At 35.7% G+C, this 60,948-nt stretch overlaps 5 protein-coding genes across 6 annotated transcripts in view; 2 read left to right on the plus strand and 3 right to left on the minus strand.

Moving 5' to 3' along the window:
• LOC125682337 (carbonic anhydrase 2-like) overlaps window positions 1-1,839 on the minus strand; it is an 11,033-nt gene extending 9,194 nt beyond the window's left edge. For both annotated transcript variants that reach the window (XM_056159895.1, XM_048922839.2), the window contains exon 1: window positions 1-1,839. This exon is cut by the window's left edge and continues 305 nt beyond it. The gene's annotated coding sequence lies outside the window, so the exon portion shown is untranslated.
• An 8,090-nt stretch (window positions 1,840-9,929) lies between these two features.
• On the plus strand, window positions 9,930-18,172 carry LOC125682308 (4-hydroxybutyrate coenzyme A transferase-like). Its single transcript, XM_048922791.2, has 8 exons — window positions 9,930-10,165; window positions 10,723-10,875; window positions 12,132-12,371; window positions 12,799-12,987; window positions 14,279-14,494; window positions 14,717-14,854; window positions 15,474-15,617; window positions 16,218-18,172. The coding sequence occupies exons 1-8, from the start codon at window positions 10,000-10,002 to the stop codon at window positions 16,400-16,402; spliced, it is 1,431 nt and encodes a 476-aa protein (XP_048778748.1). The 5' UTR covers window positions 9,930-9,999; the 3' UTR covers window positions 16,403-18,172.
• Window positions 18,173-19,707: 1,535 nt separating this feature from the next.
• On the minus strand, window positions 19,708-25,339 carry LOC125682352 (retinal rod rhodopsin-sensitive cGMP 3',5'-cyclic phosphodiesterase subunit delta-like). The gene is made up of 6 exons (XM_048922863.2): window positions 25,137-25,339; window positions 23,830-23,892; window positions 23,643-23,668; window positions 23,331-23,456; window positions 22,808-22,913; window positions 19,708-22,455 (listed from the first exon to the last, which is right to left on the minus strand). The coding sequence occupies exons 1-6, from the start codon at window positions 25,175-25,177 to the stop codon at window positions 22,374-22,376; spliced, it is 444 nt and encodes a 147-aa protein (XP_048778820.2). The 5' UTR covers window positions 25,178-25,339; the 3' UTR covers window positions 19,708-22,373.
• Window positions 25,340-27,350: 2,011 nt separating this feature from the next.
• LOC125682370 (selenoprotein M-like) lies at window positions 27,351-32,111 on the plus strand. Its single transcript, XM_048922884.2, has 4 exons — window positions 27,351-27,638; window positions 29,419-29,489; window positions 30,471-30,549; window positions 31,430-32,111. Exons 1-4 carry the CDS (start codon window positions 27,540-27,542, stop codon window positions 31,568-31,570), a joined length of 390 nt encoding a protein of 129 aa, XP_048778841.1. The 5' UTR covers window positions 27,351-27,539; the 3' UTR covers window positions 31,571-32,111.
• Window positions 32,112-34,291: 2,180 nt separating this feature from the next.
• LOC125682313 (neuronal acetylcholine receptor subunit alpha-6-like) lies at window positions 34,292-39,993 on the minus strand. Its single transcript, XM_048922804.2, has one exon. It carries the CDS (start codon window positions 38,700-38,702, stop codon window positions 37,473-37,475), a length of 1,230 nt encoding a protein of 409 aa, XP_048778761.1. The 5' UTR covers window positions 38,703-39,993; the 3' UTR covers window positions 34,292-37,472.
• Between the last annotated feature and the right edge of the window lie 20,955 nt (window positions 39,994-60,948).

A 60,948-nucleotide genomic window follows, 5' to 3' on the forward strand; every position in this document is an offset into this window, starting at 1 on the left:
CTTTATTGCTGTTGATACACAAGTAAATGTCTCTTGTTTTTAATGTTTGCTTATTGTTTATTTAAGCTGGATACCATCTGATCGAAGTTTCTCATTTTTTGTTTTCTTTGCCACCATTCATAAATAGCAAAACGGAAATAGCACTAGCAAGACCACACGGTTCTTACGATAGAGTTAAACAAAACTTTAACAAACATTCTAACATACTTGTATCATAATCATTTTCATTCAGATGTCGATTCGATATATCCCAGTTACACCGCGCAGTGTTTTCAACATCTGCTTCGTACTTAGATATTTTATTGAACATAGATGCTAACGGCAAACTAAAAACACAAATTTATGACAAATGGAATAGTTTCATCTTCTCCATCTTCAGCTTTTCATATTCATATAGCAATATTCAGTTATTACCTCATATGGTGTTTATGTCTCTCAACTGATTCGATATGCAAGCGCTTGTTCTACGTATGATCAGTTTTTAAATCGAGGCAGGATATTGAACATTAAGTTGACGTTATAGGGGTCAGAACTAGTTTGTCAATCAATACCTGTCATTTAGGTCAAATGCTGTCTGACTTGTTTCATACCAATTGTCGACTTTGATACGGAATACTCTGTTTACGTGATCAAGATATAAGACTAACGGTGGGTGTGACCGGTCAGCAGAGGGTGCTTACTCCTCCTAGGAACTTGATCCTTCTTCTGGTGTGTCCAGGGGTCCGTGTTTACCCAACTCTATTTTGCATTCCTTATAGGAGTTATGAGATTGATCACTGTTCGTTATAGTCACCTTTTCTTTTGTGTTATTGCGTTTGCGTGGACACTTTGGGTATATTAAAGCTAGGTTAAACCGGAAGCACATGCACAAGTGAACGTGTTTATCAAAGCTAATCGGAACATCGTTCGGTCTTTTCCGTCAAGTCGAGAAAAAAGACCGGTCGCAGTAGCTCAGTGGTAGAGCGTTTGTAACTCGGAGGTCGTGAGTTCGAGCCCCGCTCGTGTCATGGCCGCGTCAAACCTAAGACGTACACATGGGTAGTGATTGCTCCTTTGTCAAACTCTCGTCATTTAGATGTGAGAATCATGAGTCTTTCAGATATGACCTTACAAACGGGTGTCACGTGTCGCGACAGGCATTGCCACGTTAAAGTGCCCTCACTGCTACGACCCTAAGCGCTAAGCACAGGTCTACATTTGTCGTACTTCATCTACTGCTGGTGACGTCTCAATATGAATGAATTTTTCTCGATGGGATGTAAAATAAACAACCATGAAAAGAATTAAATAAAATTCTGCATGGTTTGTAAAACAGTTTTTAGTGTCCATATTGTAAAATGGACATCATATGTGAAGATGTATTCAGCTTATGAAGCGAAAACCAACAGTCAATATTTTATTGCTGGATTGATATCATTGGATTAAGCCTTAGGTATTTTGTTGCCAGATTTCTATCATTGGATTAAGGTATTTTGTTGCCAGATTTATATCACTGGATAAAGTATTTTGTTGCCAGATTTATATCACTGGATCAAGGTATTTTGTTGCCAGATTTATATCATTAGTTTAAGCTATTTTGTTCCCAGATTTATATCACATACTCAAGCGTTACCTCAAGCAGGTAGCGTCTCATATGAGTGAAAAATTCTCACAAAAGATAATACAAACAACCTTAATTCTGGGGTTATAGGTCAAAGCTACAAATTTCTCACATCAATGAAAGGTGAAGATAACGAATAGTGATCAATCTCATAACTCCTATAAACAATACGAAATAGAGAGTTGAGAATACCAGAGGTGTTATCAGGTGCCTAGGAGGAGGAAGCATCCCCTGCTGACAGGCCACACCTGCAGCTAGCCCCACATCTTGATATAATGACAGCTTTAATATAGCGATGAGACATAATTTGCATGTGCTAAGATTTAAAAAAAAAAAAATGTTTGAAAACACATTTTAATTACAACTTGGAATGTGAGAAGCGCATGCCTATGATCCACGCATTGCAGTCCTACACTGTATTTACAGGACAGCAACTTGTTCCTCCTTAAATGTCTTTGGTGGGACGCGGCGCCTGAATTAAGGATGGTATCGAGGTTGCGAGGCGCGTACTTTCACCATTGGTGATATATAGAGATGTCTCACTGTAGATATAGTAAAGTTACGTCGCTGCTGATATGTTCTATATAGAAACAAGCTAGGTGTGATAAGATGTCTGAATCCATAATTAATTTCCAAGATTATAGACTAGTCAGATGCTGGTCAAGTTAAAGAATTACCCTACATTATGCACCACGACCAGTTCATTTGTATATACTCTTACAGACAGCATGTAATATAACCATGTTTTGGTGTCGGTTTTGTTTCAAGATATCGTGTTTAATACTGATAATGCAATCTTTAAAAACACTCCATATCTGAGAGTAAAAATCAGCCTACCATGGATTAATGACATTGAAATATGATTTTATTGTCATTATCGTGATGTTTGTTAAATCTATATTTTTCGTATAAACCATCACGATCCATTAAGGACCATCGAAAATTCACCTTTAGATAGTCCCTTTTATCAAAGTACATCAGATTAAAATCGTAGTTAAATGTTATTGAAGTTAGGTACATGTAATAGGTTTCTTTTTTGAATTCTGTAATTACTATATAAAGTTGCAGAGAGCTATCGAAATATACAAGATCTTCCCTAATCACTCTTTACACAAGGTCGCCCTTCACGTGAACTCTTAATGTCATGTTTATTTCATAAAAATAAAATTCTAAGTGCCGTCTTTTTAAAAAAAATACTTTTCTTCAGGAGTATCTGCCTAGATACCAAGCATCAAAGCCAGTTTCCACTATAATTTATAACTTTTATTAACCTGAAAGATAATACATTACGTCTTGTAATAAGTAACATGCACTGGGATGGAACGGACATGAACCAGCACGTAAAATGTCTGCTATCAAATTGTTTATGAAATTTAAAACATGGTCTTCTGTGACATACAAGTATTTGCTATATATGCATGTGTTATTAATAATTATGATGAGAAGGGTGCAGAGAAACATCTGTTGTACCATATCGAGTTACAATATTTATATTATATAGAGTTCTACAGCATGGGTCTTGACAGGAAGTCAAGGTTGAGGTTAATCTATGATATACGGGTTTGAAATGTCACACAGCTCTGCACAGAACGTTTATTGTCAGTAATTATCAGAATGAAAAATGATTTTGATGACAGTCTAAAAACGTTAAAAAGTAAAGCACAAAATTAAAGCTGCACTTTGAATTTGTAGATGCATAAACCTTTTTTCTCCATTATAAAACGATATTACGAGCATTACATGCATCTGATATTTAGATGTAGCTGCTGCAGTGGTTAGATAGAGGTACAAACGATTATTTTTTGGTTAACTAATGCAGGCTTTGATATAAAATAAGGCCAAAATTTGGGATGGAGCATAATTAGAGGCCAAAATTGGGGGCCAGGCCAATTCTAAGGTCAGGCCAGGCCAATGGGGCCAGGTCAGGTTTTATAATATGCCCACTTTACTTGAGACATTAAAGGGACTGATTCAAGATTTTTTTAAAAAAATATTTTTCATTTTTGATGTTAAACATTAAAAATATAACTCATTTAATGTTGACAGCCAAACTTTGGACCTTCTGAATGCAAGAATAAAAGCAATATTTTAGCCTTAAATGTGTGCTATGCAAACAAAGACTCGAGTCTTTTTATGTATACAAACAAACAAGTGAAATATTGATTTTGTAATATAAAGCATCTTAATTTTACATAGTCACCAATTTTAACTTTTAGATGACACATGCTACCCCAAAAATACTTGAAATGTGAAATATATAATAAACTTAGATCGATATTCATTTCTTTGGAAAATTTCGTAAACAATAGCATACCACAATCTTTGTTTACAAAACAAATAATAAACTCTCTAAAATGAGCTTCCGTAATAATGTATAACCTTAATTTTTATGTGAAATCTTTTAAACATATTAGACAGTAGATTTTGATCATTAAAAGTGAAAAACAAAATTTTGGGGAAAATCGTGAATCAGTCCCTTTAAAGAAAAATAGATATACGCATGAATTATTCAACAAGTAGTCGATTTACAGCCATATATTGAATAATTAGATATGAAAATGATTTTAGAACGCACTCTTGCTTTTGGTGAGGGGGAAGGGCAAAATGTGTCACACATAAAAAAGCCTTGTAAGCATTTCTGAAGGTTCAAATAAATTCGTCCCCGACATCTTAACTTCAGCATCCTGTCAACACTGCAGTTCAAGGACCATAATGCAGAATCTACTTGACCTGGGTATGAAGCAGACTCGTTTAAGACAGTATCTATACGGATTGCCAGAGTCTCGAAGAATTCCTAATTGTCATAATTAACTAGCAGTTTACTCTGTAGTTCGTTGACTTCCTGAGTACTCTATTGAGAGATATTAAATAACATGTATGTTGAAGGGCTTTGGCTGGCCGTGTCGTACATTTGCTTTTTCATAACCACAAAATATACGTGTACATAAACAGGCACTTATTAATGATATCAGGAAACTTTTTCTGCCGATTTTACGGCAAGTATGATAAAAGGATAGCACCATTTCATTTTGATAATTACATCAAAATCCCCGGCTACATTACACCTGCCTTGTACCTTTTCCAAATACATATTGAACAGCGATAATCAATTGATTCTACACGTATTGTTTGTACATGTACGACAAAGGCGAAAGACTTATTTCAACAAAAGTTCACTTGAATTCCTTAAAAATGAAATTGTGTCCTGATAATAATAGAATCCTTCATTAGTACGAGTGTGAGATAGGGAAATTCCACCGAGGGGACGAGATTCGCAGTCTTGGACGAGGCTTTGCCGAGTCCTAGACAGCGAATCTTGTTCCAGAGGTGGAATTTCCCTATCCCACATGAGTAAATAATGAAGGATTATTTTTCTCACATTTTAACTACAGTTTAGTGCATAAAATTAGGAGCTTTCAGAAAATTTTAGATTATCAAAATCCTCATTTGAACTTCGATGCAAAAACTAATTAGATAGGCAGAAAGATCATACCCGAAAATGGTTTACACTGAAAGTGTAAACTAAAAAACCCAAGGTTGTCCACCAGAAAGCTATACTACATTAAAATTTAAAGATAACAATGCAAAATATTTTTACTTCACTGTGTAACGTAAATCTTCACCGTGTAACGTAAATCATAGAAAATATATGACGTCACAATCAAATGACGTCGCAGCAGTGTGAGACAGAAAAATCTCACATGGCTGTCTCACATGGGTAAAGTTAGCTGCAATAATGTAGCCCTCTCTGATTTTTTTTTTTTTTTTTTTTTTTTTTTTTTTTAGGGAGAGGGCTACAACTCCTTAGGATCTCCGTAATGGTGCAAATGCGGGAGTGATTCACTCCCGCAACATTTGCGCTCATTCTAAACATTTCCTGACTTTCTTTACGTAAATAAAATGATATTCTATGTTTCTTAGTCAATATATAAATTTACAACCTGCAACTTAAGATTTGTGAGGCTCTTATTCTACCGTTTTCAACAATTTCGATGAATTCCAATTTCTCGATTCATATTTGTGCGCCATGTTTGATGTACTGAAGTTTCAACTTCCGATTGTCAAGTCATTTGCATATGCCATATAAGGTAGTATTTACATCAATGGACAAGTATGGAGGCGAAAGCTATTTCGTCGGTATTGAAAAGGTTTGAATTTAATATCAAGTTAAAAACCGAACTGCAGAGTGTAAATTCTTTCTGCAACAATATGATTTCCCTTTCTTTGTCGAAGTGGCTCGAGTAACTACATTTTCGCGCTGATTGTCAATGTTTAGGTTTTTCATTAGATCCACCTACGAGATCTCGCGATAACAAGCATGGCGGAGCAGACGAAGAATTTTGCATGCTGTACATTATATTTAATGAAAAACACCTTTATTAGACATGCCCGAGCACAAAGTTGGTACTCCTTTTGGTGTAAACAACATTTAGGACTAATACATAGAGTTTATTATCGGTTATTCATAAAATTATTTTGCACCATTACGGAGATCCTATGGAATTGTAGCCCTATCCCGAAAACGTCAGAATTAAAAAATTGGATAGGGCTACATTATTGCAGCTAGGGTAAAGTCGATCTCACACTGGTGATAATGTGAGAAAAAGAAATCTTTGTAACCAGCCTTTTCACGATCCCTCGTACATATAAGTTAATTCTGCTCTAATTCAGTAATTAACAAACCTTACTGGTCGCTGTTGCAATCCTATGCTTCTCATCTCTTACAAACATGGAGAAAACTATTGATTGACACTCATCATTTGAAATACACTCAAGAAAGACCATATTAGTATTGAATTAATATAAAACATTATGAATAAAACCTGGGAAATACTGCTTTAAAGTCCTTCTTTCACTGAATAGATAAATGCTAGTAATCCCAACGTAATTTAAAAGAAAGAGCGTTATAGTTATTAAAACAAGTTTCACCTTAATTATGGAAATGTGCGAAACTGGGATACATCTAGGTACCTAGCTGCCGTCCCATACCGCAGGAAATTATAAACACGCGAGAAGCTAGACCTCTAATAGAAATGTGTATTCTTAGCTATAGCCTACTTAGAAGAGACCACAGAAAATTGTCATCCAAGTAACAGGTGCTAGACCTTTAGAACTAAATATCTCAGATACTGCCTCGTCATAAAGGAACGTCTCTTTTCATTTTTATACCCACGTAACAAAGTTGGGGGTGGGGGTGGGGGTTATCCTGGAATCGGGTTCATCCGTACGTCCGTCTGTAGGCGCATTGGTTTCCGGGCTCTAAAGAGTTATCCTTTCCTTTCCACCTACAGTCACCATATCATACATATGGACTATTTATGGGACGAAGGTATTCCCTATCGAATTTGGGGTCATAAGGTCAAAGGTCAAGTGCACTCCCAGAGATGTTTTGTCACGCCCTTTCTTTTATACACTCAGGAAAGAGGTAATTTATACCTATTAACAACACCCTTTGGGAGATTGGGGTAAGCGAGGGGTATTCTTAGTGAAAATTTTTCACAGTACCTCTTGTCTAAACAGTTATTGAGATATTTCCCCGACTCCAGATAGGTGGTGACACCTTCCATCGTTTGAGATGAAATGAAAAATAACAAATTTCCGGTTAACAGATTGTACCTTGGCCGAAACGAAATTATGATTTTAAGGTTCCGGCCGAAACGCGAAACCCTTTTTTTATTATCTGTATTGTTAGAAGACATGGTTATGCAATGATTGATTTCTGTTGTTTATATCATGTTGAAACCAAATGAAATGAATAAATTTTAAGTGCAAAAGAGTCATGTTTAGAACACTGTAGCTCAATAACAAGCATTGCTACCCCAGTTTTTCTTTCAATTTCCTAATTCTCCTTCAACGTAGAAATTAAAAATACACTTCCCAAAAAATTTACATTGCTCTAAATGTCAGGTGAGAACGTCTTTAAGGTTAATTTTTTTTATAACGATGTCGACACGTGTTGGTAATTTATACAATACATACACAGTATCACATCAATACTTAAACTCATTGAAAGGTGTGTTTATTTTATGTTATGTGTAAATTAGCAAAACCTGTCGATATCGTTATCAAAACAACTTCAAAGGGGATTTTAAAGAAGATTCATATATTTATTTGGTTGTTTTTTTATTTTTTTATTTTCCACAATACGAAAGACAAGCCCCCCTCTACATGGAAATGACTTGCAGGATTTTTAGTTCACCTGAGATGAAAGCTCACGGGGGCTTTTGTCTGTCGTCTGTCCCCCTTTTTACATTTTAATCTTCTCCAGAACAATTGGGTCAATTTCAATCAAACTTGGTGCAAATCATCCTTGGGTGAAATATATTTCAAGTTTGTTCACATGAAAGAACACATTCCCCTTCAAAGGGGAGATAATCACGAAAATGCAAAAGTAGGGTTTTAGTCATTTTAAAATCTTACCAAGAACCACTGAGCCAGGAAAAATGAAATTGAAAAAAACAACAAAACATATACGTGTAAATACATAAATGTAGTGCAGATTCAATTTTGTTAAAATCACCCCTTTTTAATTCTAGGATGGGGCCACAATAGGGATCAAAGTTTTACATCCAAATATATAGGGGAATCTTTTAAAATCATCTTCTTAAATACCACTGGGCCAGAAAAATGGAAATTTACATAAAAGCTTCCAGAAATAGAGTAGATTCAAGTTTGCTAAAAGCATGGTCCCGTGGGGGGGGGGGGGGGGGGGGGGGGGTTTCAAAGTTTTACAATTAGATATATATTGGGAACATTTTTGATAATCTTTTCAAGATAGGGTCAGAAAGCTTACATTTACATGAAAGCTTCCTGACATAATGTAGATTCAAGTTTGTTTAAATCATGGTCACTGGGGATAGGGTAAGACCACAATAGGGGATTAAAGTTTTACATTCTGATATATGTATATGTGTGTATATATATGTATACTGATTAGGAAAAACCCTTAAAAATATCTCTTGAACTATTTAAGCTAGAGCTTTCATATATATATATATATATATATATATATATATATATTTTCGTTACGGCAAGACCTTTTCGTGTGGTGCGCTGGTGTGATCTTGTGACCATGACCCGGTAGTTTGAACTACTTTTTAAATACAAATCTGACCGAACAATTTAAGGTATTGTAGTACATATAGGAGAGGAGAAAATCTGTGGCTGGACCGGGAATCGAAACCGGGATCCCTTCATTTCTGGTCAGGTGCTCTAACCACTGAGCTATCCACGGTCCGTGTAACCCTAACTACATGTACTACATTCCTCCCTCCTTAATTTTGTCTTCGCTTTCGAAGATTCTTTTCGCCCAGGCTATACTGAGGAGAGAGGATATTTGTGGCTGGACCAGGAATCGAACCCGGGACCCCTGCATTTGTGCTCTAACCACTGATCCATCCAGGCCGATATCCATAGTCCATGTTGCTCAAACTACTACTTTACAATATATTTCTTTCATGTCTTTTCTTACGGCAATGAAGACCTTTTATTTTTAACTTATCATGTATTTAATTTGGCTTTGTGATCTTGAACTCAGAGTTCAACATACTTTTAACCTGGAAGTTTGACCAACTTTTAATTAAAATCTGACCTATTTAATATATCCTGAACTATTTAAGGTAGAACTTTCATGTTTTTTAAATAGATTTCATATGGCAAGGTCTTTCATATCGACACACTATGATCTTTGAGTTTGTGACCGTGGTCGTCTTATCGAGAATAGTATATACGTAAGATCATACTAGTCATATTGTCTGTTATGTGAATATTGTGATCCTTTAGGGTTATGTTGGGTCCATAATATGGGGGCCAAATTTTTCATGGGAATAAAGATTGATAGAAAATCTTTAAAATCACAAACCTGAGCTGTACAACAGGCACCCGAAGTATGGATATTACTACCCCCCCCCCCTCCCCCCTTTGATAATTTTTTTTTTGGTGGCAATAATTTCTCTGAAACTTGTGAATTCCCTGTCTATCTCATCCCTCTTTCGATTCATGTAATTGTTTCACGCTTGTTGTAAGCTTTAGATATTGGCCTTCTACCGGTATAATAAAATACACGTGTATCAAAAAGAGGGGGGGGGGGGGTAGTAATATCCATACTTCTGGTGCCTGTGGTGCCTATGTGACGCGACGCAAGTGAGCGATGTGGCCCATGGACCTCTTTTTTAATTTATAAAATCGTATTGGAATGTTAACGTATATGTATAATCTGCAGGTCCATGTAGGTTAGAAATTTAGAAATACCCAAACAAGGAAAGAAATGAATCAAACGAACAACGATGGCTGTGTAAATAGGAAACAATATGGTGCGATATGACAATTTTGAAAGGGAGATCACTCTATTATGCATTCATGACTTGAAACTCCAGTGACCTCAAAATTTTCCAGGCATCATGAATATCTTGCAAAAAATCCCGCGTATGTTTCTTAAAGCATCGAAGCGCAGTGCTTGCCTGTCTAGATCATTCTACATATATTCACCGGAGCCATTGCACCCGCTGTTAGACAAGGAACCGACATGGAAGACGGCAGACCAAGCCGTGGAAGCCATTGGTTCTGGTATATACTAATATAGGCCTGTATTTTCGAAAATTCTGAAAATAGAATGTTGACAGCTGTTTGATGTCAAGTCTCTAACTTCAGTTGGTTATAAAAGTTATGTTTTGTGCCACATATACAAGTATTAGGCCTGGTTTGGGAATATATTGCTCATTGTTTGACTGCTGTTGTTCTTAAACATGGCTCCATCCGGAGCATAGTCGTACACACACATTATATAGACATATGAAATTATGATTACATAATTACACATGGCAGTTCAACAACTGTCAACTGGTATCTTCTTTGTTGACAATTGGTGGTGTGACTTCCCATCCATATTTAATGTTAAAAAATTATTTATGATTTTAAATCAGATCTGAAATAAACCTCAGACAAAAACATTTGTTGTTCCTTATATTTGATTATTTTATGCATTTTTACCATTTTAATTTACTATAATTGTACAGTGTGTGTGTGTTATCATAGATAGAATAAAAGAGATGGAACATAGCTGATGGTAAAGCAACATAAAAGTGCTTCCTGCGTTGTGACCTGTCACTGACAAACTTTTACAGGTGAGAGGGTATATGTACAGGGTGGAGCTGCCAGTCCACAGCTGTTGGTGGATGCATTGTGTGCCCATGGGGAAAAGGCTGGTCTGAAGGATGTGGAGATTATAGAGGCACCTATCCAGGCAAAGGCCCCATATACACACCCAAAATATGAAGGTAAATCTTAGGAATTCAAGCAGTGTTTTTTTTCTTCTGGTTTATTGTTTTATGTCATGCCATTGCTACACTCTGTACATGGGGATTATGAGATAAATTTGCAGAATGATCACTTTATACCATTACATAGTGATTTTTGATGATTTTTTATTTTTGCAACTGTGCAAGCAATTTTTAGTACACTACAGACTTTCTTGTTTTCTTGTAAATCACATACTGGTATCTTAATCCAATGGAAGGGATTATGTCATGCATGCATAGATGGGGAGATGGAGGGTCCGCACCATCCATGGACTATAATGTATATTGGAAATAAAATACATTTGCCTATTTGTATGCACTTTCAGTTACAAAAATATCACATATGTCCATAATTTCAATTGTGCCCCTAAAAATTAGCATGAGGTGGAAAGTGGGGTAAATTTCTGGATCCACTCATATACATGTGGCTGCACTCCCTCTAACGGAGCGTCAACACATCATTGATTGAGGATGTACATGTTTAGAATTGATGCTAATCCTATGAAAGTATAAATATTGAACCTTTCCCGGGTTTTTAAAAATTTTGATAAATTACATCCAATTCTTTATTGGCACTAAACTTAAAAATACAAAAGATGCATGTTTTTGATGTAATATGATTTTCCTTTTTGCATTTAAAGTTTGAAAAAAAAATTGTAATGCAAGCATCAGAGATTTCACTTAGTGCAGATTGACACATATTATGCCCTGACCACTTTTGTGTTATCCATCATTGGATACCTGAGGTTGATTTCCTGTTGCTAATTACCCCCAATGGACATGGTCCTCAAGAGAACATTTTAGATGGTTTTAAAATATGCATGGATCATTTGATTGATGTCATTGCAAAACTCCGATGGGATCAGAGGCAATGCAGAATTCACATTATGTCTCCCTATTATGGTGAAACTTGCGTCTTTTAATAAACAAACATGGACAACCATTTGATTGTGTGTGAGTTTAATGGCCTTTAAGACATTTTTGTTGTGATCTTTTAAAACAAATTCCACATCCTAGATTTTCTTGGAATGTATGACAAACCGATATTAAATGTTATTTTGTAAATATAAAAGACTTCCAAGTTTCTGATCCATGAATTAAGTAAATGATGATTCTCTGAAAGTTTCCCCATATATGATGACTATAAAAGCAAAGTCAACCATGGGCATCTGACAATGCAAATTTCTGTGAGCCAATTTGATACTATTTTTCAACCACAATGTTGTATTTTGCAGGAATCTTTCGGCCTAGTTCCTTTTTTATAAGTGCATCAATAAGAAAGGCTGTGGCAGAAGGACGAGCAGACACCATTCCCATCTTCCTGAGCGAGATCCCACTACTCTTCCGTCGTAGACTTTTAAATCTAGATGTGGCACTAATTTCACTTAGTCCTCCAGACAGACATGGATTCTGTTCGCTGGGTCCAGGGGTAGACTGCACACGTGCAGCTGTTCAGAATGCTCAGTTCATTATTGGTGAGTACTTTTCATATACTGTCGTACATGTAATAGAAATATTTCGGTGCAATAACTATTCATATTATGGTTTACCAATTATGACATGTAAATTACACATATTTATTCCAAGAAATATGTTTTAAAAGTATTTCCTTCAAACTGAGCTCTTTTGATGCATGGGACTAAGGACTATGATAAGAGCTACATTTGGCCCCTTGAAAATTCAATACATATTCGTATAAATTTAAGTTTTGAATAGAACAGAATCATTTTAATTTTACCATGTTTACTTTTTATGTAACCAATATAAAACATTGCTGTATCTATGTAATTGATATTTATTGTACATGTAGCTCTGATGCTTGTTTGTTTTACACTACCAGCAATTGATCTTTTTAAGTGAATATCCCTGATGGTGAAATAATCATGAACAAATTCCTTTCAGGTCTGGTTAACAAACAGATGCCACGTACATTTGGGGATGGTCTGGTGCACAGTACCCACATCGATGTGTTGGTAGAGGCTGACGAACCACTGGCTGAGATCCCCACTATCTCTCTGTCTCCAGAGATCCTAGAGATTGCTAGGCTGATTGCGGACAATCTTGTAGAGGATGGGGCCACCATTCAGACAGGTGATCGCTTTAGCAATTATTAAGGGGGTACACTTTTTTGCTTACTTTTCTAAAACTTTAAGGAGGAATTTGATACTTGGATGAATGAAAAGTGAAGGATATGAATCTCAATATTTTCAAATTTACTTTATTTAGTCAAAAGGTGCAGTTTTAGTTGAATATGATTTGAAGAAATTTGAAAACCTCATCTGGACTCCCAACCCATGGCCTACAGATCAGCAGTCCACTCGCTAACCCACTAAGCTTGACAATTGAATTGAAACCACAGGGGCTAAGCCCATTTGGGCTCAAACTCTGTGATACCTTACATATGGTATCACAGAGTTCGGACCCAAACGGGCTTAGCCCCTGTGATTGAAACAGAATTGACAAATATTGCTGATATTTATATACATGTATATCATATACCTAGTAGTGTATCAGCCCTGATACACCTATCTTGGCTAGGGTGAGACAGTTGCAAGTAGGTAGGGCTGTCTCACCCTAAGGGCTGAGATATCTCTGTCTCAGCCCGTTGTCAAGGGGCTGTCTCGCCCTCAAATTTCAAATGGCTATTTCTTCTTTAATCTTTTGAAATCTAACATAACTACATGAAAAATTTATATTAGACACAATTTTATAATACTTCCTTCCACGACAAAATTTAATTTAAGCAGAAAAATTAAATAAAAACGTTTTCAAAAACAGCGCTAAATTGTAGCAAGTATCTTAAGCAAAGGGGGGTAACCCAAATAACAATTGTTTGTTTAGAACAATAACACGTTTAACTTCTTTTAAAAACAATCAACGTTCTAGGCGACAGAAAGCAGTAGGAGGATTATGAAGGGTGATACTGAAGCATTTTCAGAAATTCCCGGTCCTAATGGAGATAAAATGTTAATTTACGGCAATTTTGATGTAGAAAACTGCTTTAAAATGATTTCTGAAATCTAAAATCCCGAGGACTTGGCAATAAAACAGGCTCGGGCCGAGATCAACTCTCGAGGCCAATCCCAAGTCAGAGATCAACATTAGAGTGTGATATTCTATATTTCCATTCATGTTTTAAAAGGAATTCAGCCATTATGATGATTTATTGTACCTCCTTATTAACAAAAACCACCTCTACTTTGACACACACAGGGCTAATGGGTTGACAAATTCTGCCCATTTTAGAAGTGATATTTGATAATATACCAGGTGTTTAAACTAGCAAGCAGTCAGGGTAGTTTAATTTATTGTCGGCATTATTTCAAGAAGCTATCTGAGTTTGAAGTTCGTGAAGTGTCATGCTGTCCTAACCCTTCTGCAGGTGTTGGTAATTTGCCAGGAGCTGTACTTCACAAGCTGCAGAATCATAAGGATCTTGGAATTCACACAGAGATGTTCAGTGACTCCGTGGTGGATCTAGTGGAGTGTGGCGCCATAACTAATGCTAAAAAAGCTATTCAAACTGGAAAAATTGTCAGCTCATTCGCCATTGGATCCAAGAGATTATATGACTTCATAGATGATAATTCCTTTGTTGGTAAATATATATTCATGTATAATCACCAGGCCTTGGGTCCATTACATAGCAATGTACCTGATGCATTACAATACCATTGACTGTCAATCTCTTTATTTTACATGTACATGCATATAAAATTTTACCAAACACATAATTATTTACATCTACTAATAGATATGGTGTTGTGAAATGCTAGTATTGACAATACAGAACTGTTAGATTTCATTTCTTTTCCCACAGCCATGTGCGACTGTAGCTTTACCAATAACCAATCAGTCATCTGCCAAAATCCCCGTGTGACAGCTATCAACACTTGTCTGGAGATTGACATCACTGGCCAGGTGTGCTCGGACTCGCTTGGAACCTATATGTACTCCGGTAACTAGTGAAAACACTTTGTATTTCCTTTGCCTGTAGAAATGTCATGCCTCCAGTGTATGGAGCATGAGGTACACTGTATATTTTATATTGTATTTTGGTTTTGCACTTATCAAGTCCTCAGGGTTTTAGAAAATTATTTGAATTGAAAGGTCGGAGTTTGTCATCATTGAGGCATCATGTTTAACAAGCACTCCTTGATTTGAATACATCATGATGATGTATGAATCTGTGTTTGATTTTAAGTTTTTCACTATGCTAGTCAAAAGGACTATTAGATTCTGTAAGTTACTAGTCCTGCTGATTGGTAACTAGACTGGCCGCCGAAGAATGATGGCAGAGTTGCAAAGCAACTGGGGAAGAGTGCAGAAGGAGGCTTCCCTCTTGCCAGGGGGTCCAGGAGACCTCCCCCAAAACGTTTCTTAATCTAGATGCAAAATTATACATTTCTAGTAAATTTGGGGGAAAATAATAGAAATTCAGATACTCAGGACAAAATTTACCAGCCTCGGGCAGCTGAAATAGCATTAATCTCGAACCCTATGAATGCAAATGCTACAGATCTAGTTTTGTGTGCTGATCTTTTAAACATTGAGATTTTGCTTTTAATGGATCGCAGGATTTGGAGGTCAGATTGACTTCATCAGAGGAGCTGCTGTAAGCCTGGATGGAGAGGGAAAACCAATCATTGCCTGCACCTCCACAGTCCGCAGACATGGCTCTGACAAGGAAGAATCAAGGATTGTATCAAATCTCAAACCGGGTAAATAGTCAACATTCATTATCTCATTCTAAAATTTAACCATTGCATAGAATTTAAATCAATTATGATCTGGAGTGATACCACCATTTGACTATGGGATGTTCATACCTAGGGTTGTTACTTGTATATACTGCATCTATATCTATAGTATTTACCTGTATATTATAGGCATCTACATGTACATCTATATCTATAGTATTTACCTGTATATTATAGGCATCTACATGTACATCTATATCTATAGTATTTACCTGTATATTATAGGCATCTACATGTACATCTATATCTATAGTATTTACCTGTATATTGTATAGTATTTACCTGTATATTATAGGCATCTACATGTACATCTATAGTATTTACCTGTATATTATAGGCATCTACATGTACATCTATAGTATTTACCTGTATATTATAGGCATTGGAATTTGAGAAACCTTGTGCATTAAAGAATTAAGAGTTCAAGTAACTGCACAGATAATTATACTACATGCCTAATTATACTATATACCTATATAACCAGTTGTTGCGATGCTTACGTTTAATGCTTTTAAAAGATAAGTTTTTGTAAACATTAATATACATATAATTCTGTGGTAGGTGCTGGCGTGGTAACGACACGGGCCCATGTGCACTACATTGTTACTGAACATGGCATTGCATACCTTTTTGGAAAGAATTTAAGACAGAGGGCCTATGAGTTGATTAAAGTGGCACACCCAGATCACAGGGAGATGCTGGAAAAAGCAGCATATGAGAGACTTAAATGCATGCCATCACCTTAGTAGGCCACTGCTGCCAGGTTACAGAACAGTATCTCTGCTTTAATATTATTATACCCATGCAAATTTCTTCCCATGACCGCTGGTACTGGCGTTTGGTTATTTCAGAATTTTATATTTTTGTCTGGCATTAAAATTGTATGAGTTTACATACATGTATGTATTGATAGATGAAAATGATATGCATGTTTGGGATTACCCAAGTGTCAGATATTTTAATGATTGTATAAAGATAATATTTATGCTTCATTATGTTAGACTGTCGCAGTGGTACGATATAGGTACTTCCGCACAGTATAATCTTTAGATTTGCTTGTAGTTTATTTGTTTATCAATCATGTCCAGCTCTACTCTTTTCAGAGTCATGAACAAGATTGAAAATCTTATGGAATATCATGTCAGTTAAAATTTGTTTTTGAATTTTAACAATTTCTATTTAACAGGGATGAAATGCATATATACCGGTATATATATGGCTATATATTCTGGGCGTGTATTACAATGCTCCGTTTTCAAACACTACTTAGATACATGTATATTATATACTTTTTTGATATTATTTGACCTCAAGTTATACTAGCCGCAAAATGGCTGATATATTGCCAAAATGGCGTAAAACCATTATCAATCAATCAAGTTATACATGTACTAATAAAGTCATTTCAGCCCGAAGCTGTTCTCTTATGTATGCAACTTCATAATGAGCAATATCCATTTACATTTCATGATTCTGAAACAAGATCACTGGCCAAGGTCACATTTTATTAGGAAAAGAAGTTACAAGTATTTATCTATGCATCACTTTATAATAGAGAAACTATAGTAGTTTGTGTTATGTTCAAATTGTTGTGTGCCAATGAACAATCTATCCTGGTCCTGAATTAAAGAGATTATTTGTAAAATACCTGAATTAGAGAAAACTGTCGGGGCCACAACTTTGTAAATAGTAATGGAGACACTAGAAGTTCTCAGGTGTTGCTTATGACCAGGTATGTTGTGACACTTAAATATGGTTGTTAGGTCAAAGTCACAATAAATAACTATAAAATATTTGTTGAGACCAGTTTGGTTTTCTCTGATTAACATCAATCTTGATCAGAAAAAGATGTGGCTATGCAGTTCTCTGAGAAGCTGCACTTACTTCATCAGCATGCAACACTTTTCCTGGAAGTTTACTGATGTGTGATTCTCAGATAAATGTTAAAAAAGGCCTCTGGGCATCTCATTGTGAATTGTGTTTATAATAAAGTTAATGTGGGGGAGTGGTCAGTGTTTTCTTTCATTTATGAAGGAAAATTTGTTTGTTTTCCATTAAACTGTTTATTGGATGGTTTTACTGGTTTTGTGCCATAAATGTCAATATTACGTGTATGTACATGTTTTTGTTAAACCAGATATTCAACAACAATGCTTTCTTGTTATTTTTGCTTGCATGTACTTAATGAAAATAAATAGAATTTGCTATAAATGAATTACATATACATGTATCATATGTTTCACAATAGCATGTAACTTTGAAAAATTAATCTTAAATCCTAGATTCTGCTGTTTAAAACGTCCTATTTATTCTGAAATTTAAGATTTCTTAAGATATTCGGGAAAATTTAATTTTTCAGGACTGATAGTGTGTTGATAAGTAAACGAAGTTGCATGGATTCTATATCTTTTTCTTTTATCAGGATATACCGGGTGTTTTAAGTTATTGGTTTTCCTTTGTTGTAGAGGAGTATCAAAGAATTTATGAAATATCCCCTTTTAAATTTTGTTTGAAAATTATTTTGAATAAAAATTTAAAAAAAAAATTGGGTCCATCTTCTGTATTTCTTACTAGTCGTACAATTTGCTGACTAATGATGGCAACTGTCAAGGTTGTAAAGAGGATGTACAGGATTTACACAAATACAATTCTTTTAGAAAGATCAACATTTTACAACTGCAGAGAGTTGAGTTGATAATTTTATTGAGAATTCTCAAAGTTTTATGACAGCAGGACCTGAAGACATTTCTAAATAATCATTTGAATTTTGACTTGAAAAGCATTGGGGGAGGGGGTGGTGTCTACTCTTTAGGGGATATCTGTTAAACAAGTTTGATTGCTACATATATTGTAATCTTTCTGAAAATGAAAACTTGTATGGATCAGATACCTTAACAATATATAGATCTAAGAAAATATTAATGCCATCTTCATTAATTCCTAAAATGAATATATTTCTGACTGCATGATCTCAGTTTTGTTAAACAAGTGTTATCACAAATCCAAGTTGATTTGGGATGCTGCTGTTAAAGATGTGTCTGCCTGCCCATGCACAGTATACAACCCTGTGAAAAAAATGTGGAAGGCATATATGAATCGCCATCATCTGAGGCCGGTGGTATTGGAGTCCACTAGCTCTTGCCTTGTGAAAAGGAAGAGGACAGACCCTTTCGCTTGTGATTTGCTACAATGATAAGTCAGAACTCTGAGACCTTTTAACTGATGTGTACATGTATGGTATTACAGTTGAACTTCCATCTTGAATACCATTGATATGTCAAAGTGTGTTGGAAGTCCCAACTACATCTTTATGTATTTTAACCTCAATCTCTCAGACATTTCGAAGTTTTTTCTTGGTCCGATCCAGTTCGAGATAACGATGTTGGACTGTAAATAGTTTTGGAGAACAGGGTGTATGATTTTGAGTTCCCTCTTTGCACTATAATAAGATTACTGATGTTAGTGGCATTACTTTCGACAGAATTTGATAAAAAAAAAAAAGTGCAAGAGAAGGAGTAACATTACATATGAATGGACAGGTACAATTAGAAAGAGGGGCCTCCATGGCCGAGTATCGCGCTAATAAATCACACGACCTCTCACCTCTGGTTGGCGCGGGTTCGAATCCCGCTCACGCCGGTAAGCGAGAAAGTTTCCCAGTTTACTTGCGGAAGGTCGGTGGTCTCTTCCCAGGTACATTGTATCTGGGTTCTCTCTTCTAGCAATAAAAACTGGGCTCCACCAGATAACTGAAAAATTGTTGAGTGTGGTGGAAAACATCAATCAATCAATTAGAAAGAAACTATACACACTGATCCTGACTACAGATTACTCCTTTTACCTGATCAAAATGTTGGGCTCACAGTGTGTGTGACCGGTGGACAAGAGATGCTTACTCCTCCTATGCACCTGATCCCATCTCTCGTGTGTCCAGGGCTCCATGTTTGCCCAACTCTTAGTTTTGTTTTTCTTAATATGAGTTATGAGATTGATCACTGTACGTTATTTTCACCTTTTCACTTGTATATAGTTAGGAGGACAACAGTTCTCAAACGATATGAATTAATTTAATCACATTCATTCCAATCACAGTTGAACATAGATTGTTTGATCCCAAATGAGATATATCAATTGAAAAATGACGAGCATTTATTCATCTACATGTATAAGACATAATTAATGTTCTTTGAGACTAACACTTCATGAAAAATTGTCATACAAAACAAAAATGAATTACTAAATGTCTGAACTCCTGCAAATGTTACATAGGTGTCAGTATACAGTTTCAATCATCGACATTATACACAACGAGTTGGAACATTATACCTTTGACTACTTTTACAGTAACCTTGTACGTGTTCAGTACTGTACATCACATTTGTAACAGATTATATGATTTGTACGTTTGTTACCGTGGAACATGGATTTTTTGAAATACATATAATAGCACTAAAGTTTTCTGTCAGCTAAACTAACAACATGTATTACAAGCATTTGTAAGAATTATACACTAAATCAGGACTACTTCCAGCAGAATTAAATTTTTCTTTTCTATTTCTAGTGCAAAAGATACTAAAAATTGTACATTCAATTTTGTAAATTGAAAATATTTACATGTATCAGTTCACATTCTCAAGTTGTTGATAGGTAGATTTAAACCCTTTACCAAAAACTTCATAGGGAAGAGGATGGGTGTCACAGGTTAATTACATTCCTCATTAACCCCTCCTTTCCTTTTTTTCTTCTTCATATTTTTGAATCTCTATACATGTACATGGATATTAATTTGAAAAAATGTACGTTTTCAGGTTGTACATGTAAATATACATGTATGTTATAAACTAACGACTAAACCTATGAGCTGAATAAAAATATGAGCTGAAATATTCATATGTAAGAAACAGACTGTAAAAACTGACCTAACACAATGACAATCTAACATGTGCTACACACAGCAATATTATTTTCAGTCATTGGATGAAATTGTAACAACATTCTGTAAAGTGTACAAGAATTGTACTTCATTCCACTCAAATACCAACCTCATATTATTCAACAACTTGAAAACCACATTTAAATTTTGCTTTAAATCTTAATTGCTTGATTTCTTGAACTATTTATTATATGGCATTACAGGTTCTTACATAGAATTATTCATGTTTAATTTAATTATTCATAATAAATAAAATAATTGTTTAAAGATAAAATTCAGTTCCCTCAATTCTAAATATTTGTACAATACAAATACACCTTTATTCGCAATTTAAAAAATTCGTTGTGGAAGTTCTGGAATACAAAAATGGTGCAAAGGTCCAAACATGTCAAAGTGTGAGATTTGATCTTAAGAAGAGAACTAAGAGATCCTTTTAAAGTGTTCTAACGTGTTCTGTGTACATGTACCGGGTAGATGGTGGCATAATAAAAACCAGAATTAGGGTCAAAACAACGGAGAAAAACAAAAAAAATTTGTATCATAGCTTAACATTAATTATATTCATAATGCACAGATAAATTCAAAGGTACATGTATGATAAAATTATTGCAAATTGGCATATAACAAAATAGTGGAGTAGGTTTCATGCATTGAAATACTGCACATTCTCTGTCATGACATTTACATACACAGTAGCCTACATAGAGTGAAGGTAAAAACTTCAAACTACAGACACAGAGTAATTACACAGCAGGTTCGAATGCTACTGCCACCATGGACGTGATGTGTTTGATACAATTTTTCAGTGACACTGTTTGCTTGGGAGGGTCATTGAAAAAAGTCATCTGGAGATTCCTCCAGACAGGCAACAACTAATAAGATGTGGATCCAGGAAATTTAAGGAATGGATCTCTCGCCTGTGGAGGAGTTTGCTCAGTTTGTAAACATGTACATGTATGGTGTGTTTATTGTCGAATTCTAACCAGCAAGTTTTTTTTAGGAAATGATGATCAAAGAATAAAAAGATCTATCAAAAAAACCATGAAAAAGTACACTGGTCAGTCATAATTGAAGTTACTATCTTCTGGGCCAATCATTACATGCAGTAAGCCATTCAATCTCACCTGATAAAAACAAAGACAGTCCTCTATGGTTTAAAACCACTAGACACAACAAACCAAAAGACATATATATATGTACATACAAATATACCATAATCTCAACGAAAGCAAAATTGTTTACACATACATTCACTTTTACACGAATCTCTTACTTTTATCAGCATATGTAAAAAATTTCCATCAATAAGGGACAAAATGGAAACGTAAGGTATAAATATGACAACAATTTCAAGTGCAAAAAGGTTTAGGAACTTGTTATGTGCATTTATTCTATATAGAAAAATAGCCAGTGAAAAATTCTAAAAATAGCTACAAAGTTGTCTACATGAAATTTCCTAAATTAAAGATCACTAGTATATTCCTTCACCTTGTTGAATGCAGGACTTTTGTTCACAGTGTAATTGCATTGGTCCTAATTTTCAGACAGCAAAAAGTGAAGTAACAAAAGGTTTTTAAGTTAGCTGTAGCATTTAGAATCACTGCTTGATTTCAATATTTCTGCTCCTTGACTCTTGACAGTAGATGTTAAACTGTTGGCTAGCGAGCTTCTACGTAACACACCAGCTGGTGGGACACCTTTACTAATCCACAAAAATCATACAAGTTCAAAATGTTCACATCATTAAAATGGAATTATTTCTTTAACCTAAGTCCACATCTTGTTTATACATAAAATATCTTCACTTTGGACTTGCTGACTAGAAGGTCTCCATCATAAAAAAGTGTTTCTATGATAACATTACCCCTAAAAAGAAACATATCACATAATGTACATGTGAAAAAGTTCATGTCAGAATAACTTTTTAACACCTTTGCAATAAAACAAAATGACACTGTGCAAATGCAAGCAGATAGAAAAGTGTAAATTTTCTCTCTCTCTTTTTAATTTTTTTTTATTTTGATGCACACACCAGTAAATCAGATTAATATCATATACATGTATTTTAAAAACAAAGCTGAAGGTATGTGGGATTTGAGAGAGAGAGAGAGAGAGAGAGAGAGAGAGAGAGAGAGAGAGAGAGAGAGAGAGGAGAGAGAGATGGAAGAAGTTTTAATAAAACAACTGGCTTTGAATTGTAAAATTTCTGTTGACTTACGTAAGAACATTTGCTGGCATCATTTGACTTTCTGGTGCTGCTTCTATTACAGATTGCCACGTGTTCGTAGATCCCGGTATCACAAAGCCAAATTCAAAGAACCATTCTTGGAAAAATAAAATCCAATAAATGTATTATATAAACATGTATATTTCTTCTAATGATAGCGCAAAATGTAGAAAAGTCACAGTATCATTTCTCACATGTCAAACTATTATTTCATTGACAGGTCATGAAAGTAGAGCATCACAATTTTTTCCACTTTTATAGTCTCCTTTCATTAATGGGTCATTAAATTTACACCCTGTAAAACATTAACATTTTGCATGGCTTTATTTCTATGAACACAGAAGACATCATTTTTGCAAGATTCAACTTGTTCATCACTACATGTACTTAAAAAATATTCTTAAGAACCTTGCAAATAAAGTGATAAACAGCATACATGCTTATATTATTAAATAAAAACACAGACTACTGGTATAGTAAATATTCACACAAATAACCCATAAAAAATTGTTACCTTCTAAACATTTTCCTTTGAATAAAACTCTCTGTTCTAATCTAAATTTATCCATAGCCTCTTTTGATGAAAAATTTATTTCCCGAGACACTGCACGACATTTTAAGATTTTCTTTGGGACCCTTGCTGTAAACAGATTATTCATATTGTAAAGACATCACAAACATCAATACTGTTATAGTTTTTAAAATGAATGCCAACATATGCCAAGAAATGAGAAATAATTAGTTTAATATTTTATTCATAAAGAATTATAAAGATTGAAGTGTAATGTTCATACATTCATTTAAAATTATTTACAGAGTTACTTACCTTCATGCTCAAGGCCTGGTGCTGACCTTCAAATATAATAAAAAGCTTGACTGCAAATCATATTTGTAACTGCTGCATGTATTTACTTACATATTTCCATAGAAATATTATATCTATGAATCTGTGCACTAAGTTAAAACAAATAGAGTGTAGATGTACAGTACTGTACAAGCACATAAAAACTCACAAGTCTTCACTTGACTGCCACAGGATTTTACCACTGTCAGCATCTCTCAAATTCATCCAATTTCTTCACGATGTTAAAGAAATATTTGCACAACTATTGTATTTTATATCATATTTAATAATTTAAAAGTTATATCATATTTTCATAAAGCATCATCTGCATACAGTGTTTATGTCTCTCAACTGATTCAATATGTAAGAGGTTGTTCACTGTATGATTGGTTTTCAAATTAAGGAAGGCAACCGAAAAACAGTTGATATTACAAGGGTTTCAACAGTCTCATTTAAAGTTTCACAAATTCTGTGGTCATCATAACAATTTATTTGCCAATACAACCTGCCATTGGGTTGGATGCTGCCTGAAGTGTTTCAAATCAATTGTTAGGCCATTCTTGGCACGCCGATTTTGACTACGAATGACTCCGTTTACATGACCAAAATATAAGGGCTCACGGTGGGCGTGACCGTTCGATAGGTGATGCTTACTCCTCCTAAGCACCTAATCCCACCTCTGTTATGTTCAGGGGTCCGTGTTTGCCCAGCTGTATTTTGTATTCTTTATAGTAGTTATGAGATTGATCACTGTTTGTTATCTTCATCTTTTCATCATTATCTGGATGCTTGTACCAATGAAAAGGACGCTTTCAAGTCACAAACTTTCAATACTGAACTATGATTCAGAGGTCTCTCTCAGTATAAAAATCTTTACTGGCCCAATATATTACTTCAAATTAGATTTTACTCGCTTGACCTAAACTTTGTTAGTGCGGGTGTTGGGTTAGTATGTCAGTCATCTATTATACAAGGTATATTTTATTTGTTGAGACTATGATATATTTCAGTATGCAACTGAACTTCATTTGAATTCTTATAATAATGTAGCCCTCTAGAATCTATTTAATCTGTAATTATCTGCAGTAACGTAGCACTCCCCTACTTTTTTTTAGGGGGGGGGGGTCAGAATAAAAAATCTGAGAGGGCTACATTATTGCAGCTAAAGCTAATTAAGAATCGGCGACATACATATATCTATAGATCAATATGTAGGACATTTGTAATTGACTATTTTCTCATTCTGTAACGACAAACACTGTTAATAACTGAATAGAATTATTCCATTACAATTTAACTGCACGTGGAATCAGTTTTACACTGTCACTCACTTTACTGGCCTTTGTTTACTTTCTGGTTATATGCTGATTTCACAATATCAACGAGTCTGATCGGGAACTCTGTCACCATTATATGGCACTGTATAAATAAACTAGGTCCTGTTTATCGGAAATTAATGTGGTCAATAAAGGATACAATTTAAACCCCTTCATGATATCTTCTGCTTTAGCTGGCATCCTGATTCTGCACTCAATAAAACGACAAGACTTTCCTCACCAATGTCAACAAAAACCAATATGGTGAAACATTAACTTCCGGTAACAAAAATTACAAGAATAAGTTAAATACCCAATAGTACTCATATTAACAGCATTTGCTGATAAAAAAAAAAAAAAATGCAGAAAAATTATTTCATTACACAAATCAAAGTGGTGCAATAAGTAAAATCAATAAATCTATAAAAAATTATCTGGTCTAAAGGTTTTGTTTTTCCACATGGTTCAGCCAGTTAAAGTAGTTCCACTCTCCACTGGCGTCATAAGATTTCGCAAAGTCAATTATTTTAAATAGATTTATGCATGACAGGAACATAAATTTTGTTGGAGTCTTTTTCAAGAGCTTTTGTAAAAAAATCTTGTTAACCATAAAACATTTTAAAAGTCTTAAGTCATATATGAATAATCAATTATATATGTTTCAAAATATTGAATACAAGGGCAATAACTCTGTTTTCATTAAATTATTCAAATCCATTATGCAATATATTTCCTTTATTTTTCCCAAACATTTTGTATAATTTTTAAAGAAACAGTTTCATGAAATTGTTATGAATACTATTATATCGAACAACCAGTTTTTAAGAAATTTTGATAATCGGTCATCCAAAAAATTAATTTGTTAAACATCACTCTGATTCCACGCACAAGTATTTCTGAAGTTGAAATAGAAAATATGCTAGAGTTCCTCATTGACAATATCTTTGTGGTCGTTGGCCAACAGTCTGTTGGAATCCCCATGGGCACGATTTGTGCTCCTTTGTTAGCTGACCTGTTTTAAATTTATACTAGTTCATATGAAGCAACATTTACGTGAGAAGAAAAAAAATCTCTTGCTGTGGCCTTCAATTCGACATTAAGATATATCGACGATGTTTTATCCAATAACGATAATAACTTTCATTCAATGTTGATTTGACATATCCCTGCGAGCTCGAAATAAAAGATACCACAGAGTCGTCCACTTCTGCTTCATACTTAGATATTTTATTGAAAGTAGATATTAACGGCAAACTAACAACTAAACTTTATGACAAACGGGATGATATCAGCTTCCCCATCGTCAACTTCGCATATTTATGTAGCAATATATTCCATTATCACTTGCATATGGTGTTTATATCTCTCAACTGATTCGATACGCAAGAGCTTGTTCTGCGTATGGTCAGTTTTTAAATCGAAGTAAGCTACTGACAAACAAGTTGATGGTACATGAGTTTCAACAGTCTCGTTTAAAGTCAGCATTTCGCAAATTGTATGGTCGTTATAGCGACCTAGTTTGCCAATACAACCTATCAATGGGTCAAATGCAGTCTGACGTGTTTCATACATATTGTTAGACCGTTCGTGGCACACTGATTTTGACTACGGATAACTCCGTTTACCTGATCAAGATATAGGCTTATGGCGGGTATGACCGGTCGACAATTTAAGGGATGCTTACTCCTGCTGGGCACCTGATCCCATCTCTGGTGTGTCCAGGGGTCCATATTTGCCCAACTATCTTGAATTCCTTTTACCCAAGGATGATTCGTAGCAAGTTTGGTTGAAATTGACCCATTAGTTTTGGAGAAGATGATTTTCCTATATCAGCATACATGTATATAAAACTTTGATCCCCTATTGTAGCCCCATCCTACCTAGGGGACATGATCTGAACAAACTTGAATCAGCTAGGAAGCTTTGAGATAAATCTTCTCTCTTATATGACCCAGTGGTTTTTGAGAAGAAGACTTTTAAAGATTTTCCTATATATTTGCACGTTTAACTTTGATCCCCCATTGTGGTCCCACCCTACCCCCGGGGTTCTATGATTGTAACAAACTTGAATCTTCGACGTCATTAAGCTTAATTTCATGTAAATTTCAGTTTTACTGGCTCAATAGCTCTTGAGAAGAAGATTTTTAAATGACCCCACCCTACTTTTGCATTTTTATGATTCTCTCCCCTTTGAAGGGGGCATGGTCTTTTATTTGAACAAATTTACACCCACAGGCACTCGACGATTTAAATATCTATAATAAATTATTTTTTTTAAAATTGATTTGTATCAAGTTTGGTTGAAATTGGCCCATTGGTTCTGGAGATGAAGTCGAAAGTATGAAAAGTTTACAGACAGACGGACAGACAGACGACAGACAACGGGTGATCGGAATTTCAGCTCAGGTGAGCTAACACAGTAGTCCGAGGAGTGTCGAAAGATAGTCTGGTTCCCTTCGCTAAATCGAAAAGGGACCAGACTAATTAATGAATCATTATAAAGAAGACACCCAAGAGAATCCGCAAGCCCCAACAGCTGCGTAACACGTCGTACGCGTGCACAATGTCTGTCGTGCGGATTGTGTTGTTCCTGGGTGTTTTAACCCACGGAATATTCGCTGAAGATGAGGAACAGAAAGATGTCTATAAAGCAGTAGTTGAGGTAAAGTTGGGGGAATAACACACCAGAGAAATCTGATATGGAGGGAAAGTGGATATATGTAACAATAATAACTTTCAAATTTACCTTATTTAGTTTTTTTCTAAATGTAGTTTTAGTAGAAAGTAAACTGGAAAAATTAAAATCCCGGCTTAAATTGAACCCATGATTTACAGACTAGCACTGCTGATCGATGAAAACACCAGGTAGGCCTAATTACCTTAAACATTCACTAAAAGTGCTGAAAACACTAATGTATCGTTAATAAATATCTATGGGGTGTGAGATCATACGTATTATACATATACAAACATTCTCAAAGTTTGGTTTGTATTGATTGAAAATTAAATGATTTATGGCTTTTTTTTTTTTTACACCATGGAGATGCTTTACATTAATCAGGTTGGGAACACTTCCCCATTAGCAAGATATTCTCACTAAAATGCGATTATCCCTCTCTAGCGAGAATAAATATATCCCGTACAACTGAGAAAAACACTCGTGGAGTACATCTGTTCGTGTTTCACGTGAAAAGAAGAAAAAGTGTTACAATGTCCGATACTTCTGCAAATATATTAATCAAAACAAAAACACTCACGATGTGTATTGGATTTCAGACTGCAGCAACATTGATGTTGCTGTGTGTGTCACACTTATTCAGCGTTGCACGGAATTTGCCGTTCTTTTCAATGAGGACGCTAAAACTCCTGTTTATGGTCATGTTTATTCTCTCGCTAAAGAGGGATAATCACGTTTTAGCAAGAATATCTCGCTATAGGGGAAGTGTTCCCAACCTGTTAATCAGGTTGGGAACACTTCCCCTATAGCAAGATATTCTCGCTAAAATGCGATTATCCCTCTGTAGCGAGAGTAAATATATCCCGTACAACCGAGATAAACATCCGTAAAGTACATCTCTTTGTGTTTCACGTGAAAAGAAGAAAAAGTGCTAAAATGTCTGATAATTCTGCAAATATATTAATCAAAGCAAAAACCTTCACGATGTGCATTGGATTTCAGACTGCTTCCCTCTTACGCAGCAACTTTGATATACAATTTCTTGACTGTGTTGTCAATTTCATGGAATCAATTTGCGTCATGTTGAGTATATGTCGCACTTACTTATCTTAGCGTTGCACGGGATTTGCCATTATTTTCAATAAAGACACCAAAAATACCCGTTTATGGTAATGTTTACTCTCGCTAAAGAGCCCTGGATAATCGCGTTTTAGCAAGGATATCTCGCTAAAGGGGAAGTGTTCCCAACCTGTTAATTGTCATGCAATTTATAGCAACTTCATCGGACAATATAATCATATACATTTTAGTGCAATATTGAAATTTATCATTTTTCCCATCTTCAATTTCTGATTGCAATGGGAATAAATTTTCTGAAATGATATGTGACATTTAATTGTCCACTTAACCAACACTGCTGCCAAAAATGGATTCTGAAATTATACTACTTAGACAAAGAGTCATAGATATTAGCCATAATTAAACCATTTCACTTTCTTATCAATATGAACGAAACTTTGGGAATGTATGTATTTAAGTATGATCTTACACCCTGTAGTTGTATTTTAATGACACATTGGTGTTTTTAGTACTTTCTTGGTAATTAATACCTGGTGTTTTCAGTAATTCCGCGAATTCCATTGACCCTATTTCTAAAGAGTCATCCATTATTCCTATCTTATCCTTTGCATTTGGTTAATGTTGAAAGAAGACTGTAATTGTCTTATGCTATAAAATAAGCTGTACTCTATTTTGCGTTTGACAGAGCTGCGGTGGATGACGTTTGAACAGATTACCAGAGGTGAAGAGGTTCATTTATGAAGACCTCCCTCTGTTGTATCCTTTTGTGCAGTGTACAGTGAACCCAAAAGATACAGAGTGATGATGACGATTGTCAATTTGTGTCATATGCAATATACAAGATTTCCAGAGAAATTGTATTATAATACAAAGAAACTCTCTTCAATGCTCTTTTCCAAATAGCTAAAATTAATACCAAAATGTAATACTTTATCATTATTGTGTTTGATTTGGGTCAGTAATTTGTTTGCTGAGTAAACAGTCCAGCTACACTAACCTGAATTGTCAGTGTGAATAAAGCATTTTATAAGACGACTGACGCAATGATTACCACCACACATCAACTCCATCCACCCTCCCCACAGCATTGTCACTACAGGTTTTGGGACATGATTACCACCACACATCAACTCCATCCACTCTTTCTCTTTCTCTGCAGGGTTGTCACTACAGGTTTTGAGGCAGGGTTTAAATCCCTTTAGACTGAGAGATTTATTGGAATTTTTTGTTCAGACTGGAAAATTTTTGATTGACATACAATCACCCAGGTTTTTTTATTTAATTACAGAGGTTTTCCCCCATATTTTAACTGTAGGTGATTGTTTGAGAAATATTTTTCTTGCATTATCTCAAACTTGGGAATTTCTAGTCTAGAAATGGGGATATTTTTGCTTATTTTCAAATGGGGAAGAGTCTTTTTATCAGACTCAATTGTTGATCTTTAATTCAGAGCCCAAACAGACAAAGTAGGAAAATTTACAAACGTATAAGGAAAATATGTCAAAGGATGGATTTGTAAGAAACTGATAAAAGAAGAAATATATATGTATAGGTGACCTAGCTTGTGAACTTTAAGTATAAAGTGATTGAAATGTTAATCATAGTAGTAGTTATTAAAGGTTTGCTACACAGAAAAGGAACTTGAGTCTTGAAGATCCAAACATTCAGGGTATTTTACATAATTTTACCTCATTAATTCAAGTTTGTAATATGGAGATTTTACTTAACACAATGAAGTCATAATGTAGAATTTAGAAAGGTTGGTGGTGCTCCACCAGATTTGATCCTTTTGGGGAAGAATGATGAAGAGATCGAGGTAACTATGCACTGTTTATATTTTAACTTTACGTAGTATAAATCATGCTTTATATATGATTACAGTAAAATGTGGTTACAGTGAACATGCTTATAATGAATTCACATTTACAGTAGAACACGGTTAGTTACAGAAAACATGCTTTTAATGAATTCACATATACAGTGAAACACAGTTACAGTGAACATGCTTATAATGAATTCACACTTACACTTAAACACAGTTACAGTGAACACGCTTATAATGAATTCACACTTACATTAAAACACGGCTACAGAAAACATGCTTATAATGAATTCACACTTGCAGTAGAACACGGTTACAGTGAACAGGTTTATAATGAATTCACACTTACAGTAAAACACGGTTACAGTGAACAGGCTTATAATGAATTCACGCTTACAGTAAAACACGGTTACAGTGAATAGGCTTATAATGAATATACATTTACATTAAAATACGGTTACAGAAAACATGCTTATAAGGAATTCACACTTACAATGAAATGAATTACTTTAGTACATGTATGTTTTCCTCCATAACTGAAACTATAGTTTGAAACATTGAAATTGACTTCTGCTAGAATTTTCTAAATTTCAAATTAATATTTGTATATATACATGTACATGTATCTATACAAGTCACAGGTAATTGCATCGCTTGGGGTCGAATTGACTATTAAAGAGTACTCTTTAATAGTAAATTGGACCCCAAGCGAAGCAATTGCCTGTGATACATGTAATACACATTCATCCTATATAGTGTTAGGGCCATTTAATTAATTTGCAAGTGTAAGGAAGTTCATTTTATGCAAATTTAGCCGATGTTAAAATGTACATTGTGCTCTATGTTGTATTCATGATGGCTTCTTTTTTTATAGAGAATAAATTTAGAGCAAAAAAATAGAGAAGAATGTAATGAATTATTACGGATGAAAGGGTTTTATAAGAAGTCTGATACCACAGAAGCAGTTCCCGAGGAATACAAGGAAGGACCCTACAGGGAAAAGGAGGAACTCTAATTAGTGCCCTTCAAAAGTTTTTAAGAAATTGAAATTTCATTTTTTTTCCATCTTTTAATTTCATATTATTTTACATTACATGTGGTAATGACATTTCAAGATGATATATTTTGCAACATTTTACATATAAATAATGCTGGCCCAGTTTCAATGGTTATACGTGATTTACTGTGATAAAAGTCCCAGTCTAAATATAACATTACTATCGCCCAAGTTCCAAAGATACGGATTCTTTTTTTTTTAACCCATCAGTGTTTTGACAGTGTGGATTGAATGGAGATACTGCTATTTATATCACATTTTTAAATGTGCCACAGGATTATTTTTGGAGATTTTATATATTTAATTTAGCATTGAATTCCAGATTTATTTGAACTTCAAACACAGATTTAGTATTAATGAAGTCATTGTCCAAAATTTTAGTGGTCGCTGATGGAACGGCAACTGTCTGTGTTTAGAAGTTTGATGCCCTTTATCTGGTTTTCAAGCAAAGATTTACTTAGTTGTTTGTTTACAAATAATAAACTTTTTCCGTCTCTCAGATAGCGTTTTTTAATAATCTATTTTCAAAGGACAGGTGTACAAGGTATACATCACAAAACAAATAATAAGTTCAAGATTGTTGATTGTCTTAACCGTGGATTCTATGCTGTGTGTACTACATATAATCACCATTTATTACAATGCACATAATTAACACATTAATTTCATGACAAAATCCCCTTCAGATCATTCTTGTTTAATGTTTTCAAAGACCTCAACCTTTCATCTTTAAAAACAGATTATTGTGAAAATGGAAAATAGTGGGTAATCATCTTTATCCCCTGCATAATTCTCTTGTTACATGTCTTGATGTTCGGTTCTTGACAACACTGTATACAATATAACCGTAGAATCATTTATTTTCGTGGGGTCATATTTTCATGTTTGAGAAAGAGTCTTGTAGATGTATATGGGGACTTTATTATAGAAGAGTTGTTGTACAGCTGTATATTATAACACAGTTGTTGGTGGGGATGGGGTTAGAATAGTCCTCAGTACCCCCTTGCTTGTCGTAAGAGGAGACTATGTGGGGCAGTCCTTCGGATGATACCACAAAAACCTAGGCCCAGTGTCACAGCAGGTGTGGTATGATAAAGAACCCTCCCTGCTCAAAGGCCGTAAGCACTGAGCATAGGTCTAAATTTTGCAGCCCTTCACCAACAATAGTGACTTCTCTATATGAGTGAAAAATTATTGAGTGAGACGTTAAACAATATACAATCAATCTTGGTGGCGAAGGCTCTCAATTTTTGAGTACAAATTCATACTATGAAAATTACAAATGTAACATTCGCGAAAAATAACGATTTCACAGTGTGATGAAGCATAAGTTCTCTATACACGTACACTTGACACTTAGTTGAGGTGAGGTTAACAGAAACGAGGTCATGACGTAAATGAAAAAAGTGAAGATAACTGATCAATCTCATAATTCCTATCAAAATACAAAATGAAGAGATGGGCAAACGTAGATCACCGGACACACCACTGATCAGAGGTGGGATCAGGTTCCTAGGAGGAGTAAACATCCCTTAATTACCAGTAACACCCGCTGTGGGCCTTATATCTTGTTCAGGTAATCGGAGTAATCTTCAAAAATCGATATTTAAAGAACGACCTAACAATTGGTATGAAACGGTTCAGAAAACATTTGACCCATGATAGGTTGTATTGGTAAATTAGTATATATAACGACTATATGATGCTGAATTTAAACGACTGTTGAATCCCTGTAACATCAATATATTGTCAGTAGCCTGTCTTGATTTAAAAACTGATCATATGCAGAACATGCTCTTGCGTATCGGATCAGTTGAGCTTGTCAGTAGCCTGACTTGATTTAAAAACTGATCATATGCAGAACATGCTCTTGCGTATCGGATCAGTTGAGAGATATAAACACTATATGCCAGTGATATTGGAAATATTGTTACATAAATATTGCAAGTTGAGATGGAGAAGCTGAGATAACCCCGTGTGTCACAAAGTAGACTATTTAACAAAATATCCAAGTATAAAGCAGAGGAGACAGACTCTGTGATGTCTTTTATTTAGAGCTCCCTGAGATATATCAAATCAACAGAGGAATGAAAATAGATAAAACATCGTCGATATATCTAAATGTCGAGTTGAAGACAACAGCGAAATGATTTTTCTTCTCGTGTAGAAGTTGTTGAATAAATTCTGCATCGTAAGAATTTAAAAACAGCCACGGGAATTCCAACAGACTGTTGGAAGACCTGAACGCCAATGAGGAACTAGTATCTTTTTAATATCATCTTCACAGTACTGTACTTAGAATCCGAGTGGTGTTTAACAAAGTAAATTTTTAAATGACTGCACACTAGATATTGATATTTCAATGATCTATTTCCTTTATGCCCCGCCATTGACATGGCTGGGGCTATAGTATCTGTCATGTCCGTCTTCCGTCCATGTGCCCTTTCATCACACTTTGTTGCTTCGAAAATAAGCTAAACAACAAAGAGGGAAAAGTGAGGTCAGGGTCAAAGGAAATGTCAAGGTCAAAATGTATCGGTATATAACACGCTGGTTATCCTAATACACGGAACCTGGGCTGTCACAACGAAGGAATAGGCACATTCTTATTTAAGTCACAAATAAATAATCTTTTAAATATCCGAATAATTTTAAAGATCTGTGTTAGAATCAAAGAGTAACAATTTATGCTACGAAAAACACACTTTTAAGGAAAACAACTTTTGTACATGTACATGTATGTCAGTACTATGGGTATGACACGCCCTTTTACTATTTATTCGTAAAATAAAATATCTCTTGAATTAATTTAATCACAATCATTCCAATCCAATCTATTGCTTGTAGAAATATCTATGTAAGTTAGAGAGATATCTTTTTACGCTAGGGAGATATCTCTTTAACCAAGAGATATCTCTTTAACTAAAAAGATATCTCTTTAAACAAAAGAGATACTCTCTTTACGCTTGGGGATATCTCTATCTTTGAGAGATATCTCTTATAACTAGAGATATATCTCTCAAAGAGAAAGATATCTCTCTAGTGTAAAGAGATATATCTCTATCAATGTAAAAAGAGATAGCCCTTTAAGCTAGAGAGATATCTCTTTAAATTTTCAAAAAGAGATATCTCTTTACCTTAAAAATATCTTTTTAGAGGGATATCTCTTAAAATTAAGAGATATCTCTCATTTGAAAGATCTCTCTTTAAAATAATATCTCTTTAATTTAAAGAGATATCTTATTTTTCGAATAAATAGTAAAACGATTGATGTAAAAAATGGTATATGAATGACTGTGTATGTTTAAAATAAAGATCATCATTATGTATTAGGAATACAATCCCTTAATCCAAAGTTGGTAGATCGGAGATAAAAGGCTAACTGTGCGAATATACGTTAGAATCATCAATAGCAAGGAATTAGTTACAGTTTATCAAAATGATATGTACAGATTTACCCAATGTTGTTAGTGGCCCCGACTTATCACGACTCTCTCTCTCTCTCTCTCTCTCTCTCTCTCTCCATCAGCATGGTGAGACAGGTGAGCACCGTGGTCTCTTTTTTACCCTCAGAACAAATGCATCCCGGGATTGACTATTTATTACTACGTTTATTTCATTGTAGTTCAGCATACATCATTTCATGCACGATCAATCGGACATGTGGCTGCTATGACGTGGCTGTAAGGAGAACAAGTATACATCTGTTGCACTATTGACAGAATCTCATACAGGTCGTAGGTATTTTATTTGACAATGTCAGAGACGCTGTAAAGATATAAATCTAAGGTGTTCGTTAAATCAACGAAGTTGGGGGAAAAGCTAATAGGTTTACGGATTAAGGAAAAATTTATTACTTTTTAAAGCATTTTCGGACATGAAAATCACATTGCCGAAGGCCGTTGTGATGTGTCTTATAATAAACCTTTTTGTAATTTATCCTAATCTTAAACAAATGGTGGAAGATTGCGTTTTCGAATGTCTAATAATGTCACTCTGCACTGGTCTTGGTGTCAACAACAGAACTTCTACATGTTGCTCTAAAATATAATACAAACGGCCCATAGGCCTATCGCTCAGCTGAGTCACCTTTGCCATGCTGTTGTGATTTTAAAAAATGATTATTGTTTTCAATCTCTATTTCGATGAGAAAATAAAATTGACACTATGTTGTGGCTCGGACAACCTAAACCCAAAGGGTCACGACATGAATGAACACAGCATGGGAATATCTCAATACCCGTACGAGTGACCTTGCCGTTCTGGAGAAGAAGACTTCTTGAAAGATTTTTTTTCTATTTGCATGCAGTATGTTATCAAATTTTATCCAACCTAACCATTGAGTATGAGAAAAGAAAGCTCGTCTTGCCCCATTTATTTCACAACTGGAAGAAGTGACGTTACACAGCTTTTGGACCACAGCACGATCTGACAATATTAAAGAATTTTTCAAATGCACTGCATGTAATTCTTTTTTCTCAATGAATGTATAGATAACAATAATGACAAATTATATGTAGGCCACAGTATTACCATGCAGACTGAATTATAAAATCTAATATTTACATTTCCAGTTGTTTCCTCTGTGATAAACCTTTAAAGCTCCAATGTGTTTTAATTTCCCCATATATTTCTCATATGCAAATGAGTAGCTTGGCAATACGTCAGTGGGGCGTCCGGGACTATGGAAATTACATGGAGTTTTGTATTTTAATGTCTATTAGACAAAAGTTTTGATATGTTGATTTGATACGAATATAAAGAACCACAGTCTAGTTTGCTGGACTTCGCTGTTAAACAAACTTTCACGTTTTCCACTGTAGCTAGTCATCTCTCGTACTCGACAACCTAAACAATGAATCCTTAATTATTTACTTACACATATCACGGCTAAAAAATCATTATATAATCTTAACCGATTTTCTATCACAGTTATTGCAAAGATCAAAGGAATGCCGTGGTAATTATTCTGCGATATACCTTAATACGTAATAACTGATTATGAGAAAATTGATATACATGTATCTCACTTGTAATTGCTACAGGTAACTACAACAATAAAGTCGATAACTGATAATTTTTAATCAATATGTTGCAAAACAAATCTATAAATGACTGAAGAATACTTGTCATTCAATGTACACATACATTGTATACACTAGTCGTCTGTATTCCGAGATCGATACACATATAAAAAAGACGCACAGTAAACTTAATCCTCTTCCATGTATGTGTAGTTTTCTCGGACTGTGTCATTCAAAACAGTTGATATAATGTCAAACTAACCACTTTAAATTGTTCTCAAAATACCTTTTAAATTAATGTCAGCAAAAAAAAAGTGTATGCCTAGTCCGTTTCGGAGACTACCATGACGTCACGAAGTGATCTAATTCGTAGCTGTATAAGTAAACGATCGGCAGTATATTTCTGAACCGCAGTCGAATAGAAATAAAGTTCTTGTTTTCGTGGATGATGTAGGATAACCTCTTCGGTCTCGAAATGTTGAGCTAACGCCTTGGCTTTTATATTTCAAACAACATCTCTCTTTCTCGACCTCGGAGGTTATCTCTTAACATCCACAAAAAACGCGAACTTTATTTCTTTTAAAAGTACATGTACGGCTGTACATTATATCGCTCAAATAATGGTCCTTTTTACTGTTATTATCCCCTCGCAAATGAAATGGCTAAGTAGTAACGTCATGGACATTATGAATTCTGACAAGCATTATTATTTCATCGGAATGACAAAGATTTCTCTAACTGAGTAAAGTGCAGGAAATTTAGATTATATAATTTTAAAATTCCCCCGGGGCCCTCCAGCAATCATAAACAGTGACATAGCGAAGAACTGTTTTCGTTTATCTGTAGACATGTGTTGTGATCACCAGGATGACGAAAACGAACACCTGAACGACTAGCAAGAAATGGAAAGCTAGTATATCAATGGCCGTGCACAAAGAAGGCCAGTCCGTTTCTTCTGTCGAGCTCCTGATGGAGGCTTCACTTCCGTCCGGTTCTCTCTCCAGCTTAGTGACTTCTGTTTCACCATGACGTTTGCAGCACGTGAAACACTTGGATAACTTTAACAGTTTCCGATGAAAGCTATTAAAAGGAAGAGAAGGATTCCGATGACAAATTCTGACTTGAACAGCTGTTACAATCAGAATAATTACTCCAATGGTTAATTCTATAATAAGATATAAACATAAAATAGACGTATTTTCTGAATTTGCTGGAAGGGTGAATTGAAGAACGTTAAGGAAAACGGCAAATGATAAGAAGAGCGTAATCGCGAACGCCACTTTTTCTTCGCTTTGTGTAGGAATCGCGAACACGATAAGATTAAGTTTGCCGAGGAAAAGAATTGGTAGTATAAGATTGAGAATGTAAAAGTTTGGTTTTCTGCTCAAGTTAAAGGTGAAAGTTACTTCAGATTCAAAAGAACCGGCTTTTACGGAGTGTAGTGAAGATTCGATGGCCCAAACACTATTAGGATGATACTCATAGTATCCCAAACCATCTTCGCTGTTGGAAATGTTCACTTCATAAACAGAATGCGTCCATATCGTCAATGTTATGTTACAAGTCTGTCTGTCGAAAGGAAAATAGGTAATGTCAATTGGACATCTTGTTTGAAACACTTGATATGGCCACCAAGTAACTAATCCAGTATGTCTTATGTACACGTAGTAGAACGAACCACCCAATTCTTTGAATGATTTGACTCCATTTTTCAACACCAAATCTGGTTTCCAAATTTCGTTTTGTGGCAAATAGATCTCTGTGATGTTTTCATAATACTGCGGATCCCACATCAAAAAACTGTCAAACCATTGCAAAACCATATATCCTGATGTTGTGAAAATACCGTTGACTTCGTCCAAAGAGTTGATTCCGGAGAACTGGAGACTGACATCTAGATCCAATGTAAATCCTTGGTGTTCAACAGGCCTAATTCTTTTGTCGTACTCTTCTACAGTGAATTTATCATACATCAGTTTTTTTAACCCAACTGTCAGTTTACCATTACAAGTATTTGCTGGTATAAACATAAAAACTAGGAAGTACTTAATCACAGTAGAGTGCATTTTCTCTAAGAGTCCGTGTTCTGCTTTTCTGTCAGCATTGGATGGTCATATGTTCTGTGTTTGAATTTCAAATTTGTTTAACAACACATGAGCTGGTATCACCTGACATAAGTGGACAATCTTTCGATCAATGCTTGGAAAACTTGATGGTTTTATTTCATGGTAAACATGCACTACTATTAAAGCTTTAAAAAATAGCTCGCGTCTCTGCATGTCGTCATTGTACCGACGTTTCATATTAAGAGTCTCAGTTGAAATCCATTAAGAATTAGGAATTAGGAAACACCAATCATTAAAGAAAATATCGATGATTTGATTCTACATTTGGCATAGGATTGAAAAGCATTGAGACATATATATATTTGCTGGACGCCATTAACACTGCAATAAAGAACCATCACTTTGTCTTAAGTAGCTGTCCATGTAAAAATCACGCAGAATGTGATTCATAGTTAAAAAGGTTACAAATGATATATTTTTTTATAATATAAATATTTTATTCCCAAATGCTTAAGTATCATACATTTAATTGAGTTTTGTGACATGGTTCTTGTATGGGCGTCGAAAACAGTAACCAAAAAAATTCTCTTACTCAAAATGAACAAGTAACAAAATACATAGCTACAATGATATGGCAAATAAAAATTCAAGAAGAGAGCTCGCTCTTACAGACATCGATCTCCAAATCAACGTGTGGTGACATATGCACAACATTTAAGGAGGTATTCAGACGATTCGGCTCAAGTAAAACTCTATCCAAACTCACAACTGGCCCTTAATTCACGACACTTATTATCGATCACGCATCATCTCCAATGTTCTCATGCATCAAAAAGAAGTTCGAACAACTATCGCGGCCATGCGATCTGTCAGAGATCGTCGTAAATAACACAAGTTAAAAATCCAAGAACTTTGTCTTGAAATACAGAATGTATATGATTTCATCCGAAGTCTATGTCCTGTTGTGTAATACATTGTACTCGATTGATAACTGTGACGTAGACAAGATTCTAGACGTACTATTTTTAGAACGATGCTTGTCAGAATCCAATACAAAGATGGTGTAATTTTGTTATAAGCGTCGTAAAAGCGAAGGCTCTGAGTCGAACTTCACTCTAGTTTATATAAACTGTAAATTTTGTGGTAATAAACACCCGTTAAGCACTCCATAAACACTTTACAGCATTTACATCTCGGGATTGGATTGGATTTAACTAACGGCCGATATTCGCGAGTGTAAATTCAACTCAGCAGTAAACCAGCATCGAGCAGTTTTTGTGAACTTTGGTTAAACTTTCTGTAAGTTAGCAATTTTCATTCAATATATTTTTCTGTAAATAATTGTAAATAAATGAATCTTCTAATTGTTTGTGGTTGACTTTTGCTGGCCTTTTGTTATTTTGATCTATAACAGTACGCCTTTACATTTAAAGTTCTTGCGTCACGAGGGGATCCAGGTTAGAATAGGTCCTCAATATCCCTTGCTTGTCGTAATAGGCGACTAAATGAGGCAGTCCTTCGGATGAGACCGTAAAATCTGAGGCCACTTGTCACAGCAGGTTTGGTACGATAAAAATCCATCCCTGCTCAAAGACTAAGTACCGAGCATAGGTCTGGATTTTGCAGCCCTTCGCCGGCATTAGTGACGTCTCCATATCGGTGAAAGGTTTTAGAGATGGACGTTAAACAATATTCAATCAATCAATCGATACCTAACCTTTCTTTAGGTATGAATTTAATGTGTAATATATGTCTCTGGTAATACATCCATAAAGACAGTTATTCTCCACATGTATATTTATATTTCATTATCACCTTTATATGGTGTTTATCTCTCTCAACTAATTCAATACACAAGAGATTGTTCGGCGTATGATCATTTATAAATCGAGGCGGTATATTGACAAACAATTAGTTTGATGTTACAGGGGTTTCAACAGTCTGGTTTAAAGTAAGTTTTACGCAAATTCTAAGTTCGTTACAACAATCTAGTTTGTCAATACAACCTGTCATAGGGTCAAGTGCTGTCTGACGTGTTTCATACCAAGTGTTAGGCCGTTCTTGGCACATTGATTCTGACTACGGATTAGTCCTTTTACCTGATCAAGATATAGGACTCATGGCGGATGTGACCGGTCGATAGGGTATGCTTACTCCTCCTAGGCACTTGATCCCACCTATGGTATATTCAGGGGTCCGTGTTTGTCCAACTCATGATTTTGTATTCCTTAAATGAGTTATGAAATTGATCACTGTTTGTTATCTTCACCTTTTCATTTAGTATACATCTCTGTACTCATTATAATTTTGAATTTTGTTATCTTGAACTGATCGCCCATTTTTATTACGTTATATGCATTGTTACAATAATTCCATAATGTGCGGTGATAAGATGTACGTATCATACAATAAAAAGAAACTGAAATTGACTTTACCCGAAGGAGGGTCATTGTAATCAAAGTGGAGGTAAGTCATACTAATAATTAATTTGTAAACATACCGGTATTCATAAACGTCAATATGGATGAAACTCACCATGGTCCGATTGTTTACTGAAAAACGAATGAAATATTTCATCATGATTTTACAAAGTAGATTGATTATATGTTGTTTTTATCTTTTCATTTTCACAAACTATTGAATGTAAATATATCAACCTCATCAAAGAGTCTCCTGGAATCAGACGGCAGACTGTACATTTCAGATGTGGAAATGTTTCTAAAATATTATACGAGTGAAAATCTTCAACTGATCAATACCAATATCCTATTCAACTACCCCCTCCCTCCGTTTATAATGATTTACGCCCTGTATTCTGTATATTCAGGGAAGACCTCTAATGAAACAGTATGCTTTCTTTCTCTCGTTACATTGTAGCGAAACGGCTGTTATTAAAGAGTTTGTTATTCTCGTGCAGAATAAACGTAAAATCAATTCAATTATTAATTGAAAAGTTGAAGTACATTTATCCTGTATGATTTTGAGCTGTATGACACTTCTTCATAAGTTGTTTGATAGAAAGGGATTTATTCCTTGATAGTCTATGAGAAAGATGGTAGCGAGTTCATGATTTTGGAACTGTAAACATTGAATTCAGTTTTGTTTTTGTTCGTTTGGGGGTGTCTTTTCTGATTTGCAAGTTCATTTCCATAAGTGGTACGTCTACAATTGTCAAAAGGTGAGAACAGAAAGGTAATTATCAAAGTTAGTAGCAACATTGGATAAGACGCAGAAAGTACATATTTTCCCTCATTATCATATTCAAAATACCCTGCAGATATCAAGATCTCTAATAAGATTTGTTTTTGGAGGCTAATATCTGTAATTTTATAAGCATGTGTGGGTACAACATTGACCTATGAGCTATTGGCAACATATTCCACCTTAGCATTCTGATTTTACTCAAAGAGTTGTTGTAAAAGGTATGACAGAGTCTGGGTGTTGTACCGTGTTGTGTACTACTTGCATTTCAGTGACACCTGTGACCTAGATTGTTCTAGAGCATGTTTTCTTTCTTTAGTAGAACGATGACGTAATGGTTGCATCATTGTCTTTCAAGATTGTACTAGAAAATTCATTCCTATTATAAATACGCTGAAAAACTCTGATTAAAAAAGAACTTTGGTTAGACACTTTCTATGAAAGGTGACGATAACGAACAGTGATCAATCTCACAACTCCTATAAACAATACAAAATAAAGAGTTGGGCAAACACGAACCCCTGGATATACCACAGGTGGGATCAGGTGCCTAGGAGGAGTAGGCATCCCATGTTGACCGGTCACATCCGCTGTGAGCCCTATAGTGAGTTATCCATAGTCAAAATCAGTGTGTCAAGAACGGCCTAACAATCGGTATGAAACAAGTCGGACAGCATTTGACCCAATGATAGGTTGTATCGTTATAACGACCATAGAATTTGCAAAATGCTGACTTTAAACGAGACTGTTGAAAACCCTGCACTATTAACTTGTTTGTCAGTAGCCTGCCTCGATTTATAAACTGACCATACTCAGAACAAGCTCGTGCGTATCGAATCAGTTGAGAGATATAAACACCATATGCAGGTGGTAATGGAATATTGCTACATAAATATGGGAAGTTGACGATGGAGAAGCTGAAATCATCCCGTTTGTCATAAAGTTGAGTTGTTTGCCGTTGATATCCATTTCCAATAACACATCTAAGTATGAAGCAGAAGTGGATGACTCCTTTATTTTGAGTTTACAGGGGATATATCGAATCGACATATGAATGAAAATTATCATTGTTAATAGATATCTAAATGTAGAATTGAAGGCCACAGCAGGATATTTTTTTTCTTCTCATGTAGAGGTTTTAATAAATTCTGCTTCATAAGAATATAAAAACAGGTCTATGCATTTTGGATTTTTATTATACTAGGAACTAGGGTTTGGAATTTACGATTTTGTGTGTGTATATTCAGTTCGGCACCGATTTTGATATTCATTGTTCAACTACCGTAAGTTAGAACAGTGTATTTGGTATTGTTACAGTTTTCTTTTAATTATTAAGTGTAAATAAATATTATTATTCTTCGATTGCCTTTTTACTAAATTCTGCTGCTGTATTGTCAAGGGTAATTCTGACCCATAACAGGATTGGGGGCTCGTCCGGGATATGAAACCGGGACCTCTCGCATTTCTGTTATGGGTCAGATTCACCCTATTGATGATATAGGGGTTTCAACAGTCTCGTTTTAAGTCAGCATTTCGCAAATTATAACGATCTAGTTTGTTAATACAACCTATCATTGGGTCATATGCTGTCAGACGTATTTCATGCTGATTGTTAGGCCGTTCTTGGCACACTGATTTTGACTACAGGTTACTCTGTTTGCCTGATCAAGATACATGAAGATATACGGCTCACGGCGGGTGTGACTGGTCGACAGGGGATGCTTACTCCTCCTTGGCACCTGATCCCACCTCTGGTATATCAAGGGGTCCGTGTTGGCCCAACTGTCTATTTTGTATTCCTCATCGGAGTTATGAAATTGATCACTGTTCGTTATCTTTACTTTTCATTCATTTCAAATATTGCCTTAAAAATGAGGAATGGAGGGGCCTCCGTGGCCGAGTGGTTAGAGCATCGCGCTCAAAACCACACGGCCTCTCACCTCTGGTGGGCGCGGGTTCGAATCCCGCTCGCGCCGGTGAGTGAGAAAGTTTCCCAGTTTACTTTCGGAAAGTTGGTGGTCCCTTACCAGGTTCATTGTATCTGGGTTCTCTCTTCCACCAATAAAAACTGGGCGCCACCAGATAACTGAAAAATTGTTGAGTGTGGCGGAAATCAGCAAAACAATCAATGAGGAATGGATAATGCAAATCATGGACTTCTTAACATCATATTGTAGGAGGTGGGGATAGATAAAAAAAAATTGTTTCAGATTTTTTCAAGATGAATATTGTTGAATTTTACAGAAAGCAAAGAACGTGTCGATTTAGGGACCAACATTTTGTTCTCAAAGAGCTTTTACATGTAGGAGTTATGAGATTGATCACTGTTCGTTATCTTCACCTTGCATGTATAATATTTCGAGCAAAGAGATGGGCTCGACCTCGTAATTTAGACTTTTTGACCGATGGTATTAAAATTTGAAAGTGATACGCTGAGTATTCATCATGGTGAAACAAAAATATACATAACTTTCCTCAGTTGACCGAGGAATCCATCTAAATCCTCGAAATATTTCCACCTTCAGATACCCAAATATCTAGGGTCCTGGAAGCCCTCTTGCTGGTATTATCAATGGGCAGCAACCCCTCGAATTTAGCCAGCAATCTGTACAAACACCTCCAAGCACTGCATGGATCGAAGATTCGGGGTTCTCAGTACATACATGATTAGGTACGCGTGTGATTCCAGCAACATGGGTTGGTTGTATATTGTTTAACGTCTCATACGAGAATTTTCCATTGATATGGAGACATCACCATTATTTCTTGACTTTTATATGATTATACATGTAGATTTATTACATTATATACTTTGTCTATAAGCTGTATTTGCTTTTGACTAATAAACAACAACATTGCCAGTGAAGAAGTGCAAAATTTAGACCTATGCTCGGCGCTTACGGCCTTTCAGCAGGAAAGGATCTTTTTCGTGCCACACTTCCTGTGACACAAGACCTCGGTTTGCGGTCTCATCCGAAGGACCGCCCCATTTAGCCACTTCTTACGACAAGCAAGGGGGTACTGAGGACCTATTCTTACCTGGATCCTCACGAGATGCGGCATTTGGTGTAGATATCTAATATGTACATGTAGCTAATGCACGAGAAACAGGGATCTCGATTCACTTCTTTAAATCCCTTACCCTATTGATACTTCTTTGAAGTGAAGATCTCATAAAGGTCAGTTTCCCATTTCATAAGTTCTTCTACCAATGAAATACATAGTGACCTCATTGAAGATACCCCTGTCTTCTCGTGGGGGAAATTTATCATAAAAATCAGAAAACTTTTCAGTGGTCGAATTCTCTGTAATTTTGTCGTCGTTGACACACAGTAGGATTTCAGTCGAATTTTCGAAAATGACAAACACCCTGTAATTTTGTTTGAAACCAGCTTACACTGAAATATAGAAATATAAATCTATGCGGAATACAGAAAATTACATATTTGTACCACGGGCCATCTTCACAAGTCAAGAGTTATTGATTCGAATCAATAATGACTTGTGAAGATGACCACTGGGAATCTTTTGGGTTTCCCAGATCACCAACGCAAAACCCCTATATGTCGTGATGAAGTATCACTAAAAGAATATATGACCCTGTCCTATTTTGCTTACAAGTATACCATTGGCAATTTCACATATTAATAGTGAGGAATTCAACGCCATTGTCATCATTGCAATTGAGTACTGTTGTATTACAAAGGACAAGGTCATTTGAGCGAAGGACATTGGCCAGTAGAGTTAAAAAGGTAACATCATTTGTTATTTGTCGCAGCGAAGCAGATCAAATGATAACATTTACATTAGCACACACAAGAGTCTACACAACTGCCTTTCTTGGGCCAGCGAGGATATTAACTTTGATAATGCCTGGAAAATGTTTAGTAAAGTACCGTACTCATGAATTGATACCCACAAGTGAGATATCAGCGCCGGAATTGGAATTACGCTAAAAACTCTGGATACCTGCAATTGTGCAAATTTTTAAAAGAACTGTCACGAAAGCCCACAAACAGCTTTTATATTAACATTTCATCATTTATAATAATGGATGTTGTCGACTGACTGTTTAGCTACAGTAGAGTCTAGCAAGTTAATGTAGACGAGCGAATTCGTGCACAATATATATTCTTTAGTTAATTATTGTACATAAACATCATTTGAAAAAAGATTTCTTGCCTGTATTCGATGATTTGTACGTAGATCTAGAATGGTAACACTTTTGCAACACATAGTTTACCATTCTGCAGATGTATGCAGCCACCGAAGACTCAACACGATTGTTGTGTGCATGAAATGAATTGATATATTCCATTATTTAAGTTTATGTTGTTTTGAATAGTGCGCATATTAATTCATTTGAAGATAACAATAATTCAAATATGCGCGCATTAATTGAATTATAGCTTGAAAGAAGTGATGCGAGCATCAATTCCTTTTACAAAATCGATATAAATAATTAAATGTATCTTCACTTGAATTAAAGAAATAATTAATTCATTTATACCGAGCTGTAAATTGATTTTGGCGAGTTATAATTCCACCGCATTGATGCGCGCATCAAATCAGTTGAAATGATGTGCGCATTAATGAAATGAGAGCAATAACCGATTTGATACGCGCATCAATTGAATTATCGATATCTTCAGTATATTTGAGATTATGTTAATTTGACGCACATAAAACTTTTCATTTTCGAAACTAAATCCAAGCCTTGTTTTTAATTATGTTTACAACTATGAACATGATGCCAAAGTGGAAGGCCTAGGTGAAAATAAATTTACAGTTCATTTTTCTTGGTACATTCACCGTAAATTGATTTAGAAATGTGAAATATAATTATTCTATGTCGAAAGTTGCTTTGGGCATACTTTTTAGAAATCTTGATGTTCTTACCTCTGCGCATGTGACAAGCGTCTGTTTACAGTATGAAATGCCTGCGCATTCGTCTCACTCTGGATATATACAAACACCGTATTTACAAACATGATGTTGGGAGCCGGGTTTTGTTAATACGAAGTGCATCACGTGTAGAAATATTTAATCCCCTATCTATAAAAAATCTTTATTCTGTAGCAAAAAGGTTAACTTTTAAGGTAATTCCACCCTTCTAGAATTATAGGTTCAATCTTATATTTGATTGTTGATTCTTCAAATAATGTATCTTAGTAACAAATTAAAATGATAAAATAAGTATGTTGCGGTATTAATAAAAAAAATCAATTAGCACACATATACTTGTATCAACGTCAGAAAGTTGCAATTTTCCTTAAACAGCATCATCAAAATTTCACAAAAACTGGTTGAAACGATATACATTGTAATAGTATTCATAACAATTTCATGAAACTATTTCCTTAAAAATATGTAAAATGTTTGTGAAAATTAAACGAAATCTATTGCATACGGAAGCCGATAGGTGCCAGGGTATAGAATTAATATTTATTTAACTGGCGGCCGCCACTTAATTTATGTGGCGGCCGCCACTTAATTTAACTGGCGGCCGCCACTTATTATCTGGCGGCCACCAGTTAATTTATGTGGCGGCCGCCAGTTAATTTATATGGCGACCGCCAGTTAATTATATGGCGGCCGCCAGTTAATTTATATGGCGGCCGAGACTCAAATTAAATCATTTATATGGCTGTCACCAGTTATTCAATTCCTCTCTCTTTCTCTATCTCTCTCTCAAAATGAAAGGGGTGCAATCCCTCCCAATGCTTAGTAATATGTATGCGATATGTATATACAATTAAGAGCATTAAATTATTGTTTTTCGATTGTACTGTTAAATACGTAGAACCACGGGACTGACCCTCCATTTTTTTGACAACGCTCAATTTCTGTTATTTTCACATGCAAACTAAATTATTTTCCATGTGAAATAAGATTAATTGGCGGATTGGCCCCCACCCCACTCTTTTGGTGGTAGTAATGAATGGTAAAAATGTAATAATGAATTAACTGATCAATTGAAGGATGAGCGGGACCCCCTCCCTCCAATTTAGGAGTACGAAGTTTGGACAAAAGAGACATTTTAGGTTCCTTTTCTGCTTGTCAACAATTTCTCCTCCGACTGTCCCTATACACTTTGGAAAACGATGCTGCGTGTTTGCGTACTATTCTAAATCTTTCCAAAATAATCACTCAGCGATACGAATTATATTGTTTTTGCAATTGGCAGCCGCCATATATAAATTAAGTGGCGGCCGACATATAAAATAACTGGCGGCCGCAAGTAAATTTATATGGCGGCCGCCAGATAATAAGTGGCGGCCGCCATTTAAATTAAGTGGCGGCCGCCATTTAAATTAAGTGGCGGCCGCCATTTAAATTAAGTGGCGGCCGCCACATAATTAAGTGGAGGCCGCCAGTTAAATAAATATTAATTCTATACCCTGGCACCTATCGGCTTCCGTAATTGCATAATGGACGTGCTAAATAATTTTAAAAAAGAGAGAGTTATTGCCCTTGGATTCAATATTTTAAAACATATGATTGATTAATCATATATAACTTAGACTTTTGATTGATTGATTGATTGTATCTTGCTTAACGTCTCTCTCTCGAGAATTTTTCACTCATATGGAGACGTCACCAAGACCGGTGAAGGGCTTCAAATTTAGGCCTGTGCTCGGCACTTACGGCCTTTGAGCAGTGAGGGTTCTTTAGCGTGCCACACCTACTGCGAAATATTTTATGGTTAACAAGTTTTTTTTACAATAACTATTGAAAAAGACTCCAACAAACTTTATGTTCCTGATATGCATAAATTTTGTTAAATCATTGACTTTGCGAAATCTTACGACGTCACAGGAGGGTGGAACTAGGTTAACAGTCAAAAATCGTGTTCATGTCCCTGAAGCTATTGTAGGTCTAATCTTGTTTAGACGCGAAAAATTCAGACCTGTACATTGCAAGCACTTGGAGAGTGGGGTGTCAAATGACTAAATACGTCTTACATTGGAAAATCAATTCAAAATATTATTGTACATATTCTGCATTTTCCATCCATATCAGTTTTCTTTGGTGTGTTTTTCCTCCTTAAACTTGATTTTTAAACTTTATTTTACGACGATTAACAAACAAGTTCTACACCTATGTTACTTAATACTTCTCGTTAACTCTGATATTAGGGCGAAGGGTTCAATGATGTTGGAGGAAACCGGAGTACTAAGAGGAAAACCAAGTGTCCACGTGGACGACTATATTACTTAATCACATACACTGTACAACCACAGCTGGTCCTGATCAAACTCGGCTCGGAGTGGTGTGAAGCGAGGGGTACTCGGAGGAAACGAGAAGCGAGTACGTTAACCACTGCACTACGGGTACCGTGCATCCTCACTAAGATCAGTTACATGTAGTCTATTTGTAGTTTGTATTGGAACTCTTCAGTCGAGGAGGAGGTATGTTCAAGACACGATGTAGGTACGATATCGACAAGCCAAACATGATATCGTACTGATATCGATAAGTATCACTTTGATAATTACAAGTCTATAAATAACCACTATAAAGCGCTGCACACAATAAAAATTATACAGCATGTTATAAAAGTCGTAAAAGGAAATTACAATAGCATTAAGACAGAATATATCAAAATAATGCTAGCATAACATTAGATCTAATAATGTAAAGTAAAATTACTAAAATTTAAAACATGCTGTGCATTAAGAAAGTTCCACGCCGTACAATCAAATGATATGAAATACAATAGTTGAAATAAATATATAAATATACACTTGAAAAAGTCATTTTAAAAATGATGGTAATGAAACCATAAAGATTTAACCACCTATGATACTAATAATAAGCAAGTCTATAAAGATGTGTTCTTAAATATTTTTTAAAAGTGTTCAAATTCTGACAACGTAAAGAAATCGGCACTGGAGTTATGTGATCACTTCTCTTGGTACGAGTGATGATTCGTGCTGCCATATTCTGTATCCGCTGCAGTTTTGCTAGGTCGGTTGTACGAGGGCACATACTAAGGTCTTGCACGCATTTTCTGTGATAAGCGATCGTATTCGTTCGATATTACGTAGTTGATGATAGCAAGCACGAGACACAGTAGTCCGAAAAATCTTACGTTTTCCTGGCTTTTTTTTTTTTTTTTTTTTTTTTTAATGATTTTGATATTTACCGTGCCAGGAAAGTTTACGTCAGAACCGGCGTCATTACGTAAACTGGAAATTCGCCGCCTCCAGAGTTGGAGGCGGCATTCTCGGGCCGATTTTAAATACTTTGGAGTCGAATTCAATGTTAAAAATCATAATTAATCAATAAAAACGATGCTTCTTGTACTTACTAATATCGATTTTATGGTTTCTTTCATCACTTAAATAGCCTCATGAAACATTTTAACAAACTGTCAAATGACAACGAAAATTCAGTTGACTGCAATTGTGTGCTTCTGTAATTGAATTCTAAGGTGATATTTTCTTTTGATCGATATTAGTAAGTACAAGAAGCATCGTTTTTATTGATTAATTATGATTTTTAACATTGAATTCGACTCCAAAGTATTTAAAATCGGCCCGAAAATGCCGCCTCCAACTGGAGGCGGCGAATTTCCAGTTTACGTAATGGCGCCGTTTCTGACGTTTTCCTGGCACGGTAAATATCAAAATCATAAAAAAGCCAGAAAAACGTCAGATATTTCGGACTAGAGACACAGATGAGATTTGCTTTTGCATGCAAAGAGTCTTATCAAACCATACACCTAGGTTCTTCACAAACGGTGCTTCACTGATAATAGTGTCGGCAAAGTTCAGATGGTACGATGGTGAGTCAGCAGGGGCGGATCCAGGAATTGCGGTTACTGGGGGCGCCACTTTATGAGGCAGGGGGTCGGGGGCGCCTTGAGGCCCCCAGTGAGACCAGAGGGCGAAGCCCCCGGAAGCTCCTGGATTTTAAAGGACTTGAAATATGTCTCCTGTTTAAGTCATTTGTACTATTTTATATCATTTTTGATAGGTGAAATTAGTAAAATGACGCAAATTTTAAGGGTTTCTGGAAAAAAGTTCTCCCAATAAAGTAATTCAAGATACCAGAAGATTTTTTCATTTATTTCTCCGGGAATTGAAGAAATTTTTGCTTCTTTTATTGTTTAATACAATTTTCTAAACAAGGTACCATGATTTACCTTAAATTTGAAAAATTTTGAGGAGGCGCGCGCCAGTTGCCCCCCCCCCCTTAAATCCGCCACTGGTCAGTGACTATGGTTTTCGGTGAAAAAACAATGAACTCTGTTTTGTTCTGATTTAAGTTTAGCATGTTAGCGGACATCCACATCCTGATCTCGTCCATACAAGCCTCAAGACGGATTGCGGTATTTTGCCCGTCATCTTTAGGTTTGAAGACTAGATAGGCTGTGTGTCAGCTGCATAACAGTGATTTAGAACATCGTTTTTACGACAGATTTCGCCAATAGCTTTGAAGAAAATGGCATAGAGCCGAGGTCCTAGGACAGATCCTTGTGGTACGCCGCAATTGAGACAGAAATCATCAGAGAAGGTAGATCCTATGGCCATTTTTTGGGTCCTCTCTGAGAGATATGACTTAATCCAATTAAGGGCCGAGCCAGAAATACCAAAAGCTAACTCAAGACGTCTTATCAGAATAGGATGATCGATGACATCAAAGTCCATCGAAAGATCTAACATGATTAATGCAACGCTGAAACCACCATCTAATGCTGCTACAATGTAGTGGTGAGCTGTCTCTGTTGAATGGCAGGCACGGTATGCTGACTGTACATTGTTGTGGAGATGATTCAACTCTATGTGATGATCCAAACGCATTGCAACAATCTATTCAAGAATGTTGGAGAGAAATGGGAGGTTTGAAACAGGTCTGTAATTTCGGTATTCCTGTGTACCTAGGCCAGCTTTTTTTTATGAGAGGACGAACAACAGCGTTTTAAAAAAAATAATGGAAACACAGACTGACTGAGTGACTGATTGATAATATCGATACGATATCGTTGTGAGAATGTCGATATCGACATCGTAGACAGGCATTATGCTGTCCACACTAAGACTATCAATTCAAAGGCGTTTAAAATAGAAATTATTGATACGATATCGTTATGAAAATGTCGATATCGACATCGTAGGCAGACATTATGCTGTGTGTACTAAAATCATTAATTCAAACGCATTTAAAATAAGAATTGTCGATATCGATACCATCGCTGTGGGAATATCGACATCGTAAGCAGGCACAACGATATCGACTCGATATCAATTTGATATTGTCAATATCGAAATCGAATTAGATCTTGAACATGTATGTCGAGGAGGTGGGAAATATCCAGAACTACGTTTAACCTGCTTTGGTGTGTAGATAGTAAATCGTTAAGGGAGATATGCTACGCAATTATTTTGTATTGTCGCGATAATGAAAGTGATTTATTTTCACTTACAGATATTGGAGACGAAGCAAATTTGAAGTGAAATGAAACAGAGATGATTGCAGACTGCAGCTGGTCATTGGATGCGTGTGATATGTAAACGAACACTTTTTAAAGGTGATAAACAAATTCAGTAGAATTTTTCAATCAACGATCTAACGTCCATCTAACTCTATTAATTATTGAATTGTTGGGGATTAGGGAATCCTGTAACAGATAAGAAACAGTATAAAATGTTACACATGAAGTCGCTTTGATTTCCTTTATTGACAGAGAATAAATATTTGAGTTCAGGAAATAAAGTAATTAAAGATTGCATCAGAAATACGTAATATTTTCTGTCCAAAAAGAAACGTAGCACTTGATCATTATTTTAAACAATTTTTACTGAGTCTTGTAACAAACGTATTCCGTTTGATTTCCGTTATCTTCAAGTTCCAAGGATACCCGAGATTTTATACGCATCAAATGAAGTAGGAGTTTGCTGTGTTTACGTCTAGGTTTTCTATTATTTGAATAAACAATTGCAACAATGAAATTCTGTTATTAATCATCGCAATGTACCAATAAAAAGACTTTTTTGAGGGATTTCATTTTTTTTCATTAATTTTTTTTTTATTAAAGATTTGTAAATAATGCAAAAATAAAGGTAGTGCCATTGAAAAGATTCGGTGGTAAATATGGGTTTAAGCAATATCAAAATATTAATAGTAGTTAAACCAAAATTCTACATCAAGTTTGGTTGGGTTTTTTTGGCGGGGGGAGGGGGGGTATCATTTGTGATGCTGGGATTCTAATACATGGATTATTTATGTATATCATTTTGTCATGGAGGGTGTTGTGGAAATAACGAGAAAGAAAGCATTCTACTAAATTTCTATAGACACATTTATATCACTATATATTTATCTGTATATTCCCAATGTTTTTGCCTTCGATATCTTTACCAGTTGAAATGATAGCCATTTTCTCATGAATATGAACGGTGTGCGTATGAATCTTGATAAACATAGTACAATTTAAACGGCTGGAAATATTCCGAAAGAAATGAAAGTAAAATGTAAATATGAAAAATAAATGATAAAAAAACCAACTCTTGCATGGGTGACGATAAAAGTAGAATTTTGGAGATATTTTGAATTGAAGTTTTCAGTAAAAACTCATTGCATTCCTTGCGTTTTCTATAAGGAGGGTGTATGGTATACATCCCTACTATTACAGACAAACACCGTTTCCTGTGTCTTTACTTTCTCACTGTACGTGTCTGACGCTGTATAAATATACAACCAAACGGACTATTTTTCTTTGGTACGCATCTTATTGAATATGAAAGGGAGGAATTAAAAACAAGAGGCCCATGGGCCACATCGCTCACCTGAGTCACCTTGGTCCATATCAGAAGATTTTCCATATCTATTTGCATGTAAAACCGTAGTCCCTATTATGGCCCAAACCTTCCCCTGGAGGCCATGGTTTTTGCAAACTTGAATCTACACTATGTCAGAAAGCTTTCATGTAAATGTGAACTTCTTTGGCCCAATGGTTCTTGAGAAGAAGATTTTTAAAGATTTTCCCTATATATTTGTGTGTAAAACTTTGATCCCCTATTGTGGCCCCATCCTACCCCAGGGGGGCATGATTTTAACAAACCTGAATCTGCACTATATCAGAAAGCTTTCATATAAATCTCAGCTTTTCTGGCTTAGTGGTTCTGGGAAGAAGATTTTTAAAGATTTTTCCTATATATTTGTATGTAAAACTTTGACCCCCTATTGTGGCCCCATCCGACCCCCGGGGGCCATGATCTTAACAATTTATAATCTGCACTATATCAGGAAGCTTTCATATAAACCTCAGCTTTCTGGCTTTTTCCTATAAATTTGTATGTAAAACTTTGATGCCCCCCTTGAGGCCCCATCCAATCCCCGGAGTCCATGATTTTAACAAACTTGAATCTGCACTATATCAAAAAAAACAACAACAAAAAAACAAAAACAAAACAAAAACAACAAAAAACTTTGACCCCCTATTGTGGCCCCATCCGACCCCCGGGGGCCATGATTTTAACAATTTAGAATCTGTACTATATCAGGAAGCTTTCATATAAATCTCAGCTTTTCTGGCTTAGTGGTTCTTGGGAAGAAGATTTTTCCTATATATTTGTATGTAAAACTTTGATCCCCTATTGTGGCCCCATCCGACCCCCGGGGGCCATGATTTTAACAATTTAGAATCTGTACTATATCAGGAAGCTTTCATATAAACCTCAGCTTTTCTGGCTTAGTGGTTCTTGCATCAGTGTCTGTCAGCTAACATCCCAGACTGTACTCGTCAATGCTGGTACCGGACATCCATGACTGTACCTGCACACTAATGTCAAAGTCGGAATGTCAGAGCAAGATTTTCCGAAATGTTTAAACTTCTAGTAAATATGTTAATAATTACGGATGGTTTTTTAATGAAAAATACCCCCATGTGTAAATATTAAGAAAAGAAGGCTGATTTCTAATAAATCTATTGTATAGAAAGTTGTGATCGCCAAAAGGTAATATTTACTGGTGGGTGAAAATATCGAGGAAAATGTATCATAGACTCTAGACAAAGAGAATAAATCTAATTTCTATGCTTAAATCCATTGTATAGATCGCCATATTCGCTAACAGAAACATTTACAACAGTAGTCAAAACACACAAGTAAACCAGATATTATCCAAGTTTCTTTTATCAATACGAAGAAACAGGAAATTGAAATCAGAGTCTACATTATTCATCTCCGTACGCTACCTGTCCTGAAATCATAAGATATTTTTCATCCATGAGTGTACATTGTGAGTGTGCCTCATACAAAATCTACGACTTAATCTGTCCTGTATTGACAACGTATTCTACATCCATGACTGTACCTGTGCCTGACTAACAACATCCACGACTGTACCTGTGCCTGATTAACAACATCCATGACTGTACCTGTCCTGTATACACAAGATATTCTACATCCGTGACTGTACTTGTGCCTGATTAACAACATCCACGACTGTACCTGTGCCTGACTAACAACATCCCCAACTGTACCTGTCCTGTATACACACGTTATTCTACATTCATTACTGTATATGTGTCTGACTAACAACATCCGCGACTGTACCTGTCCTGTATACACAAGATAGTTTACATCCGTGACTGTACCTGTGCCTGATTAACAACATCCACAACTGTACCTGTCCTGTATACACACGTTATTCTACATCCGTGACTGTACCTGTCCCTGATTAACAACATCCATGACTGTACCTGTGCCTGACTAACAACATCCACGACTGTACCTGTGCCTGATTAACAACATCCACGACTGTACCTGTCCTATATACACAAGATATTCTACATCCGTGACTGTACCTGTGCCTGATTAACAACACCCATGATTGTACCTGTCCTGTATACACACGTTATTCTACATCCGTGACTGTACCTGTGCCTGATTAACAACATCCATGACTGTACCTGGCCTGTATACACACGTTATTCTACATCCATGACTGTACCTGTGCCTGACTAACAACATCCACGACTGTACCTGTGCCTGATTAACAACATCCACAACTGTACCTGTCCTGTATACACACGTTATTCTACATCCGTGACTGTACCTGTCCCTGATTAACAACATCCATGATTGTACCTGTCCTGTATACACACGTTATTCTACATCCGTGACTGTACCTGTGCCTGATTAACAACATCCATGACTGTACCTGGCCTGTATACACAAGATAGTTTACATCCATGACTGTACCTGTGCCTGATTAACAACATCCACGACTGTACCTGTCCTGTATACACACATTATTCTACATCCATGACTGTACCTGTGCCTGATTAACAACATCCACGACTGTACCTGTGCCTGATTAACAACATCCACAACTGTACCTGGCCTGTATACACACGTTATTCTACATCCATGACTGTACCTGTGCCTGACTAACAACATCCACGACTGTACCTGTGCCTGATTAACAACATCCACAACTGTACCTGGCCTGTATACACACGTTATTCTACATCCATGACTGTACTTGTGCCTGATTAACAACATCCACGACTGTACCTGTGCCTGATTAACAACATCCATGATTGTACCTGTCCAGTATACACAAGATATTCTACATCCATGACAGTTCCTGTGCCTGATTAACAACATCCATGACTGTACCTGTCCTGTATACACAAGATAGTTTACATCCATGACTGTACCTGTGCCTGATTAACAACATCCATGACTGTACCTGTCCTGTGTTCACTATATAGTGTACATGCATGACTGTACCTGTGCCTGATTAACAACATCCATGACTGTACCTGTGCCTGACTAACAACATCCACGACTGTACCTGTGCCTGCATGATTAACAACATCCACGACTGTACCTGTCCTCTATACACACGTTATTCTACATCCATGACTGTACCTGTGCCTAATTACCAACATCCATGACTGTACCTGTGCCTGATTAACAACATCCACGACTGTACCTGTCCTGTATACACACGTAATTATACATCCGTGACTGTACCTGTGCCTGATTAACAACATCCACGACTGTACCTGTCCTGTATACACACATTATTCTACATCCATGACTGTACCTGTGCCTGATTAACAACATCCACGACTGTACCTATGTCTGATTAACAACATCCACGACTGTACCTGTCCTATATACACAAGATATTCTACATCCGTGACTGTACCTGTGCCTGATTAACAACATCCACAACTGTACCTGTCCTGTATACACACATTATTCTACATCCATGGCTGTACCTGTGCCTGACTAACAACATCCACGACTGTACCTGTGTCTGATTAACAACATCCACGACTGTACCTGTCCTATATACACAAGATATTCTACATCCGTGACTGTACCTGTGTCTGATTAACAACATCCACAACTGTACCTGTCCTGTATACACACATTATTCTACATCCGTGACTGTACCTGTGCCTGATTAACAACATCCATGACTGTACCTGTCCTGTATATACAAGATATTCTACATCCACGACTGTACCTGTGCCTGATTAACAACATCCATGACTGTACCTGTCCTGTATACACAAGATAGTTTACATCCATGACTGTACCTGTGCCTGATTAACAACATCCATGACTGTACCTGTCCTGTGTTCACTATATAGTGTACATGCATGACTGTACCTGTGCCTGATTAACAACATCCACGACTGTACCTGTCTTGTATACACACATTATTTTACATCCGTCACTGTACCTGTGTCTGATTAACAACATCCATAACTGTACCTGTGCCTGATTAACAACATCCATGGCTGTACCTGTCCTGTATATACAAGATATTCTACATCCACGACTGTACCTGTGCCTGATTAACAACATCCATGACTGTACCTGTCCTGTATACACAAGATAGTTTACATCCATGACTGTACCTGTGCCTGATTAACAACATCCATGACTGTACCTGTCCTGTGTTCACTATATAGTGTACATGCATGACTGTACCTGTGCCTGATTAACAACATCCACGACTGTACCTGTCTTGTATACACACATTATTTTACATCCGTCACTGTACCTGTGTCTGATTAACAACATCCATAACTGTACCTGTGCCTGATTAACAACATCCACGACTGTATCTGTCCTGTATACACACGTTATTCTACATCCATGACTGTACCTGTGCCTGATTAACAACATCCACGACTGTACCTGTCCTTTATTCACACGTTATTCTACATCCATGTCTGTACAAAACTAGGTGTATATCCATGTACGATATAATATGATTTAGGTATTATAACAGTTAATCAGATGATTACAATGTAATGGTGGCAGTTTGAGTATTGCAGAAAAGTTGCAAATAATATACCGCCTGCCTGAACCTGAATGACTGTATGAATAGTACATGTAAATGTATAATGTAACAACTTTATCGGAGAGAAATTCACAGTAGCATTCCTATAATGAAAGAACCTCATTCAGAATAGCTGAATCAAAGTCAAGCAGGAAGCATGCAATTTTAAATTTAATGAGATAAACTCTAAAACTTGCAAGCAATGAGGGCAATGTTATCAATTAACAACAATGTCGGGCTTTTTTTCTGTGGACTAACTTCTCTGTTTTCTGAGCTGTAAATAAGATGAAAAATATTTAGTCTTCATGTAGCCACTATGAATACAATGTTGTTAACTTTCAAACAATACTTCAGTTCACTCAGATAAGATGAATCGTTGATACAAGTGTAAACATGTGCGAGACAATTAATATTAGATATAGAGATGTAGCTATATTAGAGTTATAATCTGAAACAAATTGTAAAAAAAAAAAATAATTGGCATAAGATATAGTAATTGTAAACCTTTTACATATTTCGATTGCATTCTTTTATCGTTTTTGATGGAAGTGTCCTGCTAAATCAAGCACTATAGATAATGTCTTGGAAAATCTGCCAGAGCCCAAGTGCATGGCAAATATGCACCCGCCTATTCTACTAAACTCGGGGAAACTACACATGCCTTTGTTAAAACCATTCTTTGTAAAGCTATGATCCTTATTTTAGAGAGATAAATGTCCCAGTTCGTTGAGATATTTACCATTAAAAGTAAAATTCCTAGACGAATTTTTAAATTCCTATGGTAATTTTGAAATTCTTACGAGAAAAATATAAATTCCTGCAGGAAAATAGAATTTCTATTTTCAGACAGGAAAATTGAATTTCCCGTAGGAATGATTCTAAAATTCCAATCGGAGAAAAATAAATCCCGTAGAAATATCAAATTCCTGCAGGAATTTAAAAATTCCCATGAAGATGTAAAAGTAAATAATTCACCTAGGTGCAGGAATCCTGAAATTTACAATTTATGTCCCCCTTGTTCCAAATATATTTCATACCAAATTTGAAAAGAGTTGGAATGATATTTATCAAGAAGTTAAAAATGTCTATTGTTCACACACTTAATAACTGACCATTTTGGCCCCACCCTGTTACCAAAACCCCTACCCCTGGGATCATCAAATTTACAATTTTGGTAAAGGACTACCTGTTCTTTTTAAATATCTACATTTGTATTTACTTTCAATTTAGTATCAATAGCACTAAAGAAGATGCTATTTTTAAGTGTTTTACACATAAGCACCATATACCGAATTTGGCCCCGCCCTGGGGGTCAGAACCCCTACCCCGGGGACCATGAAATTTACAATTTTGGTAGAATCCTTCCTCCTCTACATCACTATGCATTTAGTTTGTATTTCACGTGTGTGGTTCTTGAGAAGAAGATTTTTGAAAATTGGTAAATTTTGGACAGTGTTTGCCCTGCCCCTAGGGCCCCAGGAGTGCTTGAGTCCTGAAATTTACAATTTATGTCCCCTTTGTCCCAATGATGCTTCATACCAAATTTGAAAAGAATTGGAATGGTAGTTATTAAGAAGTTAAAAATGTTCAATTGTTACGGACGACGACGACGGACGACAACCAAATTGCAAGAGTAAACTCAGGGGTGACCTAATAAATACGGAAGCCGGTAGGTGCCAAGGTACAGAATTAATATTCATTTAACTTGTGTATGTCTTTTTTATAGCTTACCCTAACAGAGAGAGAGAGAGAGAGAGAGAGAGAGAGAGAGAGAGAGAGAGAGAGAGAAGGGGGGTTGAATAAATGAACTGACGGCCGCCGCTTGTTTTAACTGGCGGTCGCCACAATAAATTAACTGGCGGCCGCCAGATAATAAGTGGCGGCCGCCAGTTAAATTAAGTAGCGGCCGTCAGTTAATTTATATGGCGGCCGCCAGATAATAAATGGCGGCTATGATTGGCCATCCTACCCACAATTATTTATTTACACTACCAGTAAAATTAATTTTCCTACCAGTAAAAATAATTTTACCACCAGTAAAAATAAAACACTGGTCAAAGCTACCCACAATTAATTATTTATACCAGTAGTAAAAATAATTTTACTGGTAGTAAATTTAATAAATATGTATTAAAAAATAGTGAAAGAATCAAAATCAAAAGTATGTAAGTGTATCTGGAGAGGTTTATATTTCAAACGTGTACTTGTACGGGTACTTTTATAATATTTACACGTACACGTACCCGGTTTTTTTTTTCTGTTGAGATTTTCATGACGTGTAGAATAAACGTGTACGAGGACTTATATGGAGCGCCAAATTAACATAAATTCAAATAATTGAAGATATCTTCAATTATTTGAAGATACATATGTATCATCAATTCAATTATTGCTCTCTTTAATTGAATTAATGCGCGCATTAAATCAATTATTGCTCTCATCAAATGAATTAATGCGCGCTTCAATTCAATTATTGCTCTCATCAATTCAATTGATGCGCGCATTAATTCAAATAATGAGAGCAATAATAGATTTGATGTGCGCATTAATTCAATTATTGCTCTCTTCAATTCAATTGATGCGCGCATTAATTCAAATAATAAGAGCAATAATAGATTTGATGTGCGCATTAATTTAATTATTGCTCTCTTCAATTCATTTGATGAGAGCATCAGTTTAGTAGAAATATTGCTCGTAATAATTAATTTAGAGGTCGGTATAAATA

This window comes from Ostrea edulis, chromosome 1, assembly GCF_947568905.1.
Source record: "Ostrea edulis chromosome 1, xbOstEdul1.1, whole genome shotgun sequence".
NCBI classification, from domain to species: domain Eukaryota; kingdom Metazoa; phylum Mollusca; class Bivalvia; order Ostreida; family Ostreidae; genus Ostrea; species Ostrea edulis.

What these genes read in the sequence shown, in the direction of transcription:
- LOC125682308 (XM_048922791.2), top strand. Translation starts at nt 10,000, where the DNA reads ATGAATATCTTGCAAAAAATCCCGCGTATGTTTCTTAAAGCATCGAAG. An exon ending in AGATGATAATTCCTTTGTTG is followed by an intron (nt 14,495 to 14,716) that starts GTAAATATATAT and finishes CTTTTCCCACAG; the next exon opens with CCATGTGCGACTGTAGCTTT. An exon ending in TGTATCAAATCTCAAACCGG is followed by an intron (nt 15,618 to 16,217) that starts GTAAATAGTCAA and finishes ATTCTGTGGTAG; the next exon opens with GTGCTGGCGTGGTAACGACA.
- LOC125682352 (XM_048922863.2), bottom strand. Translation starts at nt 25,177, where the DNA reads ATGCCAGCTAAAGCAGAAGATATCATGAAGGGGTTTAAATT. An exon ending in ATCATGAAGGGGTTTAAATT is followed by an intron (nt 23,893 to 25,136) that starts GTATCCTTTATT and finishes AACATCGTGAAG; the next exon opens with AAATTGGATGAATTTGAGAG. An exon ending in CAAAGGAAAATGTTTAGAAG is followed by an intron (nt 22,914 to 23,330) that starts GTAACAATTTTT and finishes TATTTTTCCAAG; the next exon opens with AATGGTTCTTTGAATTTGGC.
- LOC125682313 (XM_048922804.2), bottom strand. Translation starts at nt 38,702, where the DNA reads ATGCACTCTACTGTGATTAAGTACTTCCTAGTTTTTATGTTTATACCA.